Here is a 67,493-nt window from a genome sequence, read left to right on the forward strand (position 1 = left end):
GGTTCCAGGCACCTGCGTGGTTCAGTCAGTTAAAGGGTCCAACTCTTGATCTCAGCTCAGGTCTTGATCTCACAGTCATGACTTCGAGCCCCACATTGGGCTTCATGGAGTCTACTTTAAAAAAAAAAAAGGAGTTCAATACCTCCAGCTTCATCAAGATCTTCACATATGTCCTTAATCCAGTTTTCAAGATCATCTTCCTTTCCAGTTGTATTTGTCTGCCAAGGAAGGCTGCCATATCAAAATACCATAGACTACATGGCTGAAACAACAAATTTATATTCTCACAATTCTGGGGGCCAGAAGTCTAAGGCCAAGGTGTCAGCGTGCTTGGTTTCTTCTCAGGCCTCTCTCTCGGCTCAAAAATAGTTGTCCTCCTGTATCTTGCTTGTGTGTGTTTCTCTGTCCTTATGTCCTCTTATTTTTTTGTTTGTTTGTTTCAAGTTTTTATTTAAATTCCAGTTAGTTAACATCTAATTTCCTCTTCTTATAAGAACACTAGTTGGGGGTGCCTGGGTGGCTCAGTCTTTTAAGCATCTGCCTTGGGCTCAAGTTGTGATCTTAGGTCCCTGGGATCAAGCCCCATATCTGGCTCCCTGTTCAGCAGGGAGTCTGCTCTCCCTGTGTCCCTCCCCCTGCTTGTGTGTGTGCTCGCTCGCTCACACACACACACACACACACACACACACACACACACTCTCCCTCTCAAATAAAAATCTTTAAAAAAGAAAAAAAATCACTTGACCATGGATACATGATTTTCCTTCTGAACTTTCAATTCATTGATCTGTATTTCTATATACCAGTACCACATTGTCTTGATTACTGTTGCTTTCTAGTAAGTTTTGAAATTTGGAAATCTATGTCATCCTACTTTATTTTTCTTTCTGAAGATTGTTTTAGATGTTTTGGATGCCTTGAAATTTTATATAAGTTTTAGCAGTAGCTTTTCAATTTCTACAAAGAAGTCAGCTGGGGATTATGGTGGAGATTGCATTTACTTTGTAAATCAGTTTGAAAAGTATTACCGTCTTTTATTATTGTCTTCTAATGCATAATTGTGGGATGTTTCTCCATTTGTTTAGATCTTCTTTGAACAGTATTTTACAGTTTTCAGGCACAGCTTTTGTTCAATATTTTCTAATTTTGCATGTTATTATAAATTGTTTTCTCTATTTCATTTTTGAGCTATTTCTTACAAATGTATAGAAATACAAGTGGGGGATTTTTGTATATTGATCTTGCATCCTAAAACTTTGCTGGACCCTTTTATTGGTTCTCATAGTTTTATAATAGATTTCTTAATATTTTCTATATGCAGGATCGTATTCTCTACAAAATAGTTTTACTTTTCTCTTTCCAATCTACATGCCTTTGTTTTTTCTTGCCTAATTGCCCTGGCTAGAATCTCCACTACACTGTTGAATAGAAGTAACAAAAGCAGATAGTTTTGTCTTGTATCAGCTCTTAGGTGGAAACATACATTCTTTCATCAGTAAGTATAATATTAGCGGTAAGTTTTTTGTAGATCCTCTTTATCGGGTTGAGGAAGTTTCCTCTCTCCCCAGTTTGTTTTTAACATAAAAGAGAGTTGAATTTTGTCAAATGCTTTTCCAGCATGTATTAAGATGATCATGTAGTCTTGTATTTTGTTATTTCCACGTGGTGCATTATACCATTATTATGACTGATTTTCAGCTATTAAACCAACCATGCCTTTCTAGGAGAAATCCTGCTTGGTCATGATGTATAATACTTATTATTTGTTGCTGGATTCATTTCTCAGTGTTCTGTTGTGAATGTTTTGACCATATGTCCGAGATTAGTGTTTTGTGGTTTTCTTGTGATGACTTTGTCTGAAATTGGTGTCAAGGAATACTGACAGACTGAGTTGGGAAGTGACCCTCTTCTATGTTTTGGAAGAATTTGTGAAAATTGGAGAATTCAGTGCTGAAACCATCTCACCTGGGCTTTTATTTGTGGGTGGTTTTTTGATAACTAATTCAATCTCTACACTAGTTATATGGATCTGTTCAAATTGTCTATTTTATTGAGATGCAATGACATATTACAGGTGTACAACATAAGGATATATTTGTCTATACTGCAGAATGATCACAATAACTCTAGTTAACATCTATCGCCACACATATTCCAGATTCTTTAAAACATTTTTTATTTAAATTCAATTCATTAACATATAATGTATTATTGGTTTCAGAGGTACAGGCATGTGACTCATCAGTCTTATATAATACCCAATGCTCATTACATCATACACCCTCCTTAATGTCAATCACCCAGTTACCCCATCCCTCTACCCGCCCCCCCAGCAACCCTCACTTTTTTTCCTATAGTTAAGAGTCTCTTATGGGTTGTCTCTCTCTCTGGTTTCGTCTTATCTTTCCTCTCTTCCCCTATGATCTTCTGTCTTATTTCTTAAATTCCACATATCAGTGAGATCATATGATAATTGTCTTTCTCTGACTGACTTATTTCTCTTAGCATAATACCCTCTAGTTCTATCCACGTTGTCGCAAATGGCAAGATTTCATTTTTTGATGGCTGTGTAATATTCCATTGTATATATATACACCACATCTTCTTTTTCCATTCATCTGTTGATGGACATCTGGGCTCTTTCCATAGTTTGGCTATTGTGGACATTGCTGCTAGAAACATTGGGGTACAGGTGCCCTTTCAGATCACTACATTTGTATCTTTGGGGTAAATACCCAGTAGTGCAATTGCTAGGTCATGGGATAGCTCTATTTTCAACTTTTTGAGGAACCTCCATACTGTTTTCCAGAGTGACTGCACCAGCCTGCATTCCCACTGACAGTGTAGGAGGGTTCCCCTTTCTCTGCATCCTCATGTTAATTATAGCCATTCTGACTGGTGTGAGTCATATTGCATTATGGTTTTAATTTGTATTTCCCTGATGCCAAGTGATGTTGAGCATTTTTTCATGTGTCTTTTGGCCATTTGGATGTCTTCTTTGAGGAAATGTCTGTTCATGTCTTCTGCCCATTTCTTGATTGGATTATTTGTTCTTTGGGTGTTGAGTTTGATAAGTTATTTATAGATTTTGGATACCAGCCCTTTATCTGATATGTCATTTGCAGGTATCTTCTCCCATTCTCTTGATTGTCTTCTGGTTTTGTTGACTGTTTCCTTTGCATGCAAAAGGTTTTTATCCTGATGAAGTCCCAATAGTTCATTTTTGCCCTTGCTTCCCTTGCCTTTGGAGACATATCTAGCAAGAAGTTGCTGTGGCTGATGTTGAAGAGGTTCCTGCCTGTGTTCTCCTCTAGGATTTTGATGGATTCTTTCTCACATTTAGGTCTTTCATCCATTCTGAGTCTATTTTTGTGTGTGGTGTAAGAAAATGGTCCAGTTTCATTCTTCTGCGTGAGGCTGTCCCAATTTTCCCAACACCATTTGTTGAAGAGACTGTCTTTTTTCCATTGGATATTCTTCCCTGCTTTGTTGAAGATTAATTGACCATAGAGTTGAGGGTCCATTTCTGAATTCTCTATTCTGTTCCGTTGATCTATGTGTCTGTTTTTGTGCCAGTACCATACTGTCTTGATGATTGCAGCTTTGTAATAGAGCTTGAAATCCGGAATTGTGATGCCACCAGCTTTGGTTTTCTTTTTGAACCTTCCCTTGGCTATTCAGGATCTTTTCTGGTTCCAGACAAATTTTAGGATTATTTGTTCCAGTTCTGTGAAAAAAGTTGATGGTGTTTTGATAGGGATTACATTGAATGTGTAGATTGCTCTAGGTAGCATATAAATTTTAACAATATTTGTTCTTCTAATCCATGAGCATGGAATGTTTTTCCATTTCTTTGTGTCTTCCTCAATTTCTTTCATAAGTGTTCTGTAGTTTTTAGAGTATAGATCCTTTTCTTCTTTGGTTAGGTTTATTCCTAGGTATGTTATGGTTTTTGGTGCAATTATAAATGGGATTGATTCCTTAATTTCTTTTCTGTCTCATTGTTAGTGTATAGAAATGCAACTGATTTCTGTGCATTGATTTTTATATCCTGCCATGTTGCTGAGTTCCTGTATGAGTTCTAGCAGTTTTGGGGTAGAGTCCTTTGAGTTTTCCACATAGAGTATCATGTCATCTGTAAAGACTGAGAATTTGATTTCTTTGCTGATTCGGATGCCTTTTATTTCTTTTTGTATTCTGATTCCTGAGGCTAGGACTTCTAGTACTATGTTGAACAGCAATGGTGATAGTGGACATCCCTGCTGTGTTCCTGACCCTAGGGGAAAAGCTCTGTTTCTCCCCATTGAGAATGATATTCGCTGTGGGCTTTTCTAGATGGTTTTTATGATGTTGAGGTATGTTCCCTCTGTCCTTACACTGTGAAAAGTTTTAATCAAAAAAGGATGCTATACTTTGTCAAATGCTTTTTCTGCATCTATTGAGAGGATCATATGGTTCATTTCCTTTCTTTTATTTACATAGTATATCACATTGATTGATTTGTGGATGTTGAACCACACTCGCAGCCCAGGAATAAATCCCATTTGGTCGTGATGAATAATCCTTTTAATGTACTGTTGGATCTGTTGCCTAGTAGTTTGGTGAGAATTTTGGCATCCTTGTTCATTGGGAATATTGGCCTATCATTCTTCTTTTTAGTGGAGTCTTTGGTTTTGGAATCAAGATAATGTTGGCCTCATAGAAAGAGTTTGGAAGTTATCCTACCATTTCCATTTTTTGAAACAGCTTCAGAAGATTAGGTATTAATTCTTATTTAAATATATCGTAGAATTCCCCTGGGAAGCCATCCGCCCTTGTTGGGAAATTTTTGATTACTGCTTCAATTTCCTTGCTGGTTATGGGTCTGTTCAGGTTTTCTGTTTCTTCCCGGTGCAGTTTTGGTAGTTTATACCTCTCTAGGAATGCATCTGTTTCTTCCAGATTGTCTAATTTGTGGGCATATATTTGCTCATAATATATATATATGTAATAGTTTGTATTTCTTTGGTATTGGTTGTGATCTCTCCTCTTTCATTCATGATTTTATTTATTTGGGTCCTTTCTCTTTTCTTTTTGATTAAGTCTGGCCAGGGGGTTATCAATCTTATTCTTTCAAAGAACCAGCTCTTAGTTTCTTTGATCTGTTCTATTCTTTTGGTTTCTGTTTCATTGATTTATGCTCTAATCTTTATTATTTCTCCTCTCCTGCTGGGTTTAGGCTTTGTTTGTTGTTCTTTCTCTAGCTCCATCAGGTGTAAGGTTAGGTTGTACATTTGAGACCTTTCTTGTTTCTTGAGAAAGGCTTGTATTGCTATATACTTCCCTCCCAGGGATGGCCTTTGCTGCATCCCAAGGATTTTGAACAGTTGTGTTTTCATTTTTATGTTTCCATGATTTTTTTAATTCTTCTTTAATTTCCTTTTTGACCTATTCATTCTTCAGTAGGATGCTCTGTAGCCTCCACGTATTTGAGTTCTTTCCAACTCTCCTCTTGTGATTGAGTTCCAATTTCAAAGCACTGTGGTCCAAAAATATGCAGAGAATGATCCCAGTCTTTTGGTATTGGTTGAGATCTGATTTGTGACCCAGGATGTGATCTCTTCTGGAGAATGTTCCATGTGCACTTGAGAAGAATGTGTATTCTCTTGCTTTAGAATGGAATGTTCTGAATATATCTATGAAGTCCATCTGGTCCAGTGTGTCATCAAAGCCCTTATTTCCTTGTTGATCTTCTGCTTAAATGATCTGTCCATTGCAGTGAGGGGAGTGTTAAAGTCCCCTACTATTGGGCGCCTGGGTGGCTCAGTTGGTTAAGCGACTGCCTTCGGCTCAGGTCATGATCCTGGAGTCCCGGGATCGAGTCCCGCATCGGGCTCCCTGCTCAGCAGGGAGTCTGCTTCTCCCTCTGACCCTCTTCCCTCTCGTGCTCTCTATCTCTCTCATTCTCTCTCTCTCTCAAATAAATAAATAAATCTTTAAAAAAAAAAAAGTCCCCTACTATTATTGTATTATTATTGATGTGTTTCTTTGATTTTTTTTTATTAATTGGCTTATATAATTGGCTGCTCTCATGTTAGGGGCATAATTATTTACAATTGTTAGATCTTGTTGGATAGACATTTTAATTATGATATAGTGTCCTTCTTCATCTAGGGATTGCCACCCCAGCTTTCTTTTGATGTCCATTAGCATGGTAAATGGTTTTCCACCCTCTTACTTTAAATCTGGAGGTGTCTTTGGGTCTAAAATGAGTCTCTTGCAGACAGCGTATCGATGGGTCTTGCTTTTTTATCCAATCTGATACCCTTTGTCTTTTGACTGGAGCATTTAGCCCATTTATATTCAGAGTAACTATTGAAAGATATGGATTTAGTGCCATTGTATTGCCTGTAAGGTGACTGTTACTGTATATTGTCTCTGTTCCTTTCTGGTCTATGTTACTTTTGGGGTCTCTCTTTGCTTAGAGGCTCCTTTTTAATATTTCTTGTAGGGCTGGTTTGGTGATCACAAATTCTTAGTTTCTGTTTGTCCTGGAAACTTTTTATCACTCCTTCTATTTTGAATCACATCCTAGCTGGATAAAGTATTCTTGGCTGCATATTTTTCTCAGCACCTTGAATATATCCTGCCAGTCGTTTCTGGCCTGCCAGGTCTCTGTGGATAGGTCTGCTGCCAATCTAATGTTTCTACTTTTGTAGGTTACAGACCTCTTGTCCCCAGCTGCTTTCAGGATTTTCTCTTTGTCGCTCAGATTTGTAAGTTTCACTATTAGGTGTTGGGATGTTGACCTATTTTTATTGATTTTGAGGGGGGGTTCTCTGTGCCTCCTGGATTTTGATGCCTGTTTCCTTCCGCAAATTAGGGAAGTTCTCTGCTGTAATTTGCTGCAGTATACCTTCCCCTCCTCTCTCTTTCCTCTTCTTCTGGGATCCCAATTATTCTAACGTTATTTCGCTTTATGGTATTATTTATCTCTTGAATTCTCCCCTCGGGATCCAGTAGTTGTTTCTCTCTTTTTCTCAGCCTTTTTATTCTCCATCATTTGGTCTTCTATATCACTAATTCTCTCTTTTGCCTCATTTATCCTAGCAGTTAGAGCCTCCATTTTTTATTGCATCTCATTAATAGCCTTTTTGATTTCGACTTGGTTATATTTTAGTTCTTTTATTTCTTCAGAAAGGGATTCTATAGTGTCTTCTATGCTTTTTTTCAAGGCCAGCTAGTAGCTTTATAATTGTTATTCTGAACTCTAGTCCTGACATCTTATGTCCATCCTGATTAGGTCCCTGGCAGTCAGTATGGCCTCTTGTTCTCTTTTTTGAGGTGAGTTTTTCCATTTTGTCATTCTGTCCAGAGAAGAATAGATGAACGAGAGAACAAAATACTAAAATGGCAACAATGACCCCAGAGAAATATACACTAAACAGATCAGAAGAGACCTGAAACTGCGGAGGGGGGGGGTTGTGGGGGGGGGGGAGAAAAAGAATATAATCAGACATGTAATCAGAGAAAAGCAAGACACTGGATTCTGTGTGTAGTTTGGTCTGTTTTTTAGAAAACTAGATCCCAAAATTGTAAACAAAGAAAAATTTATGTACAAAAATAAAATTAGGTACAATGAAAGGGTAGAATGTAATGTAAAAATGAAAATTAAAAGACAAGAGAAAAACTAACAACAACAAAAAAAGGAAGGGATTTAAACAGTTGAACAGAACACAGCAATACACTATCTCCTGAGTGTATTTTGGTCAGTTTGTTAGAAGAAACTGCATGTCAAAATTGTAAAGAAAAATTTATATATATACACAAAAATAAGATTAAGTACAATGAAGCGATAGAATGTAACGGTAAAAATGAAAATTAAAAAAGATTTAGAAAAGTTGATAAAATGGTTAAAAAAGGAAAGAAAAAATTTTTTAAAAATTAACTTTGAAACACTAAAGAATCACGGTAAAAAAGCCATGGATTCTATGTGCAGTATTCCCCTAGTGCTGGAGTTCTGCCGTTCTCATTGATCGGTAAACTTGGTCTTGGCTGGCTGTTCTTGTAGATCTTCTGGGAGCGGGGCCTGTTGCCGTGGTTCCCAAACATCTTTGGAGGCAGAATTGCCCCGCCCTTGCCAGGGTCGGGCTATGTCGTGTGTTCGGGTTTGCTCTCCGGAGCTTTTGTTCCTGCAAGCTTTCCGAAGGGCTTTGCAGGACTAGAGTGAAAATGGCGGCGTCCCAATCTCTGCCCCGGAGGAGCCGAGAACTCGGGCCCCCGCTCCTCCGTGCGCGCCCAGAGAAAAGCAGTCAGTCACTCCCGTCTCCCCGGTCCCCGGCTGCACTCCGCACTCCCCTGGCCTGTGACCAAGCATTTCTATCTCTGGCACACGACCCCGTGTGGAGTCTCCAAACCCAGCAGATCCCTGCGGTGCGCTCCCAGGGGAGGAAGGGGAGTCTCCCCGGATCTGCCGCTTGTTGGGTCCCTGCTGGAGGAGCAGTGGCCCGACTGTCACCAATCACAGTTTATGACAAGCCCGAGCTGAGAGCTGCGCCTCGGTTCCGTCTCTGCAGCCAGCTTCCCCGCTCCGATACCTGGGAGCTCTGCCGCACTCAGGCACCCCCGGTCTTTCTGTGACCCCGAGGGTCCTGAGACCACACTGTCCCGCGAGGGTTCCACCCCCAGCTTAGCCACTGGAGCGATGTCCCTCAGCGGAGCCAACTTCTAAAAGGTCCGATTTTGTGCTCCGCGGCTCTATCACTTGCCAGAAGCGGCCGATGGAGGCCCCCTCCCCCGCCATCTATCCTCCTGAATATCGCCTCGGATTCACTTCTCCGCACGTCCTACCTTCCAGAAAGTGGTCGCTTTTCTGTCATAGAGTTGTTGCTATTCTTTTCTTCGATCTCCTGTTGAGTGCGCACGTGTTCAGAATGGTTTGATCCCTATCCAGCTGAATCCCTGGGACCAGACAAAATGTAGGTCTCCTACTCCTCCGCCATCTTGCTCCTCCCCACATTTTTTTATTTTGTAACAACTTTTAGGATCTACTCTCTTAGCAACTTTCAAATATACTATACTACAATATTTCTAACTGTAGTCAGCCTGCTGTACATTACATCCCCATAATTTACTTTTTTTATAACTGGAAGCTTGTACCTCTTTACTCCTCTCATCACCCTCCACTCCCCACCTCTGGCAACCACCAGTGTTCTCTGTCAGTTTATTTGTTTAAAGATTCCACATGGGAGATCATGTTTGTTTTTTTTTGGACTTATTTCACTTAGTATAATGCCCTTAGGATCCATCTGTGTTGTTGCAAATGGCAAGATTTCCCTTTTTTTATGGCTGAATATTCCATCATGCATATATGTACCACATTTTCTTTATCTGTTCTTCTATGTCTTGGCTAGTGTAAGGAAGGCTGCAGTGATATGGAGGTGTATGGTGTTTTCATTTCTTTTGGATATGCAGAAGTGGAATTATTAGATCATATGATAATTCTCTGTGTAATTTTTTGAGGAATCGCCATGCTTTTTCCAATGGTGGCATAATTTTATAGTCACACCATCAGTGTACAAGGGTTCCTTTTTCTCCACATTCTCACCAACCTAATTATCTCTTTTTGATAATAACTATTCTAACAAGAGTGAGGTGAGATCTCCTTTTGGTTTTTATTTGCATTTCCAGGTGATTAGTAATGTTGAGCATTTTTTCAAGGGCTTGTGGCAATCAGTTTGTCTTTTTTGGAAAAATGTCTATTCACATCCTCTGCCTATTTTTTAATTGGATTGTTTGGGGCTTTGGTATCGAGTTGTATGAGTTCTTTGTATATTTTGTATGTTAATCCTTGATTGGATATGATGTGCAAATATTTTCTCCCACTTAGTATAGGTTGCCTTTGCATTTTGTTGATGGTTTCCTTTGCTGTGCAGAAGCATTTTAGTGTGATACAGTCCCACTGGTTTATTTTTTGCTTTTGTTGCCTTTCCTTTTGGTGTCAAACCCAAAATATCATCAAAACTCATCTCAGGGAGCTTATTGCCTATGCTTTCTTCTAGGAGTTTTTATGGTTTCAGGTATTATGTTCAAGTCTTTAATCCACTTTGAGTTAATTTTTGTGTATGCTGTAAGTTAGTGGTCCAGTTTCATTCTTTTGCATGTGATTATCCAATTTTTTTCAGCACCACTTATTGAAGAGACTGTCCTTTGCTGATTGTATATTCTTGCCCTCTGTTGTAAATTGAGCATATATGTGTGGGTTTATTTATGGGCCCTCTATTCTGTTCCATTGATCTGTGTCTCTGTTGTTATGCCGATATCCTATTTTGATTATTATAGCTTTGTAATATAGTTTGAAACAGGAAGTGTGATGGCTTCCCCTTTGTTCTTCTTCCCCAAGATTGCTTTGGGTATTCAGGGTCTTTTGTAGTTCCATACAAATTTTAGCATTGTTTTTTCTATTTCTGCAAAAAGTGCCGTTGGAATTTTGATAGGGATTGCATTGAATCTGTGGATTGTGTTGGGTATTATGGACATATTAACAAGTATTTTTTTCTAATTTATGAGTACAGAATACTTTCCCTTTTCTGTGTGTCTTCAATTTCTTCGTCAATATCTTATATAGTTTTCAGTGTATAGGCTTTTCACCTTTTTGTTCAAATTTATTTCTAGGTGTTTTCTTTTTGCAGTTGTGAATGGGGTGGTTTTCTTAATTTCATTTTTTATTCTAGTTGACATAGACTATTATATCAGCTGTAGGTGTATGACATATACATACGTGTGTATATATTACAGAGTGATCACCATGATAAATCTTGGTACAAATATGCAAAATATACAAAGAACTCATACAACTCGATACCAAAGCCCCAAACAATCCAATTAAAAAGTAGGTAGAGGATCTGAATAGACATTTTTCCAAAAAAGACAAACTGATTGCCACAAGCCCTTGAAAAAATGCTCAAAATCACTAATCACCTGGAAATGCAAATAAAAAATCTGTCACCATGCAAAGTTGTTACATATTGTTCATTCTGTTTCCTATGCTGTACATTGTATCTCTGTGTCTTAGTTCTTTTAAAACCGGAAGTGTGTACCTTTTAATCTCTTTACTGTATTTTGCCCATCACCCACCCTATTCCTGTCTGGCAACCACCACATTGTTCTCTGCATCAGTGAGTCTGTTTCTGTTTTGTTTGTATGCTTCTTTTGGTTGTTGGGTTTTTTGTGGGGTTTTTTTGGTTCCACATATAAGTAAAATCACACTTTTTTGCATAATTTGTCTTTCTCTGTCTGACTTATTTCACTTAGCATAATACCCTCTGGGTCAATCCATGTTACTGCAGATGGGAAATTTCATTCTTTTTAAGGCCAAGTAATATTCTGGTGTGTGTGTACACACTGTACCATATCTCTTTCATTCATCTATTAATGGAAGGTTAGGTTAGGTTGTTTCCATATTTTGGCTATTGTAAATAATGCTGCTACAAGCAGAGGGGTATCTTTTTTGAATTAGTGTTTTTGTTTTCTTCTGATAATACCCAGTAGTGGAACTGTTAGTTCATATGCCAGTTCTATGTTTAATGTTTTTGAGGAACCTCCATACTGTTTTCCATCGTGTATGTACCATTTTGTATTCCCACCAACAATACATAAGGGTTCTCTTTTTTTTTTTTTTTTTAAGATTTTATTTATTTGACAGAGAGATAGCACAAGTAGGCAGAGTGGCAGGCAGAGGGAGAGGGAGAAGCAGGCTCCCCGCTGAGCAGGGAGCCGGGTGTGGGGCTCGATCCCAGGACCCCAGGATCATGACCTGAGCCGAAGGCAGCCGCTTAACCAACTGAGCCACCCGGGCGCCCCAAGGTTCTCGTTTCTTCACATCTTTGCCAACACTTGTTATTTGTCTTTTTGATACTAGCCATTCTGACAGGTGTGAGCTGATATCTCATTGAGGTTTTGATTTGCATTTCTACAATGATTTTTTAATGGAGATTGCATTAAATCTTTAGATTGCTTTGGGTAGTGTAGACATTTTAACACTACTAATTGTGTCAAACCATGAGCATGGTATGTCTTTCCATTTATTTGTGTCCCCTTCAGTGTCTTTCGTTAATATCTTTTAGTTTTCAGACTACAGGTCTTTCACCTTGGTTAAATTTATTTCTAGGTTTGTTTGTTTTTGTTTATTTTGATGCACTTGTGAATGGTATTCTTAATTTCTCTTTTGGGTAGTTTTTTAGTGTATAGAAATGAAACAGATTTCTGTATGTTAATTTTGTATCCTTCAACTTCACTGAAGTCATTTATTCTAGTACTGTTTTATGGAGTCCAGGATTTTCTATGTGGAGTATCATGTCATCTGCAAATAGTGACAGTTTTACTTCTTTTCCAATTTGGATGTCTTGTTGTTTCTTGTCTGATTGCTGTGGCTTAGATTTCCAATGCTTTTTTGAATAAAATTAGCAAGAGTGGGCATCCTTGTCTTATTTCTGATCTTAGAGGAAAAGCTTTCAGCTTTTTACCATTGAGTATGATGTTACCATTGAATGTGGTTTATCATATTTGGCCTTTATTATGTTGAGATATGTTCCCTCTGTATTCACTTTTCTCAGCTTTTTTTTTTTCTCTTAAATCATGACTGGATATTGAATTTTGTCAAATTCTTTCTCTGCATCTATTGAGATGATCATGTGATTTTTGCCTTTTGGTTAATGTATCACATGGGAGGTTTATGAATATTGAACCACCCTTGCATCCTTGGATTAAATCCCACTTGATTGTAGTGTATGATCCTTTTAATGTATTGTTCATTTAGTTTGTTAATATTATGTTGAGGATTTTTGCATTGGTGTTTATCAGGAATATTGGCTTATAAGTTTCTCTTGTTGTGGTGTCTTTGGTTTTGGTATCAGTGTAATGCTGGCCTCATAGAAGTTTGGAAGTGTTCATTCCTCTTCAGTTTTTTGGAATAGTCTGAGGATAGGCATTAACTCTTTAAATCAGTAGAATTCACCTATGTAGCTGTCTGGTCCTGGGCCTCTGTTCATTGTAAAGTTTTGATTATTGATTAAATTCCGTTAATAGTAATTTCCTCAGGTGGTTTGAGTTGTGGAATTTTGTATATTTCTAGGAATTTATCCATTTCTTAAAGGAAATCCCATTTGCTGGCATATAATTGTTTCCAGTGGTGTCTTGTCCTTTGTGTTTCTGGGGTATTAGTTGTAGTTTCTGTTTAATTTCTGATTTTGAGTCCTCTTTTTTTCGGGATGACTTTGCCTAAGTGCTTATCTTTTCAAAGAACTAGCTCTTAGTTTCAGTGATCATTTCTATTGTTTCTTAGTCTTTATTTCATTTATTTCCACTCTGCTCTTTAATATTTCCTTCCTTCTAAGTTTGGACTTTGCTTATTCTTTTTTTTTTTTTTTAAGATTTTATTCATTTGAGAAAGAGGAAGAGAGAGGGGGGGAGGGCATAAGCAGGGGAGTAGAAGGCAGAGGGAGAGGGAAAAGCAGACTCCCTGCTGAGCAGGGAGCCTGATGTGGGGCCCAATCCCAGGAACCCCGGGATCATGACCCAAGCTGAAGGCAGATGCCTAACTGAGCCACCCAGGCACCCCAGGACTTTATTCTTCTTTTTGTAGTTTTTTTTTTTTTGATATTTTATTTTTAATTTTATTATGTTATGTTAGTCACCATATGGTACATCATTAGATTTTGATGTGGTGATCCATGATTCATTGTTTGCGTGTAACACCCAGTGCTCCATGCAGTACGTGCCCTCCTTAATACCCATCACCGGGCTAACCCATCCCCCCCCACCCCCCTCCCCTCTAGAACCCTCAGTTTGTTTCTCAGAGTCCACAGTCTCTCATGGTTCATCTCCGTCCGATCTCCCCCCCTTCATTTTTCCCTTCTTTCTTCTATCCTCCCTGCTATTCCTTACGTTCCATAAATAAGTGATACCATATGATGATTGACTTTCTCTACTTGACTTATTTCACTGAGCATGATCTCCTCCAGGCCCATCTTTTTGTAGTGTTCTTTAGGTGTCAGGTTAGATTGTTGAGAATTTTCTTTTTTCTTGAGGTGGGTCTGTATCACTGTAAACTTCCCTCTTAGAACTGTTTTTGCTGCACCTCATAGATTTTGGACAACTGTTTCCATTTTTATTTGTCTGAAGGTATTTTATTTCATCTTTGATTTCTTTGTTGACCCATCGGTTGTTTAATAGCATGTTGTTTAGCCTCACATGTTTGTGTTTTCCCAGTTTTTTCCTGGAAATGGTTTCTGCTTTCATGCCATCATGGTCAGAAATAATGCTTGATATAATTTCAGTATTCTTACATTTATTGAGGCTTGTTATGTGGGCTACCATGTGATCTATCCTGGAGATTTTTCCATGTGTGCTTGAAAAGGTATGTATTCTGCGGTTTTTTGGATGGGATGGTCTATAACTATCTGTTAAGTCTATTTCGGCTAAGGTGTCATTCAAAGCCACTGTTTCCTTACTGATTTTTCTGTTGGATGCTTTATCCATTGATATAAATGGGGTATTAAAGTCCCCTACTATTATTGCATTACTGTCAGTTTCCCTTATTATGTTTGTTAGTGTTTGCTTTATATATTTTGATGCTCCTGCGTGGGGTGAATACATCATTACAATTACTATATTATTGTTGGATTGATCCCTTTATCATTACAGAATGACCTTATTGTCTCTTGGTATGGTCTTTATTTTAAAGTCTATTTAAGTACTGCTAACCTGCTTTCTTTTTTTTTTTTTCACTTCCATTTGCATGGAATATCTTTTTCCATCCCTTTTCTTTCAGTCTGTATTTGTCTTGAGGCCTGAAGTGAGTCTCTTGCAGGCAGTACGTAGATGGGTCCTGTTTCTGTGTTTGTTTTATCCATTCAGTCACTTTTAAAGTAATTATTAGTAGGTATGTATTATTGGTTGACATTTTGTTGTTTTCTGGCTGTTTTTGTCATGCTTCTCTGTTCCTTCTTCTCTTACTCTTTTAGGATTTAATGACTTTCTTTAGCATTATGCTTGGATTCCTTTATCTATTTTTTCTGTATGTCTATTTTTTGAGTTTTTTTGGTTTGTGGTTACCATGAGTTTCATACAGAACATCCTACATACATAGCCATTTATTTTAAGTTGATGATCACTTATGTTTGAGCACATTCTGAAAGCACTGTATTTTTCCTCCTCTCTCCTCCATGTTTTATGTGTATGATGTCATATTGTCCAACTTTTATTGCGTAGATCCTTACCTAATTTTTGTGGATGTAATCTATTTTATTACTTTTGTCTTTTTAATGTTTGTTTCCTTTATAAGTGACTGATCTGTTACCTTTACTTCATGTTTGCTTTTGTGAGATCTTCTTTCCTTTTATAATTTTCTTCTATTATGGCCTTTTCTTTTCCATTTAAGGAGGTTCCTTTAACATTAGTTGTAAGGCTGGCTTAGTAGTGATGAACTTCTTTAACTTTTGTTTGGGGAACTCTTATTTCTCCTTCAATTTTGAATGATAACCTTCCCAGGTGGAGTATGCTTGGTTGTTGGTTTTTCCCTTTTTCCTTTTGGAATATATCGTACCACTCCCTACTTGCCTGAAGTTTCTGCTGAAAAATCAGCTGATAGCCTTATGGGGTTTCCCTTTTATATAACTAGTTGCTTTTTCTCTTATTGTTTTTAAGATTCTCTTTAATTTTTGATATTTTGGTTATTATCTGTTTTGGTGTAGACTCCTTGGGCTCATCTTATTTGGGCCTCTCTGTGTTTCCTGGGCCTGATGTCTTTTCTTTCCCAAGTTAGGGAACTTTCCAGCTATTATTTCTTCAAAGAAGCTTTCTGCCCCTTTCTTCTTTTTCTGGGACCACTGTAATGTGAATGTTAGTATGCCTCATGTTGTCTTAGAGGTTCCTTAGCCTGTCCTTATTTTGTAATGTTCTTTTTTGCTGTTCAGCTGGGCTGATTTTCACTACCCTGTCTTCCAGATCACTGATCTGTTCTGTATCCTCTTATCTGCTGTTGATTCTATCTAGTGTATTTTTTTATTTGTTAAGATATTTTTCAGCTCTGGTTGGTTCCCTTTTATATTTTGTTTGTTGAAGTTCTCACTGTGTTCATCTGTTCTTCACTGAAGTTCATTGAGCATCCTTATGACTGTTACTTTTAACTCTTTATGAGGTTGATTTCTTATGTTTCCTTTTTTTTCCTGAGGTTTTGTCTTGTTCTTTCATTTTGAACATATTCCTTTGTCTCCTCATTTTGCCCAGTTCTCTTATTATTATGTGTTAGGTCAGTTCCCCCGGTTTTGAAGGAGTGGCTTTATGCAGAAGGCGTCCTTTGGGGCCCAGTAGCACAAACCTCCCTGGTCACCTGAGCCTGGTGCCCTCAGAGTGTCCGCTGGGTCACAGCTGGTGCAGGCTCGCTGGCATTTGGGGCTGTCCCACAGAGTGATGGCCTGTGAGGTCCAGCTGCGACTGGTCTGGCCTGGGTGTGCTCAGGTGCAGGCATGGCCTTGGCTTGCCTGCCTGAGCGCCTGGCCGCCACGGATGCAGACACGTTGCCATGTGGGTTAAGGGCACTCTGAAGGGCCCCAGTGCTGGCTGAGCCCGCCCACCACATGAGGTGGGGCAGAGCCACTTGCAAGGGGCTCCAGGCCTATCAAGTGGGTTGGCAGAACACGTCCTCAGGGGAGCACCGGGGGCGGGGGGGTGCGAGCAGGGCTGGCACAGTAGCTGGAGACGTTCAGAAATGGTGCCTGCCGGTGGAAGGTAAGGGCCCTGCCCCCACTAGCCCCCAAAAAGGGCACCCACCAGGGCTGACAGTACCAGGGAACATTCCAATGGATCCCTGCCCCTCTGGCAATGCCCTAAATTAGAGAGTGGATTTCCTTCACATGGAACCCAGGCACTTTTCAAAGTGCTGCCTCTGCACAGGGACTCAGAGTGAGATGTGGGGGGCACACTTTGAGAGCAGAGTCTTGGTTTTCCAAGGCTCTTCCCAGGCATTAAGCCCCCTCCATTTTCAAAGCAGGTGCTGTGGGGCTCATCTTCCCAGGGCAGGTCCCCAAGCTGTGGAGCCCAGACCCCTTGTTCTTCAGGAAGAACCTCTGTATTTGTGGGGTTATGGGTCCTGACCAAACCACATCCCCACCCCTCCATCCTGTCGTGTGGCTTTTTCTTATGTCCTTAGTTGGGTGTGATCTGTTCTGCTGGTCTTAGTTCCTCCCCAGAGGTGGTGGTTCTGTATGTAGGTATAGAGCTGGGTGTCTGTGGGAGGAGCTGAGCTCAGGATCTTCCTACTCTACCTTGACCCTGAGCCCTAATTTCTCTGAGTGTGTCATTAGTGTGTAGAAATGCAACAGAATTTTATATATTATAAAATAATATATTTATATTTTATACATTGATTTTGTGTTCTGCATCTTTACTGAATTCGTTTACTACTAACAGATTTTTAGTGGAGCCTCTATAATATCCTGTCTTCTGCAAATACTGGCAATTTTACTTCCTTTCTAATTGGATGCCTTTTATTTTTCTTTTTGCCTAATATTTTTGGCTAGGACTTCCAGTACGATACTGAACGGTAGTGGCAAGAACGGGCATCCTTGTCTTATTCCTGATCTCAGAGGAAGAGCTTTTAGCTTTTCAGCGTTGAGCACGATGTTAGCTGTGGGCTTGTTATATGTGGCATTTATTATGTTGACGTGTCTTCTCTATATACATACCTGTTTTTCTGAAAGTTTTAATCATAATCAGTTGAATTTTGGCAAATACTTTTTCTGTATCCATGGAGATGATCCTGTGATTTTTATCTTTCATTTTATTGATGTATAACACTGATTGATTTGTGGATGTTGAACCATCCCTATATACCTGGAATAAATCCCAGGTGATCATGGTGTATGATCCTTCTAACGTATTGTTGAATTTGGTTTGATAATGTATTTTGTTGATGATTTTTGTGTCAGTGCTCATCAGCGATACTAGCTTGTCATTTCTCTTTTCTTGTGGTGTCCTTGTCTGATCTTGATATCAAGGCAGTGCGGGCCTTGTAAAATGAGTTTGGAAGTGATCCTTCCTCTTCTGATTTGTGGAAGAATTTGATAATTGATATTATTCTTTAAATGTTTGGTAGACTTCACCAGCGTGGCCATCTGGTACTGGACTTTTGTTGGGAAGTTTTTGACTACTGGTCTGTTCAGATTTTTGCCTGTTTCTTCTTGAGTTAATTCCTATAGTTTGTGTCTTTCAGGAATCTTCCATTTTATCTAAGTTAGTCAATTTATTGGTATACAATTAATCATAACATTCCTTTATAATTGGGGTGCCTGGGTGGCTCAGTCGGTTAAACATCCAACTCTTGGTTTCAGCTCAGGTCATGATCTTGTGGTCATGGGATTGAGCCCCGCGCCAGGCTCCCTGCTCCCACTCAGTGCAGAGTCGGCTTCGGATTGTCTCTCCCTCTGCCCCTCCCTGCTTGCGTGCACACACTCTCTCTCTAAAATTAAGAACTATAAAGGATTTTTTTTTTATTTCTGTAAAGTTGGTAACAGTGGCCCCAACCAAATGTCTTTCATTTCTAAATTTAATAATTTGAATCATCTTTTTTTTCTTGGTCAAGCTACTCTTTCTGTGAACAGCCAAGTATGTGTGCTTTCCTGCACTCCGAGTGAGCCACTTCCAGTTATGAAAGTGTGTTCACAGCTGACCTGCACTGGTAGGACCACTAGCAGGTTGAGCTGAGGGAGTGGGGGAGGGTGGGGATGGGCGTAACCCCAGACCAAAATGCCACAGACTGTTCACTGTTCTTACAGATTTTTTTTAAGATTTATTTATTTGGCGGCCAGGGCGGGGGAAGTGGGAGAGAGGGAGAAAAAGAATCTGAAGCAGACTCCCCGCTAAGCGCAGAGCCTGGCGTGGAGCTTGAGCTCATGACCCTGAGATCGTGACCTGAGCTGAAATCAGAGTCGGATGCTCAACCGAGCCACCAAGGCACCCCTCTTACTGAGATTCGTGAGTGAACTTTTTTCAGTTTGTTGTATGTCTTTAGCTAACTTCCAGAGTCCTGAAATGGTTCATTCTGACAATTTTGTCCAGTTTTTAAGTTGCTTTTTGAGGGAGGATTTGCTAAGCTCCTTACTGTGCCATTCTGGGATGTATACTCTTAACCAGTCTATTGTATACTGAGCCCTACACTGCATAGATTGAGTGACTTCTAAAAACGGGCAGTTTCAGGTTGTGAGGGTTCCACACCATGGCCATCTCCTTCCAGGTGTGGACTGTGTTAATATAACACATTAGCTACCATCCGTTGAGTAGCTACCATTGGGAGTTGCACGCGCTCTCTCTCTCTCCACACAACACACATACGAATCTATTCTGCAGTCCTCACACTTGTGTTGTGACGTCACTTCCATTAGAGAGATGGAGAAACCAAGGCTCAAGGAACTTGCCTGAGGTCTTAGTAGCAGAGTGAGAATTCAAACGCAGGCCTTTCTGACTGTGCTGTTTCCATAATACTTTGTCTATGTTCTCAACTTTTCACCAATTTCTACCAGGAAATCTGCTCTTAGACTCCATTGATCAGTCAACACGCATGGAGCACAGATTGTGAAATTTCCTGAGTCGTCCCTCAGCCTCTTTGGTTTATTTTATCCACCTCACCCAACCCCTATTACCCTTCCAGAATAGGTTCTCAAAAGACTTCAGTGGGGGCAGGGCGGATTTGGGTGAAATGTTTTCACTAATAGCAACTCCTCACATTCTCCACCTAAACTTTTTGAAAGCCACCCTGGAATCCTAAAAGCTAAATTTTTCTGGGCTCTTAGTTTTGATGGGACTCCCACCTCACAGTGCAAACCCAACAGAACCATCTTGGAGGTTGGTTACTGAACTGTCTCATTATTTCCTTATCTTCCTCTTGAGTAGTGCTTTACAATTTAGGGTGAGCAAACCTCAAGTAGCAATTTATGAATTACAATAACATTAAAGATTAATCTCTTTTCTGTAAGGCAACAGAAACAGATTCCTGTAGAAAGATACTTCATGCTAAAATGAAGTGCTATAATTTTTGGGTGATCACATTTTCCAGGCTCTTTATCGTTCCTGGGACAAGTATCAATTGATTCTACACAGGAAACCTCTGCCCGACCTATTTACTATCTACGTATCTACCTCCCTGTCATCGGTGGTGTTATACTAATAGCCGCACAAAGAGGATCACACATATATCTGGGCCTTTTAGGATCTCACATTCCAAGAAATATACCGAGACACAAAAGTTTAACAAGAGAATGAGATTTAATAAAGTCCAATCCCAGTAGGTGAGTGTTCTGTGGAATTGGTAGCTCATGGCTAGGTCCAGTGATAAAAGGCAGGGGTCTGAACTTACAGATGAAGATCTATGATCTGAAGACCCAGTAAGAGACACAGTTAATGAGTTAAAGGTGCTGGAGCCAGGGAACAGACCAGGAAAGCTTACATAGAAGTGTAGGAGTTGCTGAAATGACTCAGTACGGGTTAATTCTGTGAACTTAAAATTGCCCCTTGTTGGTATTACTAACCTAAGGCCCAGAGGTACAAAGGACGGGACAGAGGGCCTCAAGCCCTCCCTTTCCACCCACGAAGTGGGAATTTTATGGTCAAGAATGAGTCAAACTCGTGACTCTCTAAGGGCATCAGCCAAGGGCACCTGGGTGGCTCAGTCGGTTGAGCGACTGCCTTCGGCTCAGGTCATGATCCTGGAGTCCCGGGATCGAGTCCCGCATCCGGCTCCCTGCTCAGCGGGGAGCCTGCTTCTCCCTCTGACCCTCTTCCCTCTTGTGCTGTCTCTCATTCTCTCTCAAATAAATAAAATCTTAAAAAAAAAAACAAAAAACCACATTCTAAGGACATCAGCCAAAAGACTTTCCCAGTCTGTATATTGTGTGCACATTACTCAAGTCTTTTTTTCCTTCACCCAGTAAACATTGTAGAGGGCCATCTGTGGGCTAGGTACCCTGCTAGATACTATGGAAACAAAGTTGAAAAGGATATAACCCCTGTCTCAAGGAAGAACAGTGTCAGGGACACACTTCCAAATGCTGAAAGATGAATAGAAGGTTATCAGCAGTCAAGGCAGGAAGAAGAGCATTCAGAGGGGCACAGGATAGGTTAAGGCAGTCTTTTAGGGCACAACATGCATGATCGGGTCAGCGATAGCAAAGGAAGGTGCCCTGGCTGGAGCTTAGGAAGATGAGCACCCAAGGTGAGGTGGTAGAGAATCCCAACTTTCAAGGGGTAGGAGGGGAGCTCTCGGGGGGGATAGAAAGGCAGTATTTGCTACTCTCCACACGTTAGCCTCTGTTAACACCATGTGCCTTAGGGTTACCTAAGGGTCAAGAAAGGTAAGGATGGAAAAGGGTCCATTCAACTGGTAGGTAGAATGTGATACACCAGAGCAGTTTCTTTGAAATAGTGGGAATGTAAGTTAAACCAAAACCCACTTAGCATCATGTTGAAGCATCATGTATTCCCTGAGTCCACGGAAGAACTTACCTAGGACAGCAAAAAGGTCAAGGAAACTGGTCTCTCCAACCAGAGCTATTTTAAGGACCAAGACACCCAACTCCAGTAGACATTTATCTATCTGAAGAGAGGTGTTCTACACGTAGTTTCCTTTTAATTATCATTCTCAAGAGCAAGACGAAGCATTAAAGCCAAAGAGGAATCAAACCGGTTTACCACTGGGTATCACAGTATACTTACTATTATTGCCCCACTTCATGTTCTCTCAGCGTCCCAGTGTAAAGGCATCCCATAAAAATTTGTTTTTATAATCCTCTTGCTCAAAATGGATGTTAGGGCAGAAAAAGTTAATATAACCTTGTATATTAAGAATTTTGAAGGTCCTGAATTTTCCTTCAAAAGTGATTTAGACAATGCAGTTTTAAAGTTATTTATGGTAAATATAGAACTCTGTTGACTGAGGTTTTCCACTTAAAAATATCTTCCAGTTTAAACTGCTTGCTGTTCTAATCTTGCAAACTTTACAAACTCTACTGCTTTAAATCAATTAAGAACAAAAATAGGAATGTTTCCCCATTCCATGCCTCTCCATTTCCAAATTCACAAAAATTGACTTCTAGAGAAAATTATGTGCAGGATTTGAGTAGTCAGGAAAAGAGAGTCAGGCTTCAATTCTGTAAGAAAGAAAAAAAAATGCCAGGGTAGCATTTCTGGGCAAGACAGGACATCAAGGTGTTTCCTGCAGTTAATTATAAGTCTGTGTTTGTCAGAAGTTGTTGGGTAATCACATGGGAAGTGAAATTATTTTTTTCCATTTTCAGCATTGCAAAATGAGCAGAACCACCAATACATTATCATTAAAATGGAAAATAACAATTTCTAACTGTTCACACCATGGTATTTACATACATTACCAAGACAGTATCTGTTCACCACCACAGACTTCTGAATCAGGTGGACTTGTCAGTTCCAGTGGTGCTGTCTTTCTAGCAATTTATTGCTAAGTTCTCCCTCTATGAAATGACAAGCTGTTTTAGACCTCATTTCTGTTACAGCGACTTGTGTCACTTTTCTGCTTCAGTAACTGTAATCATTAACAGCTAAGAAAATGCAACCGTCATCAGTGAAGGGGCACCTCTTACATGTTGAGGACCAATAGTTAATACTTTTTTTAAATACTGGATCAGAATTTATGAAGACACGGGATGCTCCTCCCCTCTTCTCAAGAACCCTCAGAATACCAAGACAACTAAGTGTTCCAGGAGCCTAGCCAGAAAAGTCAGTGTGGTTAAGGCACAAAGGAAGATGTAATATAATTAAACTTAAGATCTTTCTTCTCTTTATTTTCAAGATAACTTGGTTAACTTCAGTTATTAATAGCCAGAACTTGGGACTCACAAGTAGCGCTATGCTGTACTGAAATACACTTAAACTCTTATAGTTAATTATGCACCTAAAATTTGTTAAAAAAAAATAGCCAACAATAACTCATTTCGTGACTGTAGCAAGTTACCACTTTCTGGTTTTCTATCCAGCTATTCAGTGTAACCTTGTTTTTGGTACCACACGTTTAAATTTACGGAGGACTAAAAGCAAAAAAAGACAGAAGCACACAGTGCTTGTTAGACACTCAAAGTGGATGATACTTAAAATAGTATCCTTTCCTGGGTATGGATTTTTATTCACATTTGCAAACACATTCTTCAGTAAGTTCTAAAAGCTTATAAAAAAAAAGTGAGGGAATGTGACATTAAAGTATCTGTTTTCATTTCCTTAAAAGAATTTTAGCACACCTAAGACCATAAAAACCTATTTAAAAATACTGTTGTAACAAGGGAATTATCTGATGGTCCTTTGGCCAAGTATTTATTAGGAACCACCACTTTCAACTCCAGCTGGTATTCCAAAGGGAGTGGTTAAAAAAAAAAAAAAAAAGAAACATACAACTAGTACAGTTTCTCTTACTCTTCACTTTTCTTTTTATTATTCAAAAGTCAAATGTTATTTTTAAATCATCCAGCCTCAATTTTGATTTAATGTACCGTCATTTTCCCAAGATATGAAATTTCAGAATCTCTTTGGAATACTAATTTCACGTTTCTAGGTTTAACAAAACTGTTGAAATTTTAAATTCCACTCTTTCCCTGAATTCTCGACAGTTGCTGATGTAAATTTTAATATAAAATATTTAGTCACAAAATAGTATTGCTTTTGTATGCACATAGTTGTAAGATTACTTTGTTTTTGTCAATAAAAACTATACCATCTTTCATAAAACTCTAAACAAATTAAGAACTGTGATGTGAACAAAAATTACACATGGTAAAACAGGTACCAGCACAACGTTAGGTTATATTACATCAAAAAAAGTTTTAATGGTCCCAAATATATATACTCAACAACTAAGCACACACTCGGGGGAGAAAAAAAAATCAAAAACAAAATGAAACAAAAAAATTATGACACAAATGACCACATCTAGAATTCCACTCAATCTTTAATCAAGTAGGGACACATCCCCACTTTAAAAAAAAATCTGCAGTTTGAAGGGCAAAGGGAACAGATAAAAAAGAGGAAACTTTATATGCGCCCCTCCCCCAGAGGTTTTCCGAACCTGTTGTAGCGTGACTAAAATGTTGAGAACGTGTGATTTTAAAGGCAGGTCTCTTCATACAAAGAAACTGCTGGCATTCTTAACTGGAGAAGAATTACGGCACAAAAGCCTGTTCTTCTGAGTCTCAAACATGGTCCGAGAAATATTCTGATTGATTGTAGCAACTGACCAGTCAATCCAGAGTTCCACTTACAAAACCCCTGCCCTGTTGGCTTTTTGTTTCCATTTCCTTCCCTGAGAAAAGGGCAATGTGTGGTCCAAGCTGGAGAGCTCAAAGGCTTAAGTCTTTCCCCTAAACGTATAGTATCCCCTCCTCCTGCTCCATTGAATTGGCACTTGATGAGCAGAAGTCAAGTGTGCGAGGCTGATCTGTTTCAGTCATTCACAAGAGACCACTGCTTTGTTGTGGATTTTGTAGGGGGGAGGGGTGGAGAACCAGTTTTCTCAACAGGTACTGATCAAAGGCCGTTGCCAGTATTAGGACTCAAACTTTGCTTTCTTTGACAATGGTAGCGTGTCTTCCTTGTCTTCATCCTCGTCGTCATCTTCATCATCATCGGGATAATCTACCAGACCCACGAGGCCTCCCTGTTAAGACAAATGTAGCTTCTAAAAAACAAACCTTAACACTAGGTTAAAGAATACAGACCCTTCCCCCGCCCCCATATACTAAATGTGGTTATTTCTGGAGGGTGAGATTATATGCAACTGAAAAAAAATAAATGCAACGTTTTATTTTTCCTGTATTTTCCGTAATAAAATTTAGTTTATAAATTTAGCAAATGAGCCAGGAGATAAAACCTTTTCAATTTAATAATTACCATTTTTCTAAGACTTAACAATGCATTAGCAAAATCTTGAAAACTACCACAGATAGACTACTAGAAATAAGGGCAGACCGAGAAGTTAGGAAGGCGATTCTGCCTCTCCTCCTGGCATCCTTTTATACCCCTCCCTTCGCCAGAAACCACTGTAGCTCTTCTGTGTGGGTGGCTGTGGAAGAATTCACCCTGCTCTGCCCTCAGCCTGCACCTTCACTTTAACATCGATTCCCTTCTTAGCCCTCACGGGTCTCATGCTCATGTCAAAGTAAAAGGAACTGTGTAGGGAGCACTATATTCCTGGTTTAGGTCAACCCATCCCAAATGCCAGTCTGTTAACTGCTAGTCCAGGACAGTAGGAGGTAGTGAAAAGAACTGGTTTTTATTCTGAGATTATGTCTTGTCCACATTTTTGGTGTTAAAATTGTGATCCTTTCTTACGAAATGCTAATGATAGGTGGTTAATTCTTTTTTATAAATCTTGCTTGACAAAACAGTGTAACAAGTGTCCAGTTATTGATCTTTCCTCCACACAAGTCTTTTAGCTGGGTATTAATTGGGAAAGTTGGTAAAGAATAACTTTAAAATTTCTGTAAATGTTCTGGCACAAATCTGAACCTGAGTTCTAAAATGCAAATCACCAAAATAATTCATTTAGCCTTTTGTGTTGGTTATAAAAACCTTTGAGAAAGTGCTCAAGTTTTCCATACATTCAGGTAGTAGTGGGAGAATTATTCTCTCTCGCTCAGAAAGGTTAGATCAGTTCCAGGAGACGGTAACCAAAGGAAACCTTCGTCACAATTACTTTTGAGAAAGGTGCTATGAGAGAGGCCTGAAGTCAGAATGTACCTTGGTAGTAATAGCTGCCGTCTGAGATGTACTTTTAGGGACAGAGCCAGGAGAGCCTGGAGAGCCTGGGGATCCCGGGGAGCCTGGCGAACCAGGCAGACTGGTTGCAGGTGACTGGCTGGTGAGAGAAGTCTTGGTTCCACTAGAGAGGGAAAGCTTGAAACTTGGGCTCTGCCGACCAGAAAGATTCGTTTTCAGAAGCACCTCTTTTTCCTCACTTTCTTTTACTAAAAATAAGAATATTGTCAATAGTTGTCACCCATCCTCTTTAATCCCCCCAAATGAGGTGGCAGTAAACCACACTTAACTAGCTCACTCCCCTGCTAGGGAAAAACAAGTGCAGTTCACTACTGAGAAGGAACGAGACCTTCAGTATTCAGTGTCCCTCCCCTTCCTGAAATAAAGTATTTCTCCCGGGTCAAGTCAGATTAAGAAAATTTGGTCCATACTTTGACCCACGGCTATTAATTCACATTCTAGAAAGCAGCAAAGTCTCTAAAATCTGTCATGACAAAGGAGATACTCATTTTGTCAAGAAATACAGAATAAGCCTAGAGTGGGAAAGCCACCATTTTTCCTTGCCCATCTTTTCAACATACATTTCTTCCTTTCCATGAATTTACTTATTGGATCCATAATGTCATCATCATTTTTAGTTTTGTCAGATGGAGACACGACAGCTTCTCCATCTTCCATGTCATCTTCATCTGTGTTAAACCACATCTCTTCTTCGTCTTCTAGTGTTCTGGCATCTCTTCGGTATCTATGATTCCTCAAAATGGAACGCATACTAGGAGTAAAGAGAAGAAAGTAAATAGACTCGGGGCGCCTTGTGGCTCAGTTGGTTAGCGTCTGCCTTCAGCTTAGGTTGTGATCTCAGGGTCCTGGGATCAAGTCCCTCATCAGGCTCCCAGCTCAGCAGGGAGTCTGCTTCTCCCTCTCCCCTGTGCTCTAATAAATAAAATCTTAAAAATAAAAAAAAGAGACTTATCCAAAGACACTCTTAGTCTTCAAATGGTGCTCCAAATTAGATCGCTTTAATAGATCAAGGAGATAACAGATTTATATACAGAGAGGCTAATGAAGAACCAGACTTTTCACAGAACTAAACACTCCACCATTTCTAGTGTTAACTAGTGGAATCAAACTATTATGGAAACTGTACTATTATGGATCAGTTATTAAACTTAACATCAGAAATGAACAAGTCCTAATTCATGGACTTTAAAATATACCCTATTTTGATTTTACTTTTGGACACATGAAGCCCCACTACCACGTAAGTGGTTGGGTTTTCTTTTTCATTATCTAACTTAATATATGCCTGAGGAAGAGTCTACAGATCCTACTAACACCACACACACCTTCAGGAAAATATTCATATTGGCCATTACACAAAGCTACAACCACTGCTCATCCCCTCCCCCAGCCAAGCCAAATAATACAAAACAAGCAAAAAGAGGCACCACCATACAACTTGAATGAATAAATTTAAAAATGTGGTAATTTACCTGTCAAGTTTGGGATTATCCTGCCTTTCTCTTTGTTGTTCAAATCTCAGTTTCAGTCCTTTAAATGTCTGTACATAATCTACATCTTCCAGTGCTTTCCAGTAATTTTCAATGACATGAGCAGTTAATGATTTTATATCTTCCTACAGAATTGTAATGAAAAATACAATAGGAAAAATGTTATTTTAGCAAGACAGGCTTAATCGTAGGCAATTCATAAACCTGCCCAAAACAGTTTAACATCATAAAATTATCAGCCAATCTCAGAGATAACAAAACAATGAAAATGGGCATTACTGGCTACTCCGTAGTCTCCGATTTTTGCTGTGTCTCAGAATTAACTATGGGTCTTCCTCAAGTAAATGCCTAGGTCCCACCCCAGATGTCTTTTACTCAAGTAAGTGTGGGGGCGGGATCAGCACATCACAGGGAAGTGCTAGAGATGGACAGTGGGGATAGTTGCACAACAGTGTGAATGTACCTAATACCAAGGAATTGTAAACTTAATTAAAGGCAAATTTTACATGATAAACACTTTACCATAATTTTTAAAAAAAAGCATGCCACAGATAATTCTGATACACAGTTGTGGGAGAACCACAAGTCGACTTCTATTATATTAGTAAAGAATCGAGTTTGTTACGAAATTGTTCTTAAAAATTATAGAGGCATCAAGTTTCTTATAAAATTTTTCTTAAGGGGCACCCGGGGTGGCTCAGTCGTTAAGCGTCTGCCTTCGGCTCAGGTCATGATCCCAGGGTCCTGGGATGGAGCCCCACATCGGACTCCCTGCTCTGTGGGAAGCCTGCTTCTCCCTCTCCCACCCCCCTGCTTATGTTCCCCCTCTTGTTGTGTCTCTGTCAAATAAATAAATAAAATTAAAAAAAAAACAAAACTGTTCTTAATATAGAGGACAAAGTCCAGTCAGAAAACCTTGGAGTTAAAAACAAAACAATAAAACCATATCAAATACTTTCTATCAACTGTCATTCTACTTTCTTAAAATGAATTGAGTACCAGGACAGTGTTAGATCAGTTTTCGTTCATGCCATCCTATGAAGGATTCACAGCTGCCAAGAGATTGTTTTGGTTTTCATTACTTTGAACTGAATTCCTACAAGCTTCTTTTAAAAATTTTCTTCAAATATAATCTCAAATAAGCCAAAATATCAATAATGCATATTCAATATTCTTGAACAATTAAAACCAACATTCCAACAATACAGAACCTACCACTCTAATAAATTCAAACATCTCTATAATGGCAGAGTTCATCAGATTGTAGCGGGATCCGTTGTTGAGAAATGCTTTGACTACTGGTTCAAACAAAAAACTTTTCATTATGTAGCGGTTATAAAACTCATCTTTTAATCCAATAATCTTTCTCTTAAAACGAAGAGCACCTGAAACACAGAGGCATTATTGTTCAAATTACATACACACTTCCATATTTTAGACTTATTAAAAAAGACCTGCTTAATAAAATTCTTCGTGCAGTGATATGTTACTGCTTCCAGAAGCATGAACCTAAAGATAAGGACTGCAAAAGGGTTATCAGAAAAACATACCCTAGAAGTAGTGTATGTCATTATAGAACACAAGTCTTGGAGAGCCAGAAAAACTCTGGAATTTACTAGAGACCAAAATGTACTTTACATCTAAAATAAGATCTAAAATAGGGCTAACATATGAATTAACTTCATACTAAAGATGAGAAAATTATAAATATATCCTTTTTACATACACCTTAAAAACAAGAGAAAAACCATTGTTTTATTAGGGCAATCCACTGTATAATTTTGATCTTTGTTATTTTTGGACACTCTTACTATTTTGCATTAGAGTTCTGGGTTTACGTTGGTTGGTTTGTGGATGGTTCGGAGAACTACTATAAACCCACAAAACTCTGCAAGACCCAAAACTTGCCTTCCCATAGTGTAGAAATAAATTTAGAGGATGTTGTGTTTAAAATGTGGTCCTCTATGCTTATTGCAGCGAGTATGCTTTTTAATTTTTTTCCTAATTTTCCTTTTTACAATTAATTAGGCTTTAACTTACAGATTAAAAGGTATATTTACATCTTGAGGTATGGGGAGTTACTTAGTCACCATTCGTCAAGATCCAAATATACTCGACAGCTAGACAAAGCCCTCTTTACCTACATGGAGTTTGTCAGTAAGTTAATGCCCCACTTATTGTAAACAGTTCAAAAAAGCATACTCACTTCATGCAGTCACATCGTCTTCGGTTGGCAAGATTAAATATTGTGTTTGTATTTTGGTTTCTTTGGAGATCATGGAAGTGGCTCGTTAAATTGCCAATTTGTTATTAATCAAGTCCTTCATGAGCAGGTAGCCAGGCAACCATGGTGACACGGTTTCTGGGTGGGAAGGCAGAGGAGTAAAGCAGCTCAATGTTTCTTTAGTTGGCAGAAAAGAGGTCCACAAGTGAATGCCCAATTAGGTACAGTTGGCTATAAACTGCCTTAACAATGCAACTTATTTAAGAGTGTCTCTTTCTAAAGTGACACTCTGGGCAGGGAGTTTCAAAATAATTTATAGAATAGTAATTGCATTTTTTTAAACTCTACTGAATTATTTCCAAATACATAAGCATGGTCAAATAAGACATTTTAAACAGTAAGAGGCACCTGTGTGTTAAGTCAAAGCCTAACAAGGGTTTATCTTCCCAAAACAGTGATTTTAGAGTTTGGCTGTTTTGTAATGTCACTTGACAAAGGAACTAATGAAGGCAGTTCCATTTGTTAGAATAGAAATCAATACTTCCGAGCTCAGGCCAAATGTGAAGTTTTTAGTAATTAAGGCAAGAGCTGTTATTTTAAAGAGTTGGTACTCCAACTATGCAGGCTTCGTGGAGACTTGTGTCCTACCATAACACACACTAGCTGAACCCTGTGGGCTGCATGCAGTTCCTAGGGTAAGTGAAAAGAAACTCCCTTCCTAGAATTCACTAAGACCAAGGTAGGCGGTGGCACCACTCTCTCCTCCAGAGCAGTTCTGTCCAGAAACTGCCAGTGTAGAGAGAGATGGTTCTAACGGTCTTTGTTTTGCTCATTTCCATCTGCCCCTATTTATTTATATCCAGAACTGGGTTATTTCCATTCAAATCCCTCTCCCAAAAGAAACCTGCATCAAGAATAGCCAACCACTACTTGCTGCTAAATAAAAGTTGCTTTCAGAAATTTACCAGTGAGCTCTATGAAGTCAAACCGCTCAAAGGAAATGAGAGAAAGCTTTTGGGATAGGTCACATTGGCAGAACTGTAGGACTTCCAATGTAAAGTGCACTCTGCTTCCCTTATCTCTAACCTTCATTAACATGTCAGGAATCTCTGGTGCTTTGTTTCAATCATCTCTAAAACAAATAATTCATCTTTACATTAACACAACATGAGATTTCATGTCACAAGTTGAGACTTTTTGCCTCATACATAACTTATGGCTGAATAAAAGCATCTATGATAAAATTTTTCTTTATTTCATTCCTGTCATAGATTTCCATATTTTTAACAAGACTAGACAACATGAATCCTGAAAGGCCAAGGAAAGAAATAAGACTGCTAAAACTGGCGTATGTATGTATCTAACCTTATAAAGACCTACATTTTGAAAGGACTGCTGGTGTCTCACCTGTGGACCTGATTCGCTGTCTTTCAATAGGATAAAAGCATTCTAATAAGCATCAGATATAAAAAATGAGACGTTCTGTAAGTCCCCAAACTGTTTAGATTTAACCACTCATCTTTTTTCCTTACAACTGGGCACTAAACTTCCTTATGAAACCCTCCCTTAAACACTATACCTAATATTTTCAGTGTATAATCTTAGAAGACTGAAAATATCCTAAATCTCCCACTTAGCTCTTTTAAAAATACTTGATCAAAAACTCTTACAGCCAGTCCTAGAGTGCTCATTCCTAATGACCGGCATCTTCTTCCAGAAACTACTCATGTTCTCAATCTGGGAAGACAGCCACATAGAATCATTTTAAGAGTCAGCATTTTCCAAACTGAGTTATCGTTGAACCAAACAATAAAAAAAATAACTAAAACTTTGCTAACATGCTTAGTTTCCTACAATATAATCCTTCCTTATAAAATGTATCTTCATAGTTGTCATTAAGTTGTTGAGAAAATTTCTTTATAATACTGCAAGCAAAATAACGAGATGAACTGAACTATCCTTTCCTGCATTCTCCTACTGGATTCGTGTGTTCTCCCTACACCAAACCATTATCATGCTATGCTTTCCCCACATCTATGTGTCAACTGTGCCTTCAACCAAGAATGTCACATTCTCCCAGGACCAAGACACAACCCAATTTACCTCTCCTGTGAAATTTTCCTGATCTGACTCATTCATGTAGGAATAAATTATTTCCACTATGCTTCCAAACACACCTCAATATAGTACTTTTGACATTTTGATTTTTCCATGACTATCTCCTCCTAATGAACTCAAAACCCCTTGATAGCTGAGTCCAGGTCTTAATGGTCTGTGTTTTCCTTGTAATTTCCAGGTATCTAGTATCTTCATCAAATCTAAGATGCCCCTGACTGCAAAAAACTTTCTCTACTGCTAAGAAAACCAAACAGAACTATCAATTACAATGACATGCCATTAATTGTAAGACTCACCTTGAGAGATGATAAATGTCTAAAATGCAGAGTTTAGCAATAATCGCACCTCGGATAAACCTCATTGGCTACGATACTGCTTAAAACTGATAAAATATGGTAGCAGGTGTTTAATACATTTATCGAAATAAAACTGATTAACTTATTCATTTAGTTTTTCCACTCTGTCCTAACTTCCCTTTCCCACACTTGAACAAAAACTTTGTGTTGACATGAAAGAAATGTTACAAACTCCCTCTCAACATGGGGCTCTCTTTTGCTCTAGTAGGTATATAAGGAAAATGAATATGAGCTTAAAAGTCCTTCTTTTGCAAATGCTAAGCTCATGGATATTAATATAGCAGAACCAAAATAATCCATTTATTTTTGCTGTCCTTAGCAGTCTAGGTTAATGCCACAAAATGCTACCTGTTACTTTTGGCTGAAAAAGAATACTAAGGTAACATCAAAGTTCCTGGGCAAGCAACAGAAAAGTAACTGCACTACATATCTGAAAGTTGGAAAATGAAAATATACCATGAATACATGTATTCCTGGTCCATCCTGCAGTGTGTACATTAGCCAGAAAAACTAAGGCAACTATAACTGTTACCCTGAAAGTTTAATGTTTTTAGAAGGATACCTATTTCTAATATTAAGGATAAAATACTGTAGAGCAAATCAACATCAGAAACATCCTTATAAACCATGTTTTCATAATTTTAGGATATTTTAAAAAATCCATTAAGTAAATAAACTGTAAATGAAGTTAAAAAATAGCAAAAATGGATATATATGTTCAGGCCTCTAAACAGTGAATGACTGTGATGCCGTCAAACAACCAAACTTACCTATAGAAACCAAAAGACAGAAGTTACCAGCAGACATATTTTATTGAGCCTCTAAGGTACCCCCCCAAACTTGGTCTGTCAACTTACCAAAGAAGGCTGGCTGCTGTGCTCAAGAATATTCTTAAATAACCTATTTCCAATTCTGAAACTTGTTTTACTTCAACAAACTAGGGCCTTAAGAACACAGTTAAGTTTTGAAAAAAATATATAACCAAGAACATATCAGCTCTAAGAGTTGACAAACTTTACCCATAAATATGGTTTACATGTACACATTTTAGGCTTCATAGGCCACATATGGCCTATCTACTTGTTTTCTGGGGTTTTTTTTTAACCCTTTAAGAAACCTAAAAACTACTTTTCAGCTTGCAGGCCGTGTGAAGAGCGCAGGGTAGATCTGGTCACTTCTGAAGTTTGGCACCTACTTGCCAAAGCAAATATTTACTTGCTCTAAAATATCTGAGGTAACAAAATGTTTTATGTCAAACGTATCTCAATAAGGTGGAGAAAAAATATTTGTGCAGTTAATGAATAGACCATCTACAGACACTTGTGCTGGGCATTCTAACTCCCAATATGTTTTAGCAACTCAGTGCTATTAGCTATAGAGTTTCCAAATTACAAAAATGTTCTTCATGATTTAATAAGACTCACAAAAATTCCTAATTTGTAATGAGGAAGGCAGTACTAAAAAAGTAACTGAGGTAAAATGATCTTAGGTACCATTTTAATAGTGGAATAGAATACTTTAACATATTTTGTGGATACACACTGAGCCTTTGCTGTATGCGGGGAAAGATGCAAATGAGGAAAATTATCTCCAACTCTGGCAAAACTACATAATTGGCGTAGTTTCCTGTTAGAATCCAGGTCTCCTTGACCTGAAATCAGTGATCTTTTCTTTTCAGGTAATAAGACCCAAAGGTACCAACAACATGATAAGATATGAGTAATAATTCTATCAGAAGCAACACTTACATAATGCCAAGAAAGCATGTTTGGAGGCCATAAGAACCAGCACTCTCCGGAGGATGTCCTTATTAATAATGTAGTTCTTTATATGGTAGGTATGGTGCTCCACACAAAATGTTAACAATTCCAGTACAAGTGCCAACAACTGGGCAGTCTGAAAATCATCTAAAAACAAAACACAATTTAATGACTAATATTCTTTCCCTTTCTAAATTTAAGTATCCAAATTCCAACCAAGTAAAATCCTTTCTGTTGACCCCAAATTTTAAACTTAAGGAAAAGGGAACAAACACCGAATCCCTACCATGTGCCCCAAGAATTGTGCTTTACACATTTTCTTAACTGACAAATTTTTTTCACAAAACCTAAGTCTGAATAATAAGGCAGAGCTGGGACACAAATCTATTAGATCTGCTTTATTCCCAAGTGCAAAAACGCTCTACCGTGTCTTAACACAGCCCTCATAAGATGTACACACAGCACTGGAGATCTGGAAAGATCCCATCTAGTCTTTGGTGGAATTCCTCTCTCTGCTCTTATGATTCCAATGTCCTTTATTATATAGAATGAATCCACACTGGATTATAATTATTGGCTTACTTTTCTTCCTCACCAGGCAGCAAGCCTCTGGAAGTATTTTACTCACTTTTTTATTCCCCCCATTTAGCCCCTAAAGATTATATAGCACAGTACCTTCCAGACAATGGGGTTTTTGTTTTTGTTTTTTAATAAATGTTTGAAGAACTAAATATCTGTGTTTGGAAAGGAGCCTCAAGCTTCACCTAATATGAATAAAGTAGACAGGAAAAATGAGTATCACGTTTCCAAGACGTGATTCTAGATCACAAAAAAGGATAAATTTAACATTTACTTTCTAAGTGCTGTTTTAAGTTATGCTATACTGGTAATTCATGTGGCAAAACAGTATTCTTGAAATGTCAATAGGGGATTTCCCACTGAAGACTCTAAAACTACCTTCTGAATTAAACACACACTATGCAAACTAAACCCACCCTGAGTCTTAGACCCGAGAACACAGAGCCTCACTGCCACCCTGCAGTCTCTTACCTTTGCTAGGCTTCTCTTCTGTTGTATTTGCCAGTAAGGGAGCGGTGAGAACATGCATACAGTGCTTGTAAAAGAAACCCAGAAATTCAGTCTTCTCTGTTTTCTAAGGAATCAAAAACACTTTCATGAATTTTAACTGCACTGGTTCCTACCAGCAATAAACAACGTACCAGTATGAAAAAGAGAAAAATGCCCGTGGCTTACATTGGCAGTAGCTAACATGTTTTCTGGGTCAACTAAAGTTCGAAGCAGGCCCATAAGTTGGACTGCTCCTCCAAGTTCAGGGTCTGTATCACAAATCATATGTTCTATAATGAGGTTGATGAGCAAAATATCCTGGTGAGAAAAGTACACACAGTAAGGATCACTTATTATCAGAATGGAAAAGCACATACTATGACATGTTACAGCATTACACCTAGCTCTAGCTGTCTTGTTAACTGCGATCAAAATGAAACGACTAACTTCTTTAAAAGCATATATGGCAGTGTTTCCCTAATGTGTGGTACAGGCACATTTATTCATAAGTAATACAGAAAAGAAAGTTTCTTTCTCTATTATCTTTAAATCTCTTTTGATTAAAGCAAAAACTAGCTTTGTTTGCCGCTAATCTTTACACTTCTTGATAACAAGATCCCCCTTCTGAAGAAAGCTAACGGACCTTCAGTTTAATAGAATATTTAGCTAGAATTTATGCCATTGTTCTGCTTTCACTGCATTTCTATAAAGTCCTTCTATTTATGGCGTGGCAAGTAAGATCTGTATCTGTTCTCCATTAATGGAAATGACACATAGTTTCCATTTAAAGTAAATTTAGTTGGTACCCAAATGTGTGAAATTAGAGGAAACAAGATTATGGTACTTAAATAAGCACAGAGGACAAATCTGTTACAGAGATTCCAAATGTCACTGAAAATTGATTACTAGTTTTCCTGAGGCTCTATGACTGGTGTTCCTGGCCCAAGGAGTAACTACAAACAGAAAGGGATGCAGTGAGGAAATCTCTGCTTTGTCTGTATATGCAGTGGTAGGATGGACCTAAAGATTGAGACTGGGAATCCAGAGGCCTACTGCATGTGAGCGAAGTACATCACTGTATGTGCAACTAGTGGATTTCAGGGCCAGCAAGAATAGCCTTTATTTTAAATTAATACAGGTATTTTGGTTTTCTGGATAAGACTATTAAAGAAAAATGTGACATAATATTCAACAGTTGAAACTGGTACTTTTCTACTTATCCTGGCAATTAAAAAAACAAAACACAACACCCAAAAACCTTAAATACAGAAGTTACTAGGCATTCCACTTCACTTTGACATAACACATTAAGATTTTTTTAAAGGCAGAAGTCTACTTTCTCATTCTGTAAACTTACAATAAGAATTGTGCATAGATTTTTTTTTTTCCCAAGAGGATGCCCCCCTCCCCTTTTAAGATGCAGTTGAGGGCAAAATATATCAGTTTATTCTTAACAGTTACTTGTAAGATTTTGGGGGAAGGAGGAAAAAAAAAATCGGTATCATTGGTTTAATGTTCTAAAACAGAAGAGCACACACATTTGGGGCTGCTGCATAAGCCATGTACCATATACGCCAAGAGTACCCTTCACATTATCAGGAAAGACTCCCTCACTTACTTTAAAACTGATGTGTGTGTATGAACAAGGCAACAGCTTGTTCCTTATGGTTAGGCAGTAAAGAAAGTACCCTAAATACTTTCCCAAGGGACTGTGCTTCATTCCTTCATTCTTGGTGATTTTAAGAATCTATCCCTAGCAAAGTCAATGTTTTCCTAGGGAAGTTACTTATAATTCCACATATAGAACAATTTAATGATTAAATGATTAAAACAAGACAACGTATCAAGTTAATGACAGAATTAAGAAACGTGATCTCAGAAACTTAAAAAGACACAAGTTGAGCATTAACAACTGCTGTAAGACACAATCTGTAAACTGAGATAGGAGCCAATTCAGGGAAAAATAAGCCATTTGACATTCTGGCTACACTTTCCCCAAATATCAGCTAATTAAATCTTAAAAAATAAATAATACAGTTATCGCTCCCCATGTATAAATACTTACTGTTAGTGCAAATAATATTTACCTTGTTGGTTATTTTTTGCTCTGTTAACTTCTTACTTACATCATCATTCTGTTGTGCCTCCTGCATGACAAACTCTCGTACCATGGATGGATTATATTCAACCAAGTATGAGAATATATCAGTAGCAGCACTTCGCACCTGTGTATCATCCATGCCCTGCAGATAAAAAGCACTTATTTCTCCTATAATTATCAAAATACAGACCTTATAGCTATGTAAATCCAAAATCTAACAAATTTCTTATAAGAAAACAGTGTAGTAAGAGAGGTTAAGGAAGTTTGGCATATAAAACTTGTTCAATGGATAAAGTTACTTTCTTTTATTCGTTTACTTTTCTTAACATTTCAACAGACTGCAAAATTAACAATTTATTATTAAAAGTATGCAAAATCCCTCTGAATATTCTTACAGTAATGTGTAAGGACTCTCTAATATACTAGAATTTTACAGCTTTTTTACTTAATGTAATACACAGCTAATAATAAATACTGGCTATAGTCAAACACTTGCACATAACATAAAGATATATTTTTGTGGATTAAAAATATAATGGTAATTGGGGCGCCCAGCTGGCTCATGCAGTTAAGCGGCTGCCTTTGGGTCAGGTCACAATCTCAGGGTCATGCTCAGCAGGGAGTCTGCTTTTCCCTCTCCCTCTGTGCCCCTCCCCCTGCTCGTGCTCTCTATCAAATAAATAAAATCTTAAAAAATAAAAATTAAAAATATGTAATGGTAATTAAATATTAGGAGAAACAAACTTACAAGGATGACTTCTAAAGCTGGTAATATGCCCATATTTGACAAAGTCTTGAAAAAAGCATCTCTGTTTTGAGGTTGTAGCGTTTGGGAAAACGCACAAAATTCTTTTAAAAAGTTAACCTAAAATAAGGAAAAGGACAAGTGAATATATTAAAGATCTGTTGTTTTAGCTTTTTGCCTTTCCTAAGTATCAAATTTCTTACCAATTCCTGTCTTTTTTCCTCATCTGTTGCTTCATCTGTTAGTTGTGCAAACAAATCTGTCAGAAATTTTTCATCCTCCTGTTAAATCAAAGGATAAATTTATGCTAATGGAAGAGTATATTAAAACATAATTTTCAGATACTGTAGAATATAAATTGCACTAACTGGAAAAAGGAAAGATGGTACTGGCAACGGTATTTTTTTAAAAGAGAGAAGGAATAACCAAACTATTAAAGAATAAACTGGGGATTTATAGCGGAAGATTCTATTTTGGCAAGGCCTGATTTCCTAAGTTTATTTAAGGGCCACACTGTGTGTATTAGGCTTTGTGGACCATGTGGTCTCTACCACAACTATTCAGCTCTGTTATTACAGTAGGAAACAGCCACAGACAATATGCAAATGAGTGTGGCTATGTTCAAAAAAAACTTTATTTATAAAAACAGATATGGACCATAGTTTGCAAACCCTTCATTTACGAGTTTTAAACCCTTCATTTGAGAGTTTTAAAATCTTACCTTTAGAGGTTAAGGTTCTACAACCTCTCAAATGAAGGTGACAGACAATTAAGATAAAGCTTTCATGTTTTAAAGACACAGGAAATGATTCAGTTATTTAAAAAGGTAAATGCAGAGCTTTAAAAGAAACACCTATTATCTGACGATATCCCATACAGACACACAGAATTTAATATGCATTATTTCAAAAAAGATTAAAGAGGTTGTCTCCTAGGATACTAATCTGGGTAAGTCAGTACAGAACTTGGAAAGAACCTCAGATGTTATCTTACCTCATTTTATAATTGAGACTGATTTAAGAAATTTACCCAAAGACCAACCACAGGAGGTGGCAGAGACCTTCCTGATAACCTGTTCAAATTTTTTCCATCACTATTTTTAACAAGATGGTGTTATACTTTAATTCCATACTATCTCAGCTAGTACTAGATTCAGCACTACTTCAGCCCTACAGACATGCCTAAGTCTAAATATATCTACATAATGTATAAATGTATGTATGTGTGTATGTAATCTCCCACTAGATTATAAACTCCATATTCACTGTTGCAGATTCTTAGGAAATATTTTCTGTGATATTAAATTGGTTATTCCTACTTTTACTTTTTCTAAAATGTACAAAACATGCCATACTTCAAATGGCATGTAACTTCAAGATGCAACCCAGATCTAATATGTCGCACCAACTGAAAATCAAATGATAGTCTCTGAACTGCTGCATTTGGGGGTACAGAAGTTGATAGAATAAAAATGTTTAAAAAAAAAAAGAGTGTTTAACAGAATTATGTACAGAGCAGTTAACAGTAAAGGGAGGGTATGACTGTGTACACAAGGGGAGTAAGAACCTGCTTTAAATTCTATCTCAACCACCCGTTGTCACAAAATTTCTAAAATTCTCTTGCCTTCATAGCAGCACTCTGGATATAAGTATCTGTATCAAGAGAAACAGAACTACAGCATTGGCAGCCAGGCTTTTACAAAGCATAACGTCAGGAAATAAAGACTTAACAACTTGAAATTGTTCATACTTAAATGAGTAAAACTGGCATTTCACAGGTATGAAGACAGACACACAAGTGACAAATCCCTGCATAACAAAATGAGCATCAAGTGGAGCTAAAGGACATGAGCTCCATGGGGGTTAAAGATGCACTCAGGACTATCCAAGGAAACGAGGAGTCAAAAGTGGACCAGAACAGAGACTCTACTAGGTAGTCAGTAAAAAGGAGATTCTTAACAAAGAACAAATAAAAATTAGTACCGAAACCTTCTCCCTCCTCCATTATCGATCACAGCACACTGTATAGAGATTACTATTGTCCTTACCAGACTGTATTGCCTATGTTATTTGTTTACATGTCTGTCTTATATGAATGGGAAGCACATCAAATTGGTCAACATGAACTGGAATTATTCCTAGCTCCAGGACAGCAGTGTAGGTAAATTGATTTTTCTATTTCAATGCACGTTTTGTTTTTTTAAGATGTCAAAGGTAGGGACTCTGAAAATACAGTAATTTTCTAAAAAGGAACAACCATACAAATTAAACTTATTGCTTTATTCATTATATGCTACCAAACAGCTCTGACATTTGCCTCCTTTATTTAACAAATCCAGGTTTCAAATAATTATTTTATTTGTAGATGGGAAAGGTCTTAAGTCTTCCAAGTCATATCATCTATGTGTTATTCTTCCAATATCATGGGCATCAAAAACACAAAAAACAGGGGAGGTGTGCAACTCACAAATCTTTACACCACACAAACTTTAAAGTTCTGTTTCAGTTAGAACAGGCTAATTCCTACACTATGGGATAACATACTGAAAGGTTCTCTGACTTTGGGGTTTTACATATGTCGATTACTGGCCAGCTCTCACAGACTTTGATTTCTGTGTTTTGTGCAGAATCCAAGAAATGTTACACCCTAGGCAATTCTGATGCAAGCACCCTAAAACACCAGACTGAGAGACCGGGCATACTGTAGAAAGAAAATCTGGAGTTTAATAGAGCAGTTATCAATAGATACTTTAAAATAATGTTCGGGGTGCCTGGATGGCTCAGTCGGTTAAGGGTCTGACTCTTGATTTTGGCTTAGGTCATGATCTCAGGGTTGCGAGATTGAGCCTGCATTGAGCTCCACATCGGGCTCCGTGCTGGACGTGGAGCTTAAGATTCTCTCTCTCCCTCTGCCCCTCCTACCTCCTCTCACACCACCTGCATACTCTAAAAAAGAAAATACTCAAGTCCTGCATCATGTTCATGCATGATCTTCTTTAATCTTCACATGACTTTACAGGGTTGATGATAATATCACCATCCTTCAAATCAGGGAACTGAAGCTTTAAGAGGTTAAGAAAGTTGCCCAAGTAGCCCACGGCTATTAAGGGACAGGTAGAGCTGTAACTCATATTAATATCCAACTTCCCCATACTCTCATCTGGTACAAAAGCATGCCTTTTGGTGAGGAAACCTGCAACTATAATTTGCCAATATCTGCTATATTCCCTTGACCCTAACACTAGTCTTTAATATATAATGATCTGATAGTGCTACCAATTCTACCGAATTTATATTCTATATTTAATGACATACTTCCTGGCTTCTTCATTTTCTCTTTGAATCTATTCTATGCATAACTGACAGATAATATACCTAAATTCTACATTGAATCATTTTAAATTGAATGAATCATTCAATTCATTCCCCTGTAATTTCTTCAAGCTAGACTTCTTAATCACATTTACGTTCCCTGATGGAAACATAACAACCTTCTGGTCCCACAGTATATTATAATCTTTTCTAATATCACCCAAATACATACCTTTAGACAAAAATCGAAACTCAATTTAGGTATTTAAAAGGAATAGGAAATTGCTTCTGCTAAATCAATTAACAGTTTAAATGGTATCAATCAAGAAGGTATCTTTGTAAGTAGAAAAAAAATTATCTAACTCACCTGTAACATACCAACAATTTCTACCTTATTGAAAAAGATAAAGGAGTGAAGTGTTGATAACATATTTTCTTCAAAGACTGAAGGGGTAGGTAGAACCATATCTTGGATATACTGAACTCTGTATGTCTGATGAATTTTTTGTTTCAGCTCAGGATCTGATATGGGAATCACTTCTTTAAACTTGGCTGTTTTTGTTAGAAATTCTCTGTGTTTTCGTGGTTGTGATAAAGCAGGATCATATTCTAAGCATCCAATGACGTCCATTATACATTCCTCAGAGAACATAACTTCGAAAAGAGCAGTTCGATTCAAGAGGAAGATGCCTTTGATAATTTCATACAAGTGGTGCAGTCCTTCAATATTTTCCAAATCCTCACATACATGAAAAAGCTCTAAGAGCTTTTTAATATAACCCTCATTTTCCAGTGCTAGTGCAAGTTTTTCACGACGCAGGGGGGAAGGTAAAGATGATGCCACAAGTTCTGCAATTTCCTCAAGGCGACTTAATTCACAAGATGGCAATTCTAAACCTGGTGATGACATATCATCAAAACGCTCCTCTTCAGATTCATCTACAAGGTCCTGAGTGATGTCCACCGAAGGGTCCTTTCCTTGAACCTATTAAGTAAGATTTATGATAGCTGACAAAATATAACCAAGCAAATCTAAATGATATTCTTAGATGAATACAAGAGATGTTATAAGAATCCTAGCATATTCCAGGACAGCCACCACCAAACCCTTCAAAGTTTAACTTCAAATAAATATCAAACATCATAATGTGATCACAGAAAATACATATTAATTGTAAGCAACAAGGAATATTTTAACATCAATTCCAGAAAGCAAGGGCCAAAGAATATGTACAAACTAGTTCTAGGCCAAAGTGGGTCACTGATGTGCTGTGAATGCTGGCTGGTGGCCCAAAAATATGAATAAGAAAACTGGAAAACAAATGTACTCACACAAAAATGAAACCATATAAAAAATGACTGCAACATACATGTAGCAGAGCATAATGCAGTAGATCCCCCAAGAATATCTACTAAAAGCAAACAAACCATGGAAGTTTTCCTTTCTATTCACCCAAACCTGTAGCTTTCATGACACAACTTAGAAGTTTTTACAAATACATTTTGCGAGAAAAGAATATCTTCACCCAAAGTCAAGGACTTATTTGAAATGAGTTTTGCCATCTTGGCCCTTTAATTTGAGATACCATCACTAAAGCAGGCCAAGTTGAATGGTAATGAAATGGAATAATTAGACCTTAAACAAAATGGCCAAGAAACTTAAATTGCTTAGCATGGTTAAGAGAGACTGTTAATGGATACTGGAGGGAAGAAGGCCTGGAATAGATCTTGAAATATGTTGCAAATTGATATCATCTTGACCTTAACCCAGTGGACAGTACCACTGAAAGGCAGCTAGGCACATTCACAGATTGTACCTGGCATGGTCTCAAGTCGGCTGGATTTGTTAACGACATAAATTCTCAATATAGCTTTAGACTACAGCTTTACCTAAAGAAATGTGCTAGCATTTGATTAAAAAGCCCAATGTAAAGGGACAAGAGCCCTTACTGTAATGAAAATGCTATCTTTTTTAGTTTATTTGCAAATATGAAGGCGAAGAAGGTCATCAAAAAGGACTGTGGTTAGGATTTTCTTGGAATCTAATCTGCTCAGGGAATTAAGGTGGAATTGTAATGATTTGACAAATATGTTTCAGTCTTACTAAATGGAGCAATGCAAGAATGAAAACAAAAGAAAGGTAGAGTAAGCTAGAAGAGAGAGTCTTCCTTAAGAGAAAGGGTAAGTCTTAGCAGTCTGTCTGGACAGACACAAAGAAAATGAGAATGTGAAGGCCATGAGAGGTCTATAAGAAAAAAGAGATATGCCCAGACCTCATAACTACTGTCAAGGAAAATACTAGAAAATGGAGACTTTTTGCTGTTTCTACATCAAAAATTATGAGTAGGGTTCAAAAAACAGAAAAACATCTAAGATCTCAAAGAGCAAAATATAATGAATTCTCTAGAACAAGCCAGGATCTAGAAATTGTTAAGTACAGACAGGATCATAAAATACTGGTAGAAAACAACACCTTGAATATAAAGTATGCACAAGTTGAAGGGGAAGATTAGAAAATAATCAAATAGCCAGTGATTCCTAGGAACGTTACTCTAGAGAAAGTATAGAAGTATACTACCCGTGCCCCAAGTGTAAATGAAGAACTACAGACTAAGGAAAAGTAAAGATCCGACAATTAAAGGAGAGCCAGGCCTGACAGCAATGCACTGAGTCCAGGTGTGAGTTAAATATTGGCTTAATAGAAGACTGTGTCCAGGGTGGGATTGTTTGACTCAGAAAAGTGAAGGAGAATGAGATCTGTCTGAGCAATGGGTGCTTCTAGCACACCCAAGCTCTTCAATCTCATCTCTTTCTATGGGAGAACTCCACAGGACACAGTCTAGAGGCAGGCTATCAAAACAACTGTATGGGAAAGAAAACAAAGAACAAATGTGAAGAAAATGTAAGTCCTTCACAGCAGAAGAAAAGGGAAGTTCGACAGGCAGGTTACTATATGAAAAAGACAGCTGAGTAGACTATCTAGCAGAAATAAATTCTACGAGGTAAGGAAACACTGTGCCTCAAGGACATGTAGCTTTATTAAGGCAGTGGCTCTCAAGCTTCAGGGTGCATGAGAGTCAGCTAAAGCAGGAACTGACAAACTAGAGCCAAATGTGGCCCACCACCAATTTTCATAAATAAAATTTTACCAGAAAAGAACCATGGCTGTTTATGTGTTATGTATGGCTACTTTCATATTACAATAGCAGAATTGAATAGCTGTTAAACTGTATGGCCCACAAGGCCTAAAATATTTACTATCTCACCCTTTACAGAGAAAATCTGACCTAGAGGGCTTGTTAAAATATAATTCAAATACAATTACTGGAACCTACTCACAGAATTTCTGATTCAGGGAGATCCGGGATGGGGGTTCCAGAATTTACATTTCTGGCAGTTCCCAGGTCATACTGCTGGCCTGAGGACCACACTTTTGAGAACCAATGAATTAAAGAATCTGTTGAAGGGGGCACCTGGATGGCTCAGTCGGTTGGAGGTCCGACTCTTGGATTTCAGCTTGAGTTGTGGGATCAGCCCCATGTCAGGCTCCATGCTCAGTGGGGAGTCTGCTCTCACGTGTACACTCGCTTTCTCAAATAAATAAATCTTTAAAAAAAAAAGTAAAGAATCTGAAGATTATTCTCTAATTAGAATAAATGTGGAGATAGAGAAACTGTCCTTAGGATGCAATGGTTTAAATGAGTCTATAACAAGAGCCAATGGCTTTGGCATATAATAAATGCAAAATAAGAGTGAATAATAAATGTACACCCGACAAGATTATGGAGATCATGTCATTAGGCCAAGGCACTAGAGTCACCAGGCAATTCCACTATCAACTGAGAACATGTAAGATGAGGCTGAAGAGATAGTCAAGAGTCACAAGAAGCTACTGAATAAAGTGATACGATTAGATTGGCATATTTAAAAAGGTCACTCCATCTGTGATATGGATTTGGGAAGACCAGTCAAGATGAAAGCAATAAAACAGGCAAGAAATGCTGGTGGCTTAGTAAACTGTGAGAGCAGTGAAAACAAGGGTAAGTGAATGGATTTAAGATTTATAATTAAGGGACTGAATGGATGTAAGTCATGAAGGAAGGATAAATAAAACCCCCAAGTTTCTGGTTTCAGCAACTGGATGACAGTGGCTGAGATGAGGGAGATGGGAAAATGAACAGATCTAGGGGAGATTATGTTTGGTTCTGGACTACCAAATCTGAGATACCAGGGAGCACTGAGGGAGGAGCTCTCAAACGCAGCTGGATACAGAAGTGTGGAGTTCAGCAAAGGTCTTAGCTGGACAGTTTAGGGTCAATAAATTGTACTTTCCTATAAATCAAACTTTTCACAGACAACAATGAATTTAAGAGATCAGTAAGAAATGCTATTTATTTAAAATCTTGGGCATTAGCTAAAAGCACAGCAAAAAAAAAAAAACAAAATACTTAGCATGTTGATTTTCTAGTTTTTAAAATTACCTGACATATTTTCTCCCAAATTTCATCACATCCAGCTTTTTCCTGAAAGCTAAGGGCCAAGTCATAATTTTCTGCTTCAGACCACACAATCAAAGTGTCCTTGAGAGAAAAGAGAGTCTGATTAACATCCATTAATCATCACAAACTACTTCCAAGTACAAGGCAAATGAACAAAGAAACAAAGAATTGAGAACAGTACTAAGCAACATTGATACTGTGATTGACAATGCCTTTTCACACCTAGTTCTGTTCAGTCTATAAAATGAAAACAATGTTTTCCTTAAGTTAACCAGAATATGAAAAGCACCACAAAGTGACCAATCTAAATGTACTAAAAGATACAAACTAAACATTATATCAATTCTTTGCTTGCATATTAGGTTACATTTTAAGCTCTAGTAAAACTGCCCAGAGAGGAAGTCTGAGCATTCAGTAACTATGACATGTCAGGAGGATGGAATTAATAACCAAAACCCCTTCTCCCATCTCTATTATCAGCATTGGATGTTCTTTACCTGAGACACACAAGGCCCATGAAATTATTGGTATATCTTAATATTTGAGATTTTATCTGGATAGCAGTTTTTTTTTTAAACTTTCACCAAAGTGCTATGGTTCAAGAAGCAAGATGCTCCTACCACCCACAGCCCCTCCTGTTCAGAGACTTTTATTTAATGATAGTTAAATTTAATTAACAGTTCAACAGTTTTTATTACGATGTAATCTCTGCAAAACACTACACTTACAGTACTGACACCATTTTATATTCCCTGTAGTACAGTCTGTATTCTACAATATGCATAGTATAATAAAAATATTTACAGGGTCTAAGGTATCCTTCCAAACTTACTGACAGTAAAATAAACATATACACTGTTTCAGAGCCATCAATCATTTCAAAAGAGAGCCCTCTCATTGAGAGAGGTTTGTGAATCATCTTATATATGAAATACTGAATAGCACTAGGGAGAGTTACATTTTAAAAAAAGAAGCCTGGGGGACGCCTGGGTGGTGCAGTTGGTTAGGCGTCTGACTCCTGGTTTCAGCTCAAGTCATGATTTCAGGGTGGTGACATCGAACCCCCCTCGTCTGGCTCCGCACTCAGTGCAGAATCTGCCTGAGATTCCTTTTCCTCTCCCTCTGCTCCTCCCATGTGTGCGCATGCCCTCCCTCTCTCTCTCAAATACACACACACACACATATAAAAAAATATTTTAAAAAATTAAAAAGAGCCTAACCTAACAGCGATCATGTAGCAGTTTGTCAGGCTGGTCCAAAGAGAAGAATTAGGAGAAATCAGTGTTAGAAGGATAGGAGTACAATATAAAGAAAAAAATAATTCAATCTGACTAATAAGTAACTAAAAGGAGCCAAGCAAAGGCTAGATGAGCATCTATAGGGAAGATAAAAGTTCCTATATTAAGAAGGAAACCGAACTAGACCATCTTTAAGGTACCTTAAAAAATGTTTACATGGAGGCAGTTTCTAATACTTTTCACTATCACAGATACCTCTTACTGTACACAAATGGATCCCCTGATTTTGTCGGCTAAACCGCATATTAATTCTTTTCAATTATGTAACTGTCAGTGAGGACCAGTAGTCTCTCACTGAACTAAAGGGATACCAGCCACAAGTAAATAAATGATAATTTGATTGGGCCGCACCACATTACTAATAGAAAAATCCACAATTTTTATTCCGAATTTTATAAAAGAGGTCAGACCCCTTTTTCCTATCTTCATGAACTTCTAGAGATCATAGATACCACGCAGGCATCTGTTCCACAGTGACTAAGTAGCTGTTCAAACTCAAAATAATTTATATTAACATTGTAAGATCAAGGGACACCTGGTGGCTCAGTTAAGCATCTGCCTTCAGCTCAGGTCATGATCCCAGGACCCTGGGATCGGGAGTCCCACATCAGGCTCCTTGCTCAGCAGGGAGTCTGCTTTTCCCTCTGCCTCTCCCCCTGCTTGTGCTCAAGCGCGCTCCCTCTCCAATTAAAACACACACACACACACACACACACACATAAAATCAACACACCAGGAATTAGCTGTGTAGCCTCCCTGAGTCTGTTTCTTCATCTTTAAAATGGGTATCATACATACAGTTACAAAACCGGTGATAAAGACCCACTGAAACAAGCCTAAAACCAGTATCACACTGGTAATAAGGTAGATTTAATACAACCATAAGCAATTACACTGGTACAATATAAATTCAGAATGATCTGTAGGCTTAAAACAGGGCACAACTAGACATACGCTCTTAAATGCCCATTTGACAAATTTAGAAGTTTGAAAATTTTTAGGAATTGCTCTTCTGTTTTCCTTGAAGAGTCTAATTTTCACGAAATCATCTTATTTATCATCCAACAACCTACAGCTTCAGACATAGGGATTTCTTCATTCATCCTCAAAACAGACTTGTTCTTTTTCTTCAGATGTGCTTTTACTCTTCAACTGACTGAAACCTCAAAATACAAATTTACGTATTTAAGTACAGATTATCAAAGGCAAAATACTCTAGTCTCCAGCCACTCCAATCAAACCAGTTTTCTTAACACTAAATGCAACAAAGTATTAGTAGACAATTAGACTATCAAGAAAATATTTCATATTGTACCAAATGTTTTTTTAACAAATAAATCACCATTAAGCAGACTTACGAGTTAATATCAGCTTTTCTATATACTATCTGTGTGACCTCAAGGAGGTCACAATCTTCAGGGATCATCTAATGCACAAAATAAAGCCAGCACTAACTTCCTTCTAGCAGTATTTTAATGGTCAATGATGAAGCAAAGCACTTTATAATTTATTTATAGAGTAATATATTCATAAAGTAATATACACATATGAATGTGCTAACAATATTCTTTATTCTAAATTTATTTTATTTCTGTACCTTGAGAGCACTGAGGGACTGACACCGCCTTCACTGACTTTGTACAGCACTCAGTGTATCTGGGTGCATGTGTGTACGTGTATTCTGAGTAAACACCTTTCGATGATAGTGCTAGTAGGTCTACCAAGTAGAGAAAGATTTACTTTCAGATATTCCTTGTTCATCTGAAGGGTATGAGATAGAATGTACTAAAACCAAAAGATGACTTAACATCATTACTCTATTATCATATTCTTATAACGTCCTATTCAGGCTATGCAAGAAATCAAATTTTTACCTACACGAGGTTGCGTATAGGGACAGAAATGTCCTTCTGCACTAGCATCTACAATAGCAAAGGAAGTAGTTTCTACCATTTCGTTATGTTAACAGCTGATTATTAGTCAGTGGTCACTTTTTTTTCTTTAGATAGAAACAAGAAAGCTGTATTGTTTTAGTTTAAACTTTTGAGTATTAAGTCTTAGTTACGAGAATATATGGAGCAAAAACTTAGCTTAACTGGAAGCAATTTTTTGCTGGCTCAAGCAAGTTTAAAATAAAATGATTGCTTTAGACACCATAGAGATTGGCTAAAATCATGTTTTAGAATTAGGCTGGGAAAGTATGTTTTAAACTGTTTTTAATTTTTCACTGTAAGGAATCGATGGTAAATTTTCCCTTAATCACCCAACTGAGAGAATAATATACAAAGTAAAACACAACATCTTCAAAATTTTACCTGTTGTTTCTGATATGCAGTGTTAGGATTTATTTTGGACTCTAAAAGTAGAGAACCTGGGAAACAGAAAAACAAAACATTCCGTTATGTAATTGCAAAGCAGTGTAATTACATTCCATCACATACACGCACACTTCCTTTCCTGAACACTTGATACACATGTAACTTCAGTTAAGGAAATAGTATTTTAAAATCAAGTTTAAATAGAATAAAACCTGTAAAGTAAACATGCATAAAGCACTTAAGGAGGACACGATTATCTGAAGAGTAAGGACTGGATGGTAACAGAAATCTAACAACTTATGGGCAGCATAGGGCCGTGAAACAGCACAGCATGAAGCCAGGTGACCTGAATTTAAATCTCCAACATACATTATGACTTGGATACGATCCACTGCCCCAGTACAGCCCCACATTACACTTCACCTTCAGAAAGTCTTTTACTTCTGTTACAGAATTATCACACTTCATCTTCAAATGATCATTTTTTTCCTCATAGTAAAGTAATTTTAATTTGCATTTTTGTCTTTTCCCTGGCCATAAGACTTGTGATATTCAGAAAATAACTACTGTTTTATAACAAAGAGCAAATTTTAAGACCAGCTTTACGCCTCTCCCTTCACTCTAGTTCCAGTTTATCCCCAAAGTACTATCTAAAGACAAGTACTGCCCCACAGTGCTTAAGCAGCAACAATTTTCTCTGTAGCTGTCCTTCATCCAAATCTTTCATTTCTTCTATTACATGTCACCATTACTTTCCCATTCCAAATAGTGGCTAGGCAGCTGAGAAAAGGGTGCTTAACATTCCCAAATTTAATTAGTTTCCTTTTATGTTAAAGTTCATTTACTAATCTTATGATACTGTCCCATTTAGTGATTTATTGACCGTTCACTCCTCTGTGCTCAGAACAGTGCTAAGTGATACCGAATACAGTAAAATACCAGCATTTACCAAGATGTAAGGACTTAATTTGCAAACACCCTGTGCACACGAACAGCCTCCCATTTCACTTGAATCCTCCTACTGTGTCTAGCACAGATAAACTTAACTCCAAATGTGTCTTATTCTTTCTATACTTAAGGTAACTAAACAGTCTCCATATTTTTCCCACCTGTTACCCCCAATACCCCATTTTTTAGGTTTTTTTTTTTTTTTTTACTATTTCTGGCTGAGGTTCAGACAAGTATCCTCACATTCTAGAAGAAATTTGTTTTAATCTTTCCTCTTCTCCCAACCTTTGCCATATTAATTAAAATAAATTTCCAGTGCTTCAATTTTCTTTATGCACAATTACTGGTTTTATTTTAGTAATTATAAAGAGTTGTCTACTGAGGCATTCATAACAAGAAAAAGCAGCAAGCAAATGAACTCAATGTCTAGAATCCCTCAAAAGTATTAAGTCTCCAACTTTCTTTGTAAATATTCTTCCATTGTTTTTTGTACATACAAGAACAAAAATTGCAATCTATATCATTTCCCAGTGAAATCAGAGTAGGTCTGGTATATTATGGATCAAACTTAACTTTTTCTGGCAAATAATTATACTTAAAATGTGGTTTCTAGGAGAAAAACATTCCAAAAAACTACTCTGAAATATATCATGTCCTGAAAAACAATCCATCTCTAGAAAACTACATAAATAACAGAATGAAACAACTAGATTACTTTAAAACATTCAGAAGATGCAAAAGGTCTAGTGTCCTAGTGTCCTAGAACCAAACTAAGTAAGGCTCTTTAAAAGTTAAACCGCACAGGGGCGCCTGGGTGGCTCAGTCATTTAAGCGTCTGCCTTCGGCTCAGGTCATGACCCCAGGGTCCTGGGATCGAGCCCCGAGCCTGCCTCTCCCTTTCCTCTGCCAGCCTGCCGCTCCCCCTGCTTGTGCTCTCTCTCTGTGTAAAAAAAAAAAAAAAAAAAGTTAAACCGCACAAAACCACACCTACCCAAAAGAAAATACTGGACATCACTGATAAATGATAATTGGATATGATCAAAATCAAAATCTGTGCTACAAATACCATTAAGAATGTGAAAAGACAACACAGAGAATGGGAAAAAATATCTGTAAATCATGTATCTGATACGGACTTTCTATACAGACCTCTGACAACCAAATTTTAAAAATCGGCAACAGATGTGAATAGATACTTGAAGACACACAAATGGACAAATGAACATATGAAAAGACACTCAACATCATTAGTCCTTAAGGAAATACAAATCAAAACCACAAATAAGAGACCATTTAATACCTGCTAGGATGCCTATAATCAAAGACAGTGCTGCCAATAACAAGTGTTGGCAACCACATGGAGAAACTGGAACCCTCATGCATTTTGCCTGTGGGTATGTAAAAAGGCATCCACTTTGGAAAACAGTTTGGCAGTTACTCAATTGCTAGTTACCAACAATTCCATTCCTAGGTGTATACCCAAGAGAAATGAAAACATATGCTCACACAAATATGTGTACATGTTCTTAGCAGCATTTCTCATAGTAAAAAAGTGCCAACAATCCAAAGGTCCAAAACCTAATGAATAAAATACTGGTCAGCTACACACAAAAAATACATGCCAGATGAACCTTGAAAACATTACAAGTGAAAGAAACCAGTCACAAAAGACTATATATTTTATATAAAATGCACAGTGTGCAAATTAGAGAAAGATGTGTAGATTAGTGGTTGTTTAGGGAGGAAAGGGGGAGTGAATGGGTAGTGACTGCTAATGGGTACATGACTTCTTTCAGAGAGAACAAAATATTCTAAAATTAGATTGTGGTGGGGCGCCTGGCTGGCCCAGTCAGTAGAACATACAACTCTTGATCTCGGGGTTGTAAGTTTGAGCCCCACGTTGGGTATAGAGATTCTTAAAAAATTAAAAAGACTGTGGGGATAGTTGCATGACCCTGTGAATATACTAAAAAAACAATGAACTATACCCTTTGAATGGGTGAATTATATAGCATATGAACAATGTTAATTTAAAAAAAGGGTATAGATATTCATACAGTGGAATACCACACTGTAATGTTAATGAACCAAATACATGAATGCAACATATATGACTCTTATAAACATGAATGAAAGAAACCTCAGAGAAAAATATGTACCCTATAATTCTATTTACATAAAGTTCAAAGAGTAGCAAAAATTAATCTATGGTGCTAGTGGGCAGGGGGAGATAATGACTGTGAAGGGGACATGAAGCAGGCTTCCTGAGTGCTGGTTATTTTGTGAAAATTCACCAAGCTGAATACTTACCATTTGTGTAACTTTCTATTATACTTCAAAACTTTTTTTTTTTTTTAAGTTTAAGAGTAGGGGTAAACAACATATGGCAAAGAGGGGTGAAGTTAGCACTTCAAATTGTGCTTTCAAGAAACACACCTGAAACACTGGGTGTCAACTATACTTCAATTAAAAAAAGGAAAAAGGATGGGGTGCCTGGGTGGCTCAGTAGGTTAAGCATCTGACTCTTGATCTCAGCTCAGGTCTTATTAGTGTCAGGGTCAGGAGTTCAAGCCCCATGCTGGGCTCCATCCTGGGTGTGGCCCGTACTTAAAAGGAAAAGGAAAGAAAGAAAACCACACACCTGGCTTGGCTGCTACTAAAACAAAACAAAAACCAGCAGGGGTTAACTATTATTTTTCAAGTACCAATCCCTTTTGCATTTGCTTCGAAACTCTCCATCAAGTTACAGGGTCAGGGAAATTAGAAAAGAAAAATCCCAAACCGAAAGCTGGAAGTGTGCCCTCCCAAAGCCCTAGCTAAAACAAGAATAAGTAGATAACTGGAAGCTTCTGGTATTGGCAAGTTTTTCTTTACTGGGCCATTCAAGATGTTAAGGAAAAATATCTCTCCTGAAACACATCACAGACATATCCCATGGCTTTGGTCTAAGACACCACCTTAGGAAGTCTAGCTCTGGTCCCCAAATACCATGCTCCCTAGGAAATCGGTAGGCTGTAGAGGTTGCAGCATGGGAAACTGCCTTTTAGTTTGGGGGCTAGGATAATAACAAAGACACATTTCTAGTTTTATTTCTAGGCCATCTATTAGGTTCCCTTCCCCCATCTCAGTTTCTACTGGATCAAGTTATCAGTGCTTTTCCAATCAAGAGAAAAAGATCCAGTTGAGTGTTAATATGCATTAACACAATCCTTTCTCCCAACAAGTTTACTTGTATCAGTGGCTATAGCTAGAGTACTGGGAACAGCAATTCCATCCTAGTAATATATGGGTATGGCTGGGAATGTAGAGTTCAACTGTAGGTGAGAGGCATTTATCATGGTAACAGAGACAAGAGGAGAGAAATGAGGAAGATGGTCCTTAGTAGCAGACCTCAAGCAACATATCGCAGGAGGTACAGATGGTTCTCATTAAGGGGAACACATGCTTTTGATACAGGGTAGGTTCAGTTTATCTTAATAACTGAAGCACATATGCACAACGGCCCCCACCCAAACTTATTTGAGAAACATACCTATCCTCTCCAATAAAATAGATGCCCTTATCCCCCAAGAAGAATTCACTCTCACCCTCTCCATGACACCTCCTCCTCACCATCTGACAAAGACACTCCATCACACAGACCAAAGAAGAGCCTACACAGCAAACCCCAATATCAAGACTTGAGAAAGGCCTTCCCACCTTCAACCTAAACACTTGGAAAGGAAATACGGAGACACAAAGAAACATCAGGACAGTGATCAAACTAAGGGGAATGCATCAATACATGTAATTCACTTTGTCATTGCAGAATCCATTCATTCAGACCACGAGCAAAATCAACCATCTTCAGGTGAACTAAAGAGTATTCCTGCACAGCAAGTGCTTGTGAGTCTGTTCCATAGAAGCTCTGATAGGCCTACAAGTCCATATTTATACACATACTTCTCCAAAAAATAAAGAGGGTCCTTAATTAATTCTGGTTTACTATTACTACAGTCAACTTTTTGAGAGGGTCATTTTATCTTTCTCTACCAAGCTTTTAAAACATAGTCCTCTTTAGGGGTGCCTGGGTGGCTCAGTTGGTTAAGCGACTGCCTTCGGCTCAGGTCATGATCCTGGAGTCCCGGAATCGAGTCCCACATCGGGCTCCCTGCTCAGCAGGGAGTCTGCTTCTCCCTCTGACCCTCTTCCCTCTCGTGCTATCTCTCATTCTCTCTCTCAAATAAATAAATTAAAATCTTTAAAAAAAATAAAAAAAAAACATAGTCCTCTTTGGTTCAACAGTTCTAGGAAATTAGCCTACATCTTCACACAGTGCCAAGTGTATGAACAAATAAGTCACTAGCAGTGTCTGTAATGGTAAAAATCTAAAAACAATCTCTACGCCAGCTGTTCTCAATGTGTGGGACCTCAAGGAGTGTGGAAAATCAACACTATTTTCATAGTATTACTAGTAAGACGTTATTTACCTTTTTCACCCTTATTTTTCTCAGGGTCTATACTGTGTTATTGCAAAAGACTGAATGCAGAAGCAGGTTAAGAATCCTTTTTTAAAAATTAAACCAGACATTAAAGAGATTTGTAAAACTGTAAAACAGTGACGTTCTTCTCACTGAATTCTGACTTAAAAGCTTTTTAAATTATTAGTTTTAAATTCTAATGTGGCAAATATCAGTAGCTACAACTCACATAAACAAAAGCTTTTGAGGATCCCCAATTTTAAGAGTAGAAAGGTATCCTGAGGAAGAAGTTTTCACAAATGCTGTTCTAATGCCACCAACAGTGCACTGTGTGAATTAAATATATACAACGAAAGACTGTGCTACTCTTAGATGACAGATCTGTGTATCCTGACATAAACAGATGCCCCAAATAGACAAAAAGGAGGTCTATATACTCAGGAAATGGGGGAACAACGGTATAGGACGGGAAATGCCACCCAGAACATCACCAAGACAACTGCGAATAGAAGCCGTCAAACACAGATAAGCAAAGATGGACAACATTTAGTACAATTACGAGTATACACAATTTTAGGTCATTAAAAATGTTCCCTCCCTGCTTCACAACATCTTTGTTTTTCCTGTAAAATGAAATGTGAGAGCTTTTCTTGTATTCTGTTGCCAATCCCCAATACACCTCTATCAAAACAAACACCTCCAGGGAATGGGGTGAGAAGTAGCTGGTAGTGCAGAGTGAAATATCATTCCAAAAGTGTTTAAATCAGAGAACTACAACTAGTGCCTGCAGCCTGGATCCAGCCAGCAGACAGCTTATTTGAGTCATACTCTAACACACATACTCATATACTGAATTCATGCAAATATTTTAAAATGGAAAGATTGTACATTAAAAAAAAAATATCTAGATTTCTGGCTGAGTGCAGGGAAAAAAAGACCACTGAACTATCCAATCAAATAATCAATACAGGAAGACTTATGGTTAGAAAAAATAACATGTCATAGGGTTGTTGCATTAACTAAAAATTCATATTGAAGTGCCTACCCCAGCATCTACTACATAACCAGCATCCAATACTTATTTTTCTTAGAGCATGGACAAAATATCATTTCATGAGCATCACTAAGCTGTTGAACAGTAGAAAAATTAGTAATGATAACAACGATCCAGAAACATGTTAGAACAAAAGGTTAGCCAACAGGTTTTTACACTGCTTAAGAAAAACATTTCAGTATATAATATTTAGGAACCATTCCAAGAAAACTGTTAAGATTTTTAATCTTTCAGATACAGTGTTTTTTAGCTAGAAATTTCACTTGTTTAGGAGATAACACTTCCTTTCACTGGAGAAATGAGATATTAGAGAGTTTCTGTAACTTTTATGGTTCTATTTTCAATATCAATCTACCAACCAATCAGATTCAGGTAGTTACAGAAACATAGGTCCTGGTCTTAGTTTAGATTTGGATAAATACTTAAGGATTTCAGAATGACAAGATCCAGCTCTGTCACTCCATAGTAAGCAGTTCAACATCTAGGCATTGCTGATATGTTGTCCTTATCAATGCTCAAAACTAAGGGCAGGAGCTTAAGTACGGTGCTTCATTAGTGGGAAGAAAACACCATCAAAAATGAATCGAAGTCCAAAATATCATCTGGACAGGACACTAGTGTAGGCTTTAAACCTAGTCTGTGTTCCCGCTCCTGATTTTGTGGCTCACGATTATACACGGCATTTAAAAACTGAAACGAAGGCTTGGGGCGGGGGTAGCTTTACATTACAAGGTCCCATGCCTGCATCAGGCTTTCACTACACTCAGGCCCTATCACCTATACCCAGCGTGGCTGATGGACTTCAAACTGTCAGAAGTTACCACACACAGATGATAAATAAGGGTTTGCTTACCCTAGGCCTAGTAATTTTCTACAAAGTAGGTCTACATAAGAAGAAAAAAAAGGGTTTAAATGAACTTTTCGAAGTATTTCTCCCAGTACTGACACTGAGCTCTTCTCAGTAGCTAAATCTGGAATGCTTACTGTATGCGAGATTCTATACTGCTTACTAATTTATAAGAGCAAAAAAAAAAATTGCTGGTACTTATCTCTGTTCATTTCTTTCACCACAACAGCCCAAACAAAACAAAACAGGCTTTCCACCTAAAGTGCTCTGACCTCCTTTTCTAATTATAGTGGGGGTGAGGCACTACCTACAACCAAGTTCTACAAGAGGCAGAGGTACAGGATTCTAGTTTTTACCATTAGCTAGCAGTACTAACTTGAACAAAACATTTCCCCATGTCTCATTTTCTTCATGCCTCAAATAACACTGAAAATTTAACCTTTTAAGAGGCAACTCAGGTAACAGATGAACTATTCTGAAATGTAAAAATTATAAAACTTAAGGTAAAAACCAAATATAAGAACACTATTCTTGATGCTTGGCAAGTAATCCAGAATAAAGAGCATGGATTTGATTTTATGTTAAAAAGACATCCTTCAGTGTGTGGAGAAATTCCAAAGTCTTTATCAATTCTAAAATTGGAAGGTGGAAGTGGTAAAAACCATAATGCAATAGCAGAATTATTTGAACATAAAGTGACAAGGCAAGTAAGGGACGACATTACCCTTCACGCAACCTAACGGGTACAGCATAAACTGAAAGAAGAAAAAAACAATACCAAGTAATTTTTTTTGTTTGGAAGATGGAACTTTGCAGGTAGCTGGCTATGACAAAAACCCGAGAAATGAGGTAATCTATCTTCATTAAAGGGCTATGTTCCTACAATACACTTTGCCAGTAGGAACCTACTGAATAAGGATGCAACCTAGAGGGGCGCCTGGGTGGCTCAGTCGTTAAGTGTCTGCCTTTGGCTCGGGTCATGATCCCAGGGTCCTGGGATCGAGCCCCGCATCAGGCTCCCTTCTCAAAGGGAGGCCTGCTTCTCCCTCTCCCACTCCTCCTGCTTGTGTTCCCTCTCTTGCTGTCTCTCTGTCAAATAAATAAATAAAATCTTAAAAAAAAAAAAAAAATGCAACCTAGAGAATGGGTTTAGTAGCTTGGCCGGACATCTCTCTCCTCCAAGGAAAGGTGAGCTACAGAGCTGCCAAACCATCCAGTTCAGAGGAAAAAGGCAGACTTACTCAGAAAGATGTGCGCTGTTAACAGGGAGGCCACAAGTACTTCCATTCAGTAATTACCTTCCTGATTTTCAGTTTAGTGTATAAGCACCTCTAACAAGATAAAGGATTCATTTTATGGAAAATCAGAAATGCTTTCCACTTTGCTCACCACAATAAAAAGAAAATTCTCAATTATCCCATAATGGAGAATGGGAGAAGCAGACAATAATGGATGACCCAAACTAGCAGTCTGTATAAAAACTCCCACATGGCTTGGACATAAACTATAATTTTAAATATCTTTAGGCTAAAAATTCTTTTCATGTTCTTTGAAATAAACTTTGAGCCTTTAAGTATAAAGCAGCAAACGCAAGTAGGACAGCAGTAAGGGATTTTAAAACACACTATAAACAGTTAATGATTATTAATAAGTCTCAAGCCAAAGGCTGTCTGAGCCTCAGTTTCCGCATCTGCAAAATATGACTAATAATAGTACTTTTATCAGCAGATACAAGTAAAGAATCTCTAGCACACAGTAGGCACTCAATAAATTTTGATTATCATTCCTATTTGGAGTTTTCCTGTTAGGAAAAAACAATCATCAAACTAGAGATTATTAATGACAGTATTTCGTAAGTATGCTGCAATCCTCTACGCCCACCATTCTTTGGATTTAGTTTTCCTTACATCTTAAATTAACAAGGGCACATCAGTTACATTTATTTCAGCTCTTTTTTCTATCAATATGTAAAAATAAAATAGATAAAAAATTAAGGCCTTTTTGTTTTTGCCATTCAACCTGTTTCACTGCAAAGTCCCAAACTTTCCCCAAGGGAGGATGGGAGTTTAGGGGCTATTTCCAAAGTGGTAAAAATAAAAATGGGAAAAAAACCAGATCCCTACATTAGTAGGTTAGTAGAGTGGGACTCCCTAGGATAGTATGACATTAAAACTTAATGCTTAAAAACACTTTAAACAAAGGACTCTGTATAATGTGTCCAATTAAGTATGTGATGTGGTTATTCGTTAGTTATGAGATTTCAAAGAATTGATCACAAATCTACACAAACTTTCATCTGGAAGTTAAATGAACATACAAAGCCCATACTTTTCAACTCAGTATGTGAAAAGTTTTCCAAACATGCAAAGAAGGAGATGTGAGAGTAGTTGGTGACTATGTGATAAACACATACAAAAGCACACCAACACATTCAAACTTGTATTTTTAAGATGCAAATAAATAGGCCTCAGAAAAATATACTCAATGTATTCAAAATCCTTTAAATGCCTCTGAAAGGAAGTTAATTTCTCTCCCATTAAGTTATTCGGGATAGTCTTATAAAGATAACCTGTGGGCAATATAACTCTAATTTACAATTTTTCAATTCAAATTGAAAATCAATGTCCCTAGAGTCTTTAATTACAGCAGGGTGAGTCTTGTTTGTTTTTCATGAAATTGGGAGTTCTGGGTTGAAAGTCCAATTAAAATTCCTTGAGACGAGTTTGTAATAATTCAGATACAGAACAACTACAATTGTAACAAACAAATAGCTAGAGTGAAATTATAGACTAATGTAACAAGACAGGTTTTCCAATTCAGAAGAAACAATTTGGAAATACTTTCACGTGATGTGAACATTTTAAGGGAAATTCAAGGTATGTCACAGAGGGAAGTGGCAAACCCTAAAGAAAGTTTTGAAAAATGTGAAACACTTATTTTCAAACGACTGGGTCTTTGAACCGTAAGGGCTATTTCAAAATATGCGAAGCATAGGCACTACAGCAAATACCAAAGGTTTTAAAGTTATCTGCCAACTTCTCCTCACCTGTTAACTGAACCAAATTGTGATTTTTCACTTAAGTAATCAAAAAAGCTCGCATAAAATAGTTCCACACTTGCAAGACGTTTACACAAACTGTACACAAAATTCTGCATTAGTGAAAAAGACAACACTGGGAAACACAAATCTATCTTCTCAAGATAAAGAAGCATTTTCTCTGCCGAATGCAGAGTTGCCAGATCCATGAACCGGTGTTGCCAACTTGCAACAGGATCAAAAAAATGTAGCAGAAAAACAGTTTTAAAAGGGCGGGGGGGGGGGGGAGGCCACAGCAAAACGTTCTCCAAAGAGTGAAACACCTAAGAACTTTCTTCGCTCCGAGAAAGTTTCACGCCTGCTTTACAGATGAACTAAGGCAGAAGATCGGATTAATCAGTGCCTTTCTCAAGGTCACTCTAGTGCAAAAGAACAGCACGGTCCGGGCTCCCGATCCTAGGCCCCCGACCTCTCCACACGCCCAGACGGCACAGCTCAAACGTGCTGGGCTCCCCTCGTCCCCGCAAGTGCACCCAGGCGCTGGCAAGAAAAAGACATTTCCAGCGCTCTCTATGCAGCTCACTCCGAGAGGACTGGGGTGCTGGTGGCCCGCCCTCCCCCAGAGCGGCAGCCGCCCCCAGCCCCAGCCGCCCCCTCCGTTCTCTTAGAAGACCAGTGGCCCCCCAACAACCAGGTATGTGGCCCGGAGCCGTGGGGGAAGGCAAGGGTCCCGCCGCAAGGGGCTTCACTTACCATCGCTCTCGGCCCTGACGAGCAGGGACATGCCCTTCAGCCGCTCCACGTAGCCGGACGACACATGCCCGGTGCCCCGGTCGTCCCACTGCCGGTCCTCGTTGAGCGTGTAAACCTTCACCCGCCGCCGGGTGTCGGTCATCGTGCCGCCCGGGGGCCGGGGCAGAGGCCCCGGTGGAGTCGCCCAGGAAGGGGGGCCGGGACACGCGGGAGCCAAGGCGGGAGGACGCCCGCAAGCGGAGGACTCACGGGCCTCACTGCCGCCGCTGGCCGCCGCGGGACCGCGGGACCGCCCGCATGGCCCGCTCCCGGGCCCGACCTCTGGGCCCCGGTCTTTCCTCGCCTCCGACTCCTCAGCGCTATTGTCCAAGCCCGGCGAGCCCGGCCGCCCCGAAGAGGGGCGCGCAGCGCTTCACAGCCTCCCGGCCCGATGCGGCAGGAACTCGGAGCGCCGGTCACTGCCCTGCTCCTGCCTCCGCCATGATCTCCGCGAAGCAGCTTCCCGCGCCGCCGCCGCCTCCTCAGGCCGCCGCCGCCATGTTTTCCTTCCTTATACCTGGCCCTGCCACCGCAGCCAGTGGCTCCGCTCCGCTCCTCTGCTTCAAACGTCCCAAGCCGAGGGGCGTCTGCTCTTCCTGCAACTGCTACCACTGCGCAGGAGACTGCGAGAGCCCCCAGGCGCACAAGCGCTCCTGCCTCCTGGAAGTCCCTTTCCCTTGGCCGCCGCCGCCGCCGCCTCTTCCGTCTTCCTCACACAGCCAAAGCCGCCGCCATCTTGGTTCGCCCCTCAATAGCGGCGCGCGGGGCCACCCAGGCAGCAGCTGCAGGGGCGGCCCGTTGGCCCCACCATTTAAAGAGACAGGAGCGAGGTCGGGAGCCTCGCTGCGGCGGAGGCTTCGGACGGAGGCGGGAGGCGGGCGCCGAGCCGCCGAGGTGGCGGGAGCGCAGGGAGCGGAGGAGGCGGAACGCTGGTCGCGCCGGTGACGGCCCGGGGCTCCCTCGCGCTCCCTGCACGCACCGTCGTGCGAGCGCGGGGCGGTGTGTGCGCCGTCGCGCCCTGTGTTCGTCATCAGCCCCGCTCGGGGATTCGAAAGGGGCGTGGAGCCCGCCTCCGGCCTCGGCGCGCCTACCCGCCGCGCGCCTGGCGTCTCCGGCTCCGAGGGCGGCCGTCTTCCCGGTTCCTCGCTGTCCGGCAGCCGCAGCCCCTGCCTGCCCTACAGGCGCCGGGCTACGTCGCCCTCGGGCTCTCCCGCGGCACCTCCGCCTCCCTGTCCACGAGTGTCCTCTCCTGGGCGCCGGAGCCTCGCGGACTTGGGGCGTTTCTCCTTCGCGGAGAAAGTGAAAAGCTTCCGGGAAAGGCCGCAGGTTTGCGTGGCGAGGGCAGCCGCACGTCTTGGGAGCCGCAGTGGGGCACGCACTGGTATGGCGAGTCTAGAAACGGGACCGCTGGCACCGAGCCCGAAGTGACAAGTCTAAAGCCTCACCTTACAGTCCAGCTGCTGCCGCCATTCCTTTTATTCTTTATCAGAACTGTTCTTTTCTAGTCCTCCATGTTGCAAAAAAAAAAACTTGAAGGGCTCACGAAACCAGACACGGATATGATATTGTATAATCGGGATGAGTAATTCTCAACGTGAGATGTTAAGCACTGCTAATCTTCACAAAGGAGTCAATCTCATTCCAAATTCTCATTCACACGCAAGTAAGAGCCGCCGTTTTAGGGGCTTTTAATATTTACGAGGCTGTCGAGGTCATTGCTGCCCACTAGAAATAAAATGAGCCACATGTAATTTAAAATTTTACAGTAGCCACTTTTTGAAAAAGTACAAAGAAACTGCTGAAACGTATTTTAATGAGGTATTTTATTGAATGCAGTATCTCCAAAATATTAATCATTAATATAAAATTAACGATATTTTACATTCCTTTTTTTGTACAAAGTTCAAGATGCGATGTGTATTTTACCTCTGGCGTAAATTTCTACTTGGAAGCCAAATTTTCGTTGGAAATTCCTAGTGTGTATTTAGTTTATTAAATTTACAATTGGAAAAGTAGATTCACATATTCAAGTTATTCAGTTTTTTTCCAAAAACATTAGTTTTTAAATGTAAAATTTAAAATTAAAGGTTAATACTCAGTTCCTTATTCACACTAGCCACATTTCAAGTGCTCAGTAGCCACATGTGTTTAGTGGCCACCATTATGGCAAATTCAGGTGCTTTACATCACCAGGAATCTCATCTGAAACCTGCAAATGCAGTTTGACTTACACCCATCTATCACGAAGAGGCCCTGACGGCATGACCAGTACTGACGGGTTTCCCAGGATGTGGCATTTTCTGTTTTAAAATCAGAAGTTGGGGCCTGCCTTCCTCACTGCCAAATACAAAGAGGTGCTTACAAAGAACAGTTGGAGACTTTCATTTTTTGCAAACAAAAGGGGAAAATTATAAAAATAAAACAGTTGTCTCTAAAAAGTAAAACAGTAATTTCAAGCATCAGGGCATGACGGCAATTTTGTCCACTTTTGATGCAGTAAGACATCATTAAATTTATTTATATTATTACTTGATCCCCAAACCAAACGTCAAATAATTTGTGGAAAAAATCAACTGGATACACTGCCATCACTCTTACCTTCATTCTAAAACTCTCTCTACATTCTAGCTGGTGGTGCTGTTGTCTAAGTAAATATACAATCTAGCCAACCAAAATGTTTTTATTTCTACTATTTGCATTTCTCCCCAATCTAAGTAAGAGAAAGAACTTGAGCCCCTTAGAGAAAACCCCTCTCCTGAAAATCAGCCCTTGTCATGATGGCAGGTGTTGGTAGGAGGGAACCTGCGGAGTGGAACACTATAAAACTGGTGTCTAGGGGCGCCTGGGTGGCTAAGTTGGTTAAGCATCTGCCTTGGGCTCAGGTCATTATCTCAGGGTCCTGGGATGGGGCTCCGCGTTGGACTCCCTGCTCAGCGGGGAGTTTGGTTCTCCTTCTCCCTCTCCACAACCCCACTTGTGTTCTCTCTCACTTGCTCTGCTCTCTCTCTCTCTCTCTCTCAAATAAACAATCTTAAAATAAAACTGGTATCTACTCAGGAGGCAGGTGCTATGATGTACAATGTGCTCCTTGAGTGGATTCTTTCATAGCCAAGCCAACTTCCCAGGTAAGAACAAGCCAAGCACTTGAAAAAAGAGGTCTAGAATGAACTAAATCATGGTCTATAAAAAGCCATTAATGTCCTGTCACCATGCAAATCTGTCTTGAAAAAGAAGACCCAGCTCCCGAGACTGCTTTCGATCTAGGGGAGGAAAATCAGGTTGGGGAGAGGGGAGAGGTGACTGATGCCAATATAGCCTTTCCTTGTTCTCTACCACAGCTGACAAGTCTCCTCTTTCACGCTTTTTCGAGACCGTGTCAAAGAGTGCTTTATTTGGTTGAGATGCATGGGTAGTTAATGAAGATTTGAAATGAGGTGTCTGCAAAACAAGTTAGTCCAGAGCCATTTTCTAATACTTCAGATAAAAATTTGAGTCATTTTCACTTTTTTCCCCCCACCTTTGTACTTAGTCCCTCACCAAGGCCTGCTGACTTTCTTCTCTTTCATATCCCCTGGATTTGATTCTGCTGTTTTATTTCTTTGGTCATCACCGTAAGATTTGTTGTACCTGAAATTCTCCAACTCAGTTACAAAAGGTGACTCCAGAAACTGTTGATACTCTGAAATGGAATGGCTCAGAGCCCTGTGAAGACCATTCCCAGGCACTAGCAGAATATAGCAGCATTAGCGTCAGCATTCATATTAGTTTGCAGGGCAATGAAGAACCCAGAGACTTCTTTCAGTCGGCCTGCTACCAAGAGAGTCTCCTGCCTATCTCCCAAGCCTTCATGCAGGACATTCCATGCACCCAGAAGTAAAAGCAAGCATTCCTGAAGACTGGCCAAAGGAAGTAGTTATAGCAATAAAGAGAAAGAGGAGATTGGATATTGGAATTATCCATGGGGAATGTCAGCATACACATGCTTTCTCAGTTTTGTACATTTCCCTCAGCCCCTTTCTGCTGTTTGCTAGGTGTTCAAATAGCTCTAGCTCTGCATATTATTCAGGTGATGCCCAATGTGGCAATCATGCCTCACAGACCTCTTTTTATTTTTTTTAAGATTTTATTTATTTGAGAGAGCACGAGTGGGGGGAGTGGCAGAGGAACAAGTAGGCTCCCTGCTGATGTGGGGCTCAATCCCAGAATCCTGACATCATGACCGGAGCCAAAGTCAGACGCTTAACTGACTGAGCCACTCAGGTGCCCCCCCTTGCAGACCTCTTTTTACAAGCAACGTAATTCACCCAGGACCCCAGCTGCTGCGCTCTGAAATTTATCACTGTGCCTGCTCCCCACCAATGACTGGATTCAACAGGATACTAAGGCAGGTATTCCTGGGAAACACCTCTTCTGTAGGCTAACTTGGGCTCAAGGACTCCAGCAGCCTTGTCAAACTTTCCTTAGGGTGCACTACATTCTAGAATGCTTCCATCCAACCTTCTCTCTCTCTTAACTTCATTCAGAGTTGAACTCATGCCTCTCCCAGCCATTCTGGCTCTCTATTTCCTTTTACATAAGTGTTTTCTCTGATAAAATCCTTACATGCTTAATCTCATCTTGGTGTGTGCTTTTTGGAGGACACAGACTAGCGCTAAATTCAGCTCTTAGGCACAGTAAGTCTTTAAATGTAAAAAGAGATAAATCCTGATTTATCCACAATATAAGATTTTAACTGTGGGACACCTGGGTGGCTCAGTTGGTTAAATGTCTGCCTTTGGCTCAGGTCATGATTGGGATCGAGTCCTGCATCGGGCTCCCTGCTCCGCGGGAAGCCTGCTTCTCCCTCTCCCTCTGCCTGCCGCTCCCCCTGCTTGTGTTTTCCCTCTCTCTGGCAAATAAATAAAATCTTAAAAAAAAAAAAGATTTTGGGGTGCCTGGGTGGCTCAGTCGTTAAGCGTCTGCCTTTGGCTCAGGTCACGATCCCACAGTCCTGGGATCGAGCCCCGCATCGGGCTCCCTGCTCCTCGGGAAGCCTGCTTCTCCCTCTCCCACTCCCCCTGCTTGTGTTCCCTCTCTCGCTGTGTCTCTCTCTGTCAAATAAATAAAATCTTTAAAAAAAAAGATTTTAACTGGAAATGAGAAAACTAAAATTAACTTACACATAACTACACTTATGTTGAGGCCTGCTGGATTATATACTGAGAGTTGATATGTATGTTCTTAATGTATTTGATTTTTATAATGTTTGCTAAGTTGTACAGAATGAGAAGAATGTTTCTAGTACAACTATCACTTTGTTCCTTCTAAGATTTTTCCTAAGAATTCTGATTTCTCTCTAATATGAAAGGTTTACAATACAAAAAGAGATTGTCTTTTTTCAAATTTACATCTGCTTGAGTCTTAAGAAGGACTTCAGGATGAAAAGATCATGTATAGCCTCCCTGCTCTCATCTGAGTAGACCAGATTCCTCTTAGATCATGTCAAATCTGGATTTTTTTTTTAAATATCTGACACTTTACTCATCCCTAAAGGGGCTGAGTTGTGTTAGTTTCACATCTTTGGTGACCAGATCACAAGGGCTCCTTATTTGTAGGAAGTGCTTCATGATAGATAATTTTTTCAGATTATTTGGCAGAGAAGAAATAATATAAGTGTATTTTGATTGTAAAAATGCATCCATACACTCCTTATTCTCAACTGGTTTTTCCGCCTTTTGATAACCAGAAAGGTAGTATAGGTGGCCAAGTATGATGGTATCAACATGAAACCATGAAAGGTATTTATTTAGCTATATTTAAATCAGAAATAAAATGTTTGTGACTTAGTTTTTGTCACTCCAAATATTCTAACTTTGTATTTGAGAATTATATGGTTATACTTAAGTGATGCAAAAATTCTGTACCTTATCCCTTGGCCATAGTGGTTAGGTTAGTACTTGACAAAAGCCAGGACAATCGAAATGTTGCCTGGATTTTTCAGACTATCACTGAGAAATACTCTTACCTCCTGAACATGACAACTAGAAAGGTGTGGTATAGGGCTGCCTATCCCCAGGTTCCCTGCCCCTCTACCCCACCCCCAATGTAGATAAATATGTCTGCATCAGAGAGAATGAAGCAGAACATTCTTTTGGGAGTCCAGTTATCTCCCAAGCCAGACCAGGTTTGTTGAGGTTCTGAGATCTGTTAAGAAGGGAGATGAATACAGGTTGCCTGAGTCGCTCAGTTGGTTAAGCCTCTGACTCTTGATTTCAGCTCAGGTCATGATCTCAGACTTGTGAGTCAGGCTCTGTGCTCAGTAGGGAGTCTGCTGGAGATTCTCTTTCTTCCTCTACCTCTGACCCACCCCCATGCTCTCTCGTGCTCTCTCTCTAAAATAAAATATATATATATATATATTTTAAAGTGAGATGAACTTGCCCTTTCATTTATAGCCTACCTTGGCCTCTGAAACTTATCTTGTATTGTTGGTAGTAAATGCAATCTCTTTCCTTAGAGTTCCATGAGTAAACATCATCTAAAGTAGTTAAAAAACTTGCTTTCAAGTTCTTTGACATTTTTCCCCACTAAAAATGGAGTCTCTGTCTCTTCCTTTTAAATGTGGGCTGGCCTTGAAGACATGAACAGACATCTTTCCAAAGAAGACATCCAAATGGCCAACAGACACACGAAAAAGTGCTCAACCTCACTCGGCATCAGGGAAATACAAATCAAAACTTCAATGAGATACCACCTCACACCTGTCAGAAAGGCTAAAATTAACAAGTCAGGAAACGACAGATGTTGGCGGGGATGTGGAGAAAGGGGAACCCTCCTACACTGTTGGTGGGAATGCAAGCTGGTGCAACCCCTCTGGAAAACAGTATGGAGGTTCCTCAAAATTTGAAAATAGAGCTACCCTATGACCCAGCAATTGTACTACTGGGTATTTACCCCAAAAATACAAATGTAGTGATCTGAAGGGGTACGTGCACTCCAAGGTTTATAGCAGCAATGTCCACAATAGCCAAACTATGGAAAGAGCCAAGATGTCCATCAACAGATGAATGGGTAAAGAAGACGTGGTATAAAAAAAAAAGAAGAAGAAGATGTGGTATATATACACGATGGAATATTATGCAGCCATCAAAAAAACTAAATCTAGCCATTTGCAACAACATGGACGGAACTAGAGGGTATTATGCTGAGCGAAGTAAGTCAATCAGAGAAAGACATGTATCATATGACCTCACCAATATGA

The 67,493-nt window shown here is 39.0% G+C and overlaps 1 protein-coding gene and 1 pseudogene across 2 annotated transcripts; both read right to left on the reverse strand.

Annotated features, from left to right (window-relative positions):
• Positions 1-23,983: 23,983 nt before the first annotated feature.
• On the reverse strand, positions 23,984-60,356 carry PPP4R3A (protein phosphatase 4 regulatory subunit 3A). 2 transcript variants are annotated; one of them, XM_025869465.2, is made up of 15 exons: positions 60,215-60,356; positions 49,113-49,168; positions 45,482-45,580; positions 41,368-41,985; positions 37,893-37,970; positions 37,693-37,809; positions 36,970-37,086; positions 35,030-35,161; positions 34,826-34,928; positions 33,764-33,922; positions 28,533-28,702; positions 27,300-27,442; positions 26,388-26,578; positions 25,789-26,015; positions 23,984-24,706 (listed from the first exon to the last, which is right to left on the reverse strand). In XM_025869465.2, exons 1-15 carry the CDS (start codon positions 60,354-60,356, stop codon positions 24,596-24,598), a joined length of 2,463 nt encoding a protein of 820 aa, XP_025725250.1. In that variant the 3' UTR covers positions 23,984-24,595. The 2 variants fall into 2 exon arrangements, with proteins under 2 accessions (XP_025725250.1, XP_025725249.1); XM_025869464.2 differs by having other exon boundaries at positions 36,931-37,086.
• On the reverse strand, positions 31,918-32,043 carry LOC141373332 (U4 spliceosomal RNA; annotated as a pseudogene).
• Positions 60,357-67,493: the final 7,137 nt, after the last annotated feature.

Source organism: Callorhinus ursinus, unplaced genomic scaffold, assembly GCF_003265705.2.
Source record: "Callorhinus ursinus isolate GAN/ISIS: 27379988/994484 unplaced genomic scaffold, GSC_fseal_2.0 scaffold8, whole genome shotgun sequence".
Lineage (NCBI taxonomy): Eukaryota > Metazoa > Chordata > Mammalia > Carnivora > Otariidae > Callorhinus > Callorhinus ursinus.

What these genes read in the sequence shown, in the direction of transcription:
- PPP4R3A (XM_025869464.2), bottom strand. Translation starts at nt 60,356, where the DNA reads ATGACCGACACCCGGCGGCGGGTGAAGGTTTACACGCTCAACGAGGAC. An exon ending in CTGCATATCAGAAACAACAG is followed by an intron (nt 45,581 to 49,112) that starts GTAAAATTTTGA and finishes TTTTCTCTCAAG; the next exon opens with GACACTTTGATTGTGTGGTC. An exon ending in TGTTTGAATTTATTAGAGTG is followed by an intron (nt 27,443 to 28,532) that starts GTAGGTTCTGTA and finishes ACAATTCTGTAG; the next exon opens with GAAGATATAAAATCATTAAC.